The following is a 72,089-nucleotide window of genomic DNA, read 5'->3' on the forward strand; positions in this document are numbered from 1 at the left end:
GTTTTTCCGCTGCCGAATGTGTTTACTGGAATTGCCCTAGGAGTGATGATAGCCATCATGAGCTCATTATCTTGATTCAGAGTGTCATCGGCAAAGTTGAAAAGAAGGGGGAATCTGTTTTCTTCGTCGATATAAGGCACCCAGGCCCTATGATCACGAGAAAGACCATTGTAGAAGCTTTGAAAGAATCTGCCGATTTGGTCTTCGTTGGCTTCTGTTCCAGGAAGGACAATTATGGCTTCACCAAAATTGAGGGGTGAGCGTGTTGCGATTCATCATCCCCGAGCGCATAATCTTCAGCAATTTCTCGTGGGAATTGTTGAGCAAAAAAAGTCCCATTGCAAACGTTTGTGCATATGGGCATTCAGCCACATGTTGATAAACCACCACGGGCCTCCCAGGTTGCCGATGGTTCGCCAAGCAAAAGTTTCTGAGACACTTGGTGAAGAAGATGAATAAGTGGAGCTCAGAAGGTATCGGCCAAGGAGGAAACCTTACGCCATTAGCCAAAAGTTCAGCTGCAGGGAGGAAGGCGTTGGTTGGTCCTACTGATCCGACCACAGAAGATAATTTTTCTAACCACATATTCAGGAATGTGGCATGTGTTCCTTCTGGCTAAGTGTCCCAGTTTTCTGGTATTCTTGAATATATCCTGTCCAAACCGCCGATGTTACGGGTATTCACTCTATATTCAGGCTTTTCTACTACATAGATGGAGCCTTCATCGGCAGTTGAGAATGTCCAGGCCAGTAAGCATGTGGACATCGGCAAGGGTAGGAGTAGCTGGGCCAGGTCCAAACATAAAAGTATTGGTCGTGTCTGACCAGAAATAAGCAGCTGCAATTATCATTGATTCATTTTTCTGCATATCGGCAATAGAGAGCCTGATACATTGGTCTAACCTTCGTTCTGCCCAGTATACTTGCATCGATCTATTAACCCTCAAATACCAATCTTTCCACCCTTTGGTGGTTTTGGGGCCAAGATCGGAATGTGTCTTTCCACAAATTCAGAGAGAAATTTTGGGGCTCTAAAGGGGATTCTGTTAACCTCTGCGTTGATCAGATCGGTTGGATCTGGGTTGCCCATTGGTCCAAGGCATTGGACGTTGCGGCTGATCGGTTGGGATAATTAATTTGTTGCGCAGTTCCTAAGGTTATGGAATCCAGAAGACAGAAGAAAGGAAAAATCACCAACTGAATGAATTTGCAAAAAGATCAAAGTAAAAGGTAATGGAAGTGGAGCGAACCGCGGGGACGTCGAAATTGATGGCCATTGTCTTGAGGAAGGTGGAGGTACGAGCCGGAAACTTGAAGTTAGTGCCGGAGAAGGGTTCTTGTTGGTTGAGGTCACGCGGTTGTTCGTCGGAGTCGCCGCCGGAGAGAGAGAATGCCAAGGATTGGAGGCTGAAGATAGAAAATGAGGGTTCCGGAGAAATCTATTTATAAGCCGCCCAGAATAAGGGTATTTTGGACTTATCTCTATGTCGCGCGCATATAGGTCAAGGCGGTTCAGAGGGATATGGTAACTGTTCGCGCGATAATCAGGGGATTGTACAGATGAGTTGATAACAAGTAATCATGACTTGGAAGGGATATCGATACATGATATTTTAATTCTGAAAATGGCAGCATTATCATGTTAAGATCTTGCCGATGGGTTATTGTTTTTGGTATCTCAACCATAATCAAGGCAAGAGTGGTTGGCGATTGTGCGATATTTACTGAAGTGCGTGAATCAAGATGAGATTTGATTGGATTTGATAGCAAATCAAGTTTTGGCTTGGAGAATGAGTTACGGTAATCGGGCAAAGGCAAGCGTTATCTGGAGTAAATTTCGGAGCATTAATGGTTTTATACTCCGAAATTGGGGGGCATGTGTTGACAACCGTTTTTTGCACGTGTCAAAATAATCGGAGTGGACTAATCGGCAAGGGGAGAGTTATTGAATACTTTGATAGCCAATGAAAGCCAGTTTGTAAAGATGGTTGCCGATAGCTGGTGATGGTCGATGTAAAGGTTGATTTGGACTCGGGCGTTGCCGATGAGGTTGGAGGTGTTATTGTCGATGCCGATGAAGGAAGACTTGAAGACTACTGCCGATGAAACAGGGAGTATGCCGATGAAGGAAGACTTGAAGACTACTGCCGATGAAACAAGGAGTATGCCGATGAAGGAAGACTTGAAGACTACTGTCGATGAAATAGGGAGTATGCCAATGGGAAGGAGGACAGTGAGATTTCCATCGTAATTGAGGCGGACAGGGAAATAGATAGGAGTTGATTTCCTTTTCTGTATTTGTTAGGTTATGATTCATGTAAGAGTCACGTGTTTCCTTAGATATGGGATTGGTGTCCTAGTTGTGTTTGGTTGTGTCTCTTTAGATCAGGGTATAAATATGGAGTAAGGGGCAATGTAATAGAGATATATCAATCAATATCATAACCAACTTTTACTCCTATTTGCATCTACTTACTTTTCGGCGACTTCGTCAATTTGCATATTTTTTCCTTTTTACGAGTTCTCATTGATTCGGCGAGCTGCATCGCTTCAGTGCGACCTTCGGCGATTCTCGAGTTCCGTGTGAGCACCTCTTGGCCGTGACTTCCGGGCGTATCGCTGTTGTTAGGACCAAAGTGTTCGTATCTTCATCCTTGTCGATTAGCAGGTCAAATCGACTGGCACGCTTTGGATATCGATTCGGGTATTAGCCCTTTGTATTTGCAGATCACTTTTGCATCAACACTGTGCCTCTAGCTCCTCCTCCTCTGTGGCGGCAATCCCTCTAATAATCTCATCCTGCTGAGCTGCAGACTCTGGCATGTCGGGGCGACGGCTAGGCTGACTGGGTGCCTGAGGAGTGGTGTGTCTGATCCTTTGTGATAGGTTGTAAGCTAGGAACTCTATGGTAGCACCTGTATACTCATCCATCATGCCAAGGGGCTTATTAAGCACTACTCTGCAGATGAGGAACGTGATCCAGTGAGCATAGGGAAGCTGCCTGCGACCCTTGAATCCCTCAGCAATAGTATCCTCCATCTCTGAAAGAAGGAGGTCCCAGATGTCAAATACTGTCCTCTGCATGATGGCATTGAGAAGCCAGGGCTATAAGCGAGTCAGGCCCTCCCTGTATCCCATCCTGGGAAGCAGTGTCCTTCTGATGATAGCCTCTAGTACCCTCGCTGTAGGAGTCAAGTCACTGGGGTTCCTGCTCGACCCCTCACCAAAAGGCTCCTTGAAGCAATGCCGCACTAAATCTGTAGGGGGCACCTGCCCTCCATGAGGACGCCTGGGAGGCTCCTGCTGTCCATAGCAAACCTCATGCATCTTAACAGGCTGCTCCTGTAGACTCAGTATCTCTCTAGCTCTACCACTCGTCACTCAAAAGTCTTTGCCTTTGAAGGCAAAGTGAATGAATCTGTGATGTGGATCGATGTAGAGTGAAGCATAAAACTGACGGACCCAAGATGGTACATATATGCCCGTCCGTCCAATCAAATCTGTCAGTCCTGGCAAATATGATAAGTATGGCCAAATGCTCTCTCCGGCTGCTGCCATAATAGACTCTATCTGACAGACTCTCTGAGATCTGAACACTGCCCCACTGTTGAGATAGGCATTGTAGAAATCCTCCTACAGTGGCGTGTAGAACCCCTCAGCTGCTCTCTCATCCCTCTTCGGAGGAAACCAAACCTCAAACTCAACAAACCACAGCTGCTGAACCTGCCTGGCTGTAGCGGCCCTCAAGTCGAGGTGTACCACTGGAGGCGGACCCTGTGGTCTAGGCGGAGGGCGTGAACCCCTATGCTATGTAACTGGCCTCGGTGGAACTACAGCACTGGTATGACTCGAGCGGCGTAGCTGAGGTGCCGGCTCGGTCTCCTAACCCTCCTGAGTCTCTTGGGCTGGCTGAGGCTCTGCTGGTGGGGGCTGCTGCTATGCTAATGGACCCTCCTCAATGGCAACCCGTTGTCCTGCAAACGTGGTAGTCCCAGCTGGACTACCGTGACGACGCTCAACATCCTCAATCGCAGCTCTGACTGTGGGTGAAACTGGCTGATCTGCAATGACAACTCCGCTGCGGGTACCACCTCTCTCAGCACGCTCTGTGGCCTCTGCAACAGCTGCTGCTCTCGCTGTCTCTGCATCAGGGTACTTCTGCTTCTTGGATGTTACCTGCTTGGTTGACTTGCCCTTAGATCCGACTAGCTGGCGAGGCGGGGGCCTCCGATCATCATCACCTGGGCCACCACCAACGTTCTTGGTGCGAGCCATCTGAACTGACAAGATGGTGAACTACCACTGATGAAGATCAACTATCAAACTGCCACTTTCGAGGCTTGGCCTCGATCCTTACTCATGAGCTTGGCTCCGAGTTGGCTGCCAACTGCCACCAGAACCACAGCGGAACCGACTCGCTGCACGATAGAATAGATAGATATACAAATAAATACCATATTGCTAATAGATGCGAAACCCTAGCAAAGAAAGCAATGTAGATGCAAAATTGAATCGAATGGGTTTCTACCTGACGATCAGCGATCCGAGAAAAGATGAGATGTCACGCGGGGGGAACCTCAGAACCGGCTAGGGTTACACGGAGCAAAGATGAACTTTGACCCTAGTATTTGTGAAATCAGTGCATTGTATTGCAAATTGATTTACGCAATTTGAAATTGAAACAAGAGGTTAGCCTTACTGAGAGGAGATGAGGCTAGGGCACACGGCAAGAGGCAGAGCAGAGGCATGGACAGAGCGACTCCGGCGAGCTGTGGCGGCGTTGGCGTGGTGGCGCACGGGCTGCGGTGGCGCGTGCTGTGCTGGCGCGTGGGAAGCAGGAGCACTACGGCGTGGGCGCGAGGTGGCCGGCGTAGGGTCGCGGTGGCGCTGGCTAGGGTAAAACCAGCGTGACTTGGCGGCGACTCGGCGAGGCTGTGGCAGCGCGGCTTGGTGGCTGCTCGGGCTAGGGCACGGCGGGATGAGGGCGAACAAAGGTACGTCTTGTGGTTAAATAGTTCCCCACATGCGACAGAAAAGGAATCGGAGAAAGGAGTCCTGAAACCGCGCGAGATCCACTGACCGGACGCTCTGGTGGTAGCGACCAGACGCTACCACCCAGCGTCCGGTTGATTCCAAAGAGGTCCAAATCCTCTGGAATCGGGACCGGACGCGTCCGGTGGTCCATGACCGGACGTAGGCAAGGTCCGGTCAGTACAACTTGGTCTTCCTTCGATCGACCAGATGCTGAACCCTTCCTGATCGGACGCACAGACGCAGCGTCCGGTCACTCCTTCATCAGCAGTTCACCTCCTGTGAACTGACCAGACGCTGGACAGCAGCGTCCGGTGCAGCGTCCGGTGCACCTTTGCCAGCAAACCTTCAACCTTCCTTCGCGCTGCCTATTCCCATTCAAATCCCAACTTGAATAAGATCCAAATAAACACCAATTGGGACTGATGTGAGTGACCTCTCTCAAACCCTCATATTTTTCAAAATATTTTGCCTTAGGCTATAATTCTTTTTAAGAAACTAGGCTACAAGAGGGCAAATGGAACAAAACAACATTCATGCATATACAATACTTGTAAGTAAATCTAGTTGCTTGTCAAGTTTGATCCAAGGTTAAGCTTCTTCACACGCTTTTCGGTGGTTATCTTAACCATGTTAGACAAGTCCTATGTGCATTGCCACAAATTAAACATGTTGTATATTACAATGAATGCAAGGGACAACACAATCTCAATTTTTAGTGAAGTTACTAAAATCAAGTACATTGAGCTCATTCCGCAATCTACAAAATGTAGCCTCATCTAGCGGTTTAGTGAAGATATCCACTAATTGATCTTCGGATCTTACACCTTCTAGTGATATATCATTTTAGCTATATGATCTCTTAGAAAGTGATGGCGGATATCTATATGCTTGGTGCGAGAGTGTTGAACCAGATTATTTGCAAGTTTTACCGCACTTTCATTGTCACACAAAAGAGGTACTTTCTCTAGAACTACTCCATAGTCTAGTAAAGTTTGTTTCATGTATAATATTTGTGCACAACAAGCACCCGCGGCAATGTATTCCGCTTCGGTGGTGGACAAAGCCACACTATTTTGTTTCTTGGAGGACCAAGACACAAGTGATCTACCAAGCAAATGGCACCCTCCGGATGTGCTCTTTCTATCAACTTTGCATCCGGCGTAGTCCGAATCGGAATAGCCAATTAATTCAAATAAAGCTCCTTTGGGATACCAAAGGCCAATGCTTGGTGTGTGCTTAAGATACCTAAGGATTCTTTTTACGGCAATTAAATGTGTTTCCTTAGGACTAGCTTGAAATCTAGCACACATACACACACTAAACATGATGTCGGGCCTAGATGCGGTTAAATATAACAAGCTACCAATCATAGAACGGTAGAGAGTTTGATCAACCGAGTTACCTCCCTCATCTAGGTCAAGATGTCCATTGGTAGGCATTGGGGTCTTGATTGGCTTATATTCATCCATCTTGAATCTCTTGAGAAGATCTTTTGTGTATTTCTCTTGAGAGATGAAGATGCCTTCTTTCATTTGCTTGACTTGAAAACCAAGAAAGAATGTAAGCTCACCAATCATTGACGTCTCGAACTCCTTAGACATCAATTCACCAAATTCTTTGCATGAGTCTTCATTTGATGATCCAAAGATGATATCATCAACATATACTTGACAAATGAAGATATGCCCATCAAGTTTCTTGGTGAATAGTGTGGTGTCGACCTTCCCAATGGTGAAGCCCTTCTCAATAAGGAAATCCCGAAGGCGCTCATACCAAGCTCTTGGGGCTTGCTTAAGCCCATATAGTGCCTTGGACAACCTATAAACATGATTAGGATATCTAGGGTCTTCAAACCCGGGAGGTTGATCAACATAGACTAGTTCATTAATAAAGCCATTTAAGAATGCACTTTTCACATCCATTTGATATAGTTTCATTTCATGATGTGATGCATATGCAAGAATGATACGGATGGCTTTGAATCTTGCAACCGGTGCAAAGGTTTCTCCAAAATCCAAACCTTCAACTTGAGAGAACCCCTTTGCAACTAGTCTTGCCTTGTTCCTCACACCAACACCTTGATCATCTTGCTTGTTGTGGAACACCCACTTTGTTCCAATGACTCTTGCACCTTTTGGTCGCTCTTCAAGATTCCAAACTTCATTGTGAGTGAAGTTGTTCAACTCTTCATGCATGGCATTGATCCAATCCAGATCTTTAAGAGCTTCTTCTACCTTGGTAGGCTCATAGCAAGAGACAAAAGAGTGATGAGCAATAAATGAAGTAAGTTTTTGAGATTGAGTCATCACCCCCTTTGTTGGACTCCCTATGATGAGATCTTGTGGATGATCTTGTAGGAGAGATGTATTTCTTCTATTGACCACTTGAGGAGGAGGTTGTGGAGCATCAACATCTTGTGCTTGTATCACCATTTGCTCATGGGAGATATGAGTATCTTCATTTTCTACTCTCCCATCTTTTTCACCGTCTTGTAGTACATTTGATGAAGAAGGTTGGTTAATGACTTGTACATCATCTTCATCATCTTTTGGCTTGATGTCTCCCACTGGAATATTCTTCATAGCCTCCCTCAATGGTTCATCACCTACATCATCAAGATTCTCATGTGCTCCTTGGGAGCCGTTAGATTCATCAAATTCTACATCATATGTTTCTTCAACCAAGCCGGTGGCATGATTAAATACTCTATATGCTTTGGACTTCAATGAGTAACCAACAAGAAAACCTATATCACAATGCCTTTGAAACTTCCCTAGGTGTTGCTGCTTCTTGTAGATGTAGCACTTGCAACCAAACACCCTAAAAAAGGAGACGCCTGGCTTCTTCCCATTGAGCAACTCATACGGTGTCTTGACAAGGAACTTTTGAAGAAATAGGCGGTTGGATGCATAACATGCGGTGTTGATTGCTTCCGCCCATAGAGCTTCGGGGGTGTTGTACTCATCTAGCATTGTCCTTGCAAGAGTGATCAAAGTCCGGTTCTTCCTCTCAACTACACCATTTTGTTGAGGAGTATAGGTTGCGGAGACTTCATGTTTGATTCCAACTTCATCACAATATGATTCAATGTTTGTGTTGTCAAACTCTTTGCCATTGTCACTTCTTATCTTTTTGAGCTTTACTTCAAATTCATTTTGAGCTCTCTTGGCAAACTTCTTGAAACAAGATGCAACTTCGGATTTGTCATGAAGGAAGAACACCCATGTATACCTTGAATAGTCATCCACAATCACAAGACAATAGAGATTTCCTCCCAAACTCTTATATGTTGTTGGTCCAAATAAATCCATGTGTAGGAGTTCTAGCACTCTTGTGGTTGACATAAAAGCTTTAGTTGGATGAGTGTTTGCAACTTGCTTGCCGGCTTGACATGCACTACAAAGCTTGTCCTTCTCAAACTTCACATCCTTCAACCCTCTCACCAAATCATTCTTCATAAGCTTCTTGAGTGAGCTCATCCCAATATGAGCAAGTCTTCTATGCCATAGCCACCCAAGTGTTGTTTTGGTGAATAGGCAAGTCTTCAAGTTTGCATCTTCGAAGGTGAAGTCAACTAGATATAAGTTGTTATATCTAAATCCATTGAATATCACTTGATTGTCATCTACCATAGTTACAACCACCTCCTTCTCGGTGAACAAGCATTGGAAGCCAAGATCACACAATTGTCCAATGGATAGCAAGTTGAAACTCAATGAAGCAACATAGAGCACATTAGAGATGGAATGATCATTTGATATTGCCACTTTGCCCAATCCTTTGACCTTGCCCTTTGAATTATCTCCAAATGTTATTTTCTTTTGTCCATCTACCTCTTCATCTAGTGAGGTGAACATACGAGGATCACCGGTCATATGTTGAGTGCAACCACTATCAATAACCTAATGACTTCCACCGATCTTGTAGTTCACCTACACACAAGAGATTCAAGCTTTAGGGATCCAAACTTGTTGAGGGCCCTTCACCTTCTCAACAAGTGACTTAGCCACCCAAATCTTCTTAGGCCTACTCTTGTTAGGGGCTCCTAAGAACATGACTTTCATCTTTCCACTAGAATCTTTTCTAAGCATGTAGTGAGCATTGAAAGCAAAGGGTCTAGCATGCTTGGGCAAGGGTTGTGGTGGTGGAGTTTGACACTCATGAGCAAAGTGGCCTTCTTGTCCACACTCAAAACATCTCTTTGGCTTTGGCTTTGGCTTTGATTGTTGGTGTTGAGCTTGAGCCTTCTTCTTCTCTACACTTGCCATATATCCAATGCCACTTCTATCCATCTTCATGACGGTATTCATGAGTAGCTCACTTTGGAGATGCTTGCCCCTAGCAAACTTGCTCAATCCCACCTTGAGATGCTCTTTCTCCATTTTGAGCTTCTTGTTCTCTTCCTTGAGAATATCATTGTTCTTCTCTTCCTTGAGTTTCTTGTTTTCTTCTTTGAGCTTCTCATTCTCAAGGATCAACTCTTTGTCATGATCAAGAGTTTCTAGCACAATGGTGTTGTGACTTTTCATCTCTTCAAGATCTTTCATGAGCTTCTCATTGTCACTCTTGAGCTTGACATACTCATCATAGTCATTGCACTCAACCACTTGCTTGCCTTTGCTACTAGATCCATGCTCAATGCTTTCATCAATTAAATCATCACATGAGGTAGCTATATCAATCTTAACAACATGGTTAGTAGCATCATGTGGCTCATTTGGTAAGAATTCTTGTGCAATAATAAGGGTATCATAATTGATCTTTAGAGTTGTATATTCATCTTTTAGCTTGTTGTGACTAGTGATAAGCTCATTGTGCACCCACTCAAGTTTATCATTTTTATCTTTAAGCTCTTTCTTAGAAGATTTGAGCTCCTTGAGTTTGGATGATATAGAATCATTTGTTTCTTTGAGCTCATCATTAGCCTTTTCTAATGTATCACACTTGGCTAAGAGTGAATCATTTTTAGCATCAAGTTTTTCATTTGTAGCTCTACTCTTTCTAATGATCTTAGTATATTTTCTTAGTATTTTGACAAGATCATCATATGTAGGTGAGTCATCATCATCGCTATCGCTATCATCATCACTAGCATGTTCATCATCACTACTATCATCACTCTTAGTTACCTTGCGTTCACCTTTGGCCATAAGGCATAGGTGTGTAGAGGATGATGGCGATGATGGCAGTGAAGATGCAAGATCAATAGCAATGGCGACCACCTTTTCATCGCCACTATCATCATCGGATGATCCACTTGATGAATCAATGTCTATGAGCCAATCACCTACAATATAGGCCTTGCCACTCTTCTTCTTCTTGTAGAAGTCTCTCTTTTTGCCATCTCTCTTCTTGTATGGCTTGTTCTTTTTCTTTTCATCTTCATCACTTGAATCATTTTCTTGCCCTTGTTCTTGAACTTGTCTTTCTTGGGCTTTGTGCATTGATGAGCTAGGTGGCCAAGTTCGCCACAATTGTAGCAATTCATCTCGAAGATTGGCTTTCTTCTTGAGCTTGTGAAGAACTTCTTCTTCTTGCCGTCAAACTTGATGCCACTCTTGTTTAGCCTTTTTAGCATCTTGGTGGTCTTCTTCACCATGAGAGCAAGGCTTTCTTCATCATCTTCATCACTTGAGCTCTCATACTCAAGTCTTGCTTTGCCCTTATCTTGGCTAGCTTTGAATGCTAAGTCCTTCTCTTTCTTCTTTGTAGAGGATGAGCCATCTTGTGGTGTGATGTGCATGTACATCTCATGAGCATTGATCTTTCCTAAGATTTGTGTCGGTGTAGCGGCGGAAAGATCACCTTGATGTAGCACGGTCACAATGTGCCCATATTTGTCAATGGGGAGGACACTTAAGATTTTTCTCACAACGTCGGATGTTGATATTTGAGTAAGTCCAAGCCCATTGACTTCCTCTACAAGAACATTTAAACGAGAATACATCTCATTAGCACTTTCTTTGGAAAACATCTCAAAAGAGTTTAGTTTCTTAATTACAAGATGATAGCGTTCCTCACGCTCACTCTTGGTTCCCTCATGGAGCGCACAAACGTCCGACCATAGTGCATGGGCGTCTTTGTGGTTCCTTACACGATTGAACACATCTTTGCAAAGGCCTCTAAAGATTGTGTTGCGAGCCTTTGCATTCCATTTTTCATAGTTCACTTCATCGCCTTGAAGTTGTGCGGCATTCTTAGGTGTTGGGAACCCTTGAGAGGCGGCTCTAAGTATTCCAACGTCTAGAGCTTCTGAGTACGCTTCCATGCAGATTTTCCAATATGGAAAATCATCTCCCTCAAAGATAGGAGGAGGTCCATCCCCGTGAGACATCTTTGCTCTAAGCGATTAAGCTTAAAAACGTGAGCACGAGGCTCTGATACTAATTGAAAGGATCAAGATGCCCAAGAGGGGGGGGGGGTGAATTGGGCTAATTCGAAATTCTCTTGCAATAAACAAATCCTACGGATAGCCCAATTAACCCCTTGTGCCTAGAAAAGTGTTTCTATTAAACTAATGCACAATGAACTCGCAACCTATGTTCCAAACTTACTCTAGCAAGCAATTCTATGGATGTAAAACAAGTATTGAATTGCTCAAAGTAAATACTCAAGGTAAGTGCTCAAAGTAAATAGAGAGAGAAAGGAACGCGGCGATGTTTTGCTGAGGTATCAGAGAGTCACCACTCCCCACTAGTCCTTGTTGGAGCACCCGCACAAGGGTGTAGCTCCCCCTTGATCTGCGCAAGGATCAAGTGCTCTCTACGGGTTGATTCTTCGACACTCCGTCGTGGTGAATCACCCAAAGCCGCTCACAACTTGAGTTGGGTCACCCACAAGCTCCGCCGGGTGAACACCAAACTCCCAATCACCACCAAGCCGTCTAGGTGATGGCGATCACCAAGAGTAACAAGCACAAACTCTCACTTGACCACGCGAAGCCTAATGAGAAGATGGATGCACACTTTGCTACTCTTGATTTGCTAGTGAGGCTACTCTCTTGGATTCTCAAATCACAAACACCTCACTAGGACCTTGCTCTTCTTAGCACTCACAAACGTGTTTCTCAGCTGATGGAATGAGCAAAAGTTCCTCCACTCACGAGTGGAGCTTCTATTTATAAGGAAGCCTAAAAAACGAACCGTTATGAGCTTCTGCGGGATGACCGGATGCTCCGATTGTTTTGACCGGACGCTCCGGTCAGTTCAACCCGCGAATAGTTTTCAAGTGATGACCGGACGCTATCAGGGTCCGGTCAGTACCGACCGGACGCGTCTAGTCGCTCTTGGATGCTTACTGTAAATGACCGGACACTGGATACTCAGGGTCTAGTCACCACTGACCGAACGCGTCCGGTCGCTCTTTCCCAAGTCTGGACCCTTACTGGAGTCGACCGGACGCTAGCCCTTAGCGTCCAGTCACATGACCTTCCAACGTCCGGTCACACCAGACTTGTTCTTCACGGTCAAATGAACTGACCGAACCCTGCGGCCAGCGTCCGGTCGCACCGAAGCCAGTGTCCGGTCAGTGTTTGACCCTCCATTCACTTCCAACTTTCGAACATATGTGAATGAAGTTTGCTCCAAAGGATCTTAGGCATTCATAGGAGCTACCTAGAGCTAGTTTTAACAAGTGTGCACCACACCTAACTCACTAGACTCAACTAGGTCAAGCTACCCATTCATACCCCCCTTAATAGTACGGCCAAAGGAAAAACAAAGTCCTAAACTACTCTAAGTGTCGCTCCAACTCCAATCGACACTTTGAACTAGTTATCCTTAACCTTGTCGTCCATCCTTTAAAAACTGAAACGATTTCCATCGTAGGGGCATGACAACCTCGATTGCCCAATCGATCTCCATTACCATGACCTAACTTAATTGCCTCTGCAAAACACATGTTAGTCATAGTAATCTTGTATTGACATTAATCACCGAAATCCAACTAGGGGCCTAGATGCTTTCAGTTTGAAACAACTAGTTTGTAAACCATGTTATCGTAAGACTTCCGCTAATTTACTCTGATGTATATATTTGAATAAATGTTGTATTACTGCAATGACTTTGTAATGTGATCCTGCTCGGAAATCATAGATGATTCAGGGTTCCCCGAGGACACCCGATAGACTTTTTAAGTTACCAGGAACATATGCATAGTTGTTAATGGTCGTTGGACAATGACAGGTGTATGTGGGTCCTATAACTTAGGAGGTTCTACCACATATGCAAACTCCCGTCGATGACTCTGGTATTTTTATCGATGTATCAAGAAGCACGCAAGCTTCGCCCTAGTCCTCGTTGGAGCCCCTCGCAAGGAATCTCTCTCAAGGGCTAAGCTCCCGGTCGGGTAACTCTGTGGATAGCCTCAGCCTTCCCCACGGACAGGTGGGTCTCTGACGTGCCTTTCGGTATGCCTCTCCCGGATGCTCCCCGCCATCTTCACTATCAAGCTTCTGGCCGATACGCCGCGGGCCTTGTTCCCTCTGGTACATGGTGGCGGCCACACCACAAATGCGGTTGGTGTGATTTCACAAGACTACAAGCCCCTCCGATGTACAACAATGATGCTCGCAAGCATCGAGTGGTAAGAGGTATGCAAACCTCACAAAACACTAGGCCTAAACCTAGAGCAAGCGCATAAGTGGTGGTCTAATCAACCTAAGCACTTCGCAAAGCACCTACACTAATCACCTAATAAAACACTAAGCACTATGCATGTGAAGATTAGTAAAATGGTGTATCAACACCCTTGGTATGTTTCCTCAGCTCCACACACCTCATTTGGCCGGTTGGAGGTTGTATTTATAAGCCCCACTGAGAAAGTAGCCGTTGGGGACGAAGTCTCGCTTTTCTGCTACTAACCAGATGCTGGAATCATCCTGATCAGACATGTCCAGCCCGACCATTAGAGCCATGAACAACTGATCGAACGCTGCCAACGTCCGGTCACATGCCACCAGACGCGTCCGGTCAAAAATTCACCACTCTGGAACCTCTCTGTACTCGATCGGACGCTACTGTCCTACGTCTAGTCAGTTTGCTACCAGCGTCCGATCTAGTGTCTAGTCACTGCTGCTGTTGCTGAGCCTCCTGATCGAAGCATCCGGTCGCTTTCCTCTAGCGTCCGGGGCAGCATCCGGTCACCTTTTGAGCTCGTTTCTTCATGATCTTGCGTGTGGCTTGGTTCCTATCTTCATGCTTGGACTTTGCTTGATATCTTGGGTCTTCTCTTGTGCTCCTAAGGTCTTGCTTAAGGTGTTGATCATTAGATCATCATGTCGCCTTTGTCCAAGTCACGTCTTGCATCCTATTGAACTACAAAACAATCACTTGCAAGTTCATTAGGCCAATTTGGTTGTGTTGTCATCAAACACCAAAATCCAAAGTAAATGGACCTAGGGTCCATTTTCCTTACAAACGCGAAATGCCAATGTCAATGACGATGAATTCCAGACTTAGAATTATTTAGAGCCCAGAAACACCAACTGATTCAAACTTGAGGCCATTGTTTGAGCCAGTTAGGAGTTGAAATAATTCTTGGTCCAAAAATAAAGTTTGTTGTACTCCACTCAATCTTCAACTTTTATTAAAGATCAAACTTCATATCTAGTACATAAACCAGTTCTTCATCTTGGTCAATGTAGTATCTCGTTAAACCCTAGAATTAGGGTTTTCGACCATTTGAGACCTTTTCTTGACATTTGCTCAACACGAACCCTTCATGACTTTTGTTGTAGAGTTCAATTAGAGTCAATTGGGAAAGGTAGCAAGGTTTGGTTGATGACCTATAATTCCATTCACTTAATAGTGCAATTCAAGCAAGAATGGAACTCATCATTTCATGTGACTTTTTAGCTCCAAACTTCCTAAAACTTTTCCACTAGTCAAGATGGATGTGTGTTGATGTAATGTACATGAAATAAGCATGTTTAACATTACTCTTGCATAATCTTAACAAGGGTCCACATGTAAGTAAGGGTGTGTTGTCCAAGTTTAAGTTGGAGCTCACTCTTGTAGATTTGATCTTGACACCTTCATCATCACTTAACATGTAATGTTTGAGCTCAAACCCATTGCTTAATTAGTGATAAACACCTTGGGTGTTACAATTTTCCATACTTTTGGGTGGAATGTTGATGGTCAAAATAGGTGTTAGTGACCGTCAACAAGCTCCCCCAAGCTACCCCTTTGCTGTCCTCAGCAAAGATGCGTATTTAGCATGGAATAAGTTGTTGGATCAGGAGTTGTGTATAATGCAACGCCCTACAAAAACTCATATACAAACAGATACTATATCTTGAATTGAACATGTTAGCACTTAGAAATTTTGCCATCAGTCTTAGCAATGTGGGGCTTATAGCTTTCACCTTGATACAAGCAGGTGCAAGAGAGTGTAGCTAGATAGATACTTTTTGCCTACTTTGGTTTAGCTCAAACTTCCGGGAGGTTTTCAAATGATTTTAAAAGAAAACTTGCCTAAGTTCCTCATATGGTACACTCAAGTCACTCAATGGTGTTTGAAATCCTCACCAAGGCCATGAATGTTAGCCTTAATTTCTATCCTAAAGCTTATGTGGAGCTCAAGGTAGGGGTAAAAGCATAGCTTTCTTGAATTGAATATATTGCTAAGTCAAACACTTGGATCACAAGGAGCAACAAATCATACAAACTGATCAAGAGGTGCATGTGTGTGGTATATTTGGTGGAATGGTACTCCTTTGAGAAGTTTCCCTTCTCTAGCTTCTTTTGAGAGGGCACGACTACTTTCTTTTTTCTCACTCTCTTTCTCTCTTCTTTCTTTTTTGAATACTAGAGCTTTTTGCTCTTTTATTCTCTCTCATTTTTTTCTTTTTTCTGCAGCCCGTGCCTATCTTTTGGTGTAAGATAGCTAGAGAGGTAACTTTGATTCTCATAGAGCAATAATAAATGGAATGCATATGTGGATGCGTATCCCTAGTGTAGGAATAGCATAAATTTGTGGATGTACGTGATCTTGTTCAAAAAGCATGAAAAGTTTCTCTACTCAGATCAACAAGGCTTGAAAAAGCTCAAAACAAACAAGCAACTTTTATGGTGGCTTTATCATGTATGAATGTGTAAGTATTTGGCTCTGGTAGGAATTTATCACCATTGAGGAACTTCTAGCAAGAGAGTTTTAGCATTTTGCAAAATAGATCTTCAGGTTGTCTTTACTATTCCTTAGATAGGTTTAAAGATTTACTCTAATCATGACTACAACACATCTCACAAAAGCCTATTCTTGGTTCTAGCATTTGCAACCCACAAAAGTATTCAACTTAAGATGAACTCTAAGTTTATCATGCTCAAAACTTAAAAAGTATAAGGTTGTATGACAAGCTTTTGCAAAGTATCATAGAGCAACTATTCATCATCTCCAATTAATTTTATCATCATTTTATTAGAGCAGAGTTTTTCTTGGAACAAATTTAAAGGCACTCCTCTTTTACATTCTATGATCATAAATATTGAAACATAAAGCAAACATGTATGTAAAGAGAGGGTTTAAGATTTTTGTACCTGAGTGGGGAGAGATATCTCCCTCAAGCTTGCCTTTTGCATAGGTTGGAATGTCTTCTGGTGGCACTTTTGATTCTTTCCTTTATTGACTAACTAATATTACTAGAATGCACAAATGACTAGCTAAACCTATAACTACTACAAACTTATTCAGCAGGGATGCTACTAAATTTTATTCATTAATATTAAATATTTATTTTTTTATATGTGTTTTTTTAATGCATATCTATCCTATCAAGCATTAGCTACTACAAACTTTATTTATTAACATAGAGTAGCTAAATGCATCTATCCTATCAAGCAATGTAAAGCAACTTTATTGAAAATGATATGCAACTAACGAAATGCGGTAAATAAATGCAAGGAATAGAAAACTTACCCTTTTGTTGGGCTCAAGGACATTCATCCTTGGGCAGAGGTGTTTCCTATTGTTCCACCTTGGAGGCCTTGTCAGGATTAGGATTAGGGGATGACGAGTTTGAGGATGGATCTTTCTTTTTACACCATTTCTTTCTATTCTTCTTCTTCTTGATAGGATTCTCCAGTTCTTCAATCGGCTTTGGTTTCTTCATCTTGATTCTCTTCGGATGCTTCTTCTTTACCTGTTTCTCATCAAAGAGGGGTTGTCCAAAGGCAAAAGCAAATATTTATTTTCATCCAGCAAAGTGGAATTGGATTTTCCTAGAAGCCACATATATGCAAGCATTTGTAGTATTAAGGAAAGGACAACCAAGGATTAAAGGTGTATCCTCGGCGTTACCCATGTCTAAGATCATAAAATCTATAGGAACATAAGCACTCCTAACTTTAACTAATAAATCAGTGGCTATCCCTCAAGATAACAGATAGATTGATCAGCTAATTGCAAGTAAACTGAGGTTGAAGCTAGGGGAGTATAAAACAATCTATCATAAGTTTCCTTAGACATGATGTTAATACTAGACCCTAGATCACAAATGGCATTATGAAAAGTGTGGGGTCCTATGGAGCAAGTAATGATTCAGTTTCTAGGATCACCTTTCTTAATAGGAAATCCCCAACCATTCTTAGAGAAGTCATACCTTGCAGTGACAAGGTTGGCTATCTCCATGGTTCCCTCAGTTTTGCTAGGAATTCTATCTATTTCATAGGATGGGATAACAACAACAATTTGAGCTAATTGGGTTTCTATCATCTTATTAAAGCTAAGTTGATTCTTTAAGACAAAAGAAAATTCATCCAATTTAACATTTATGTTTTCCAACATCTTGTCATGAGCATGTAGTTTCTTATTAATACTATCAGTCATTCTACCATTGCTATAAACAAGATCTTTCAAGAAAGCATAACTATTATTACTTTGATTGTTCAAACGAGAAGAGTAATAATTGTTACCTCCTTGGTTGTTGGAGCGCTGATTCTAGCCTTGATGTTGTGGACGGAACCCATTGTCGGTGTTAACGAAGTTGAGGTCCTCTTGGGTTTTGAGGCAAGAATTGCGTGAATGCCCAACATCTCCACAGACTTCGCAAGTCATGTGGGAATCCATGGCTTTGAGTGTCTCTTGGGCACTCACCTTCTCATAATGTTCCACTCGCTTCACGAGTAGATCCATCTTAGCTGCAAGCATGTCAATTTCTTTAATTGAATGCTTACCTCATTTACGGGGTTAGAGTCAATCGTCGCTCCATCCTTGATTGGAGACCATCTTCTAGATTAGTGTCTTTGCATCTACAATTCTTAGTGAAAAGAATGCACTACCGGTAGCAGCATCTAAATGGATCCTATCTAATGGCACTAATCCATGGTACAAGTTCTAGATCTGAAAGAATCTAGGCCCCTAGTTGGGTTTCGGTGATTAATGACAATATGAGATTACTATGACTAACGTGTGTTTTACAGAGGCAATTTAAATTAGGTCATGGTAATGGCAATTGATTGGGCAATCATGGTTGTCATGCCCCTATGATGGAAATCATTTTGGTTTTCAAAGGATGGACGACAAGGTTAAGGATGGACTAGTTCTAAGTGTCATATGGTGTTGAAGAGACACTTAGAGTAGTTTAGGACTTTGTTTTTCCTTTGGCCATACTATTAAGGGGGTATGCACTAGTAGCTTGACCTAGGTGAGTCTAGTGGGTTAGGTGTGGTGCACACTTATCAAATCTAGCACTAGGTAGCTCAGGAGTAGCCCTAAGATCAATTGGAGCAAACTTCATTCATATATGATTTTGAGTTGGAAGTGAATGGAGGGTCAAATGTCTGACCGGATGCTGGTCTAGTTGTGACTGGACGCTGAAGGGTGAGTCCAGTCAGTTCATTTAACCAACAAGAGCCATCGGGTTGCGACCGGACGCTGAGTGAAAAGTGACTGGACACTGGGTGTCTGAGTCTGGTCAACTCCAGAGAGGTTCTAGAGAGGGAGTTTCCTGATCAAACGCGTCCAGTCAGTGCTGATCGGACGCTCGTCAGGATCGGGTAACTGATCGGGCACTTGTCACACCCCAATTTAAGAACAAAAGAGGATGTATAAAAGTCTTATGTGCACCCCAGGAACGGTCGCACACATAAGTGGACAAATTGTGAATTGTACCAACATAATGTTTATTACATAGCGAATAAATATTCAACACATAGTCTCAAACATAAATATAATAACTACTAAGATAACTCTCTTGCAGAAGCTCCAGCAGGGACGTCAACTAGTGAACACCAAGCCTAATACTCATCACGATAATCTTCAATCCAATCTTGATCTGTTACCCATCCGGGATTTTTCCAATATAAAAGATAAAGCAAGGCATAAGTACATGTCGTACTTAACAAGATAACTAAGGGTTCATGAGGCTCAAATAGCTGACACTGGTTGAACTGCAAGTAGCTTTTATGTGTATGATCAAGTTTAGCATTTATTAGCAACAAGGTAGTACCATAATTCCCATAACACATGATCATTATACTGAGACAACAATTAGCTTAAAGAAGACTTAGTAAAGCACAATTAAACAAGAGCTCATTTATGGTGTAAGAATCCCTTGGCCGCTCATGACCGTGAGCACGGCTAGTATACCAGTTTATTAACTCTACGCAGAGGTGTACACTTTCACTGTGAGTCATGGTTTTACAAGTGCATTGGTTAATTACACCTAGACACTGAAAACCACATAAAGCTACTCAGAAGTTCGTCTAACCGGGAAGGGCCATAGGGTCATCAGATATAGGAACCCCCCTTCCAAAGAAAATAAAAGGCCGCTTCCATAGCAAGGCACAACAGGACAGAGGTTGTCCTATACCCGACTCGTAGTATCCTCTAAGCCAGCTAGAAGAGGTCTCCCAAGCAACTAAAGCCAGAGCCATGTAGCCCTCATAGCTGTACTATAAGTCCTGGATGATCACTTACAAACAAGTCCTTGAGGAGAGGGAATTAAACCCTCCTGTCATTGCTAACAAGTCATCTTAAATTGTTTAAAGCTCAATTATCAGTCAAGTATCAAGATCATGGTTATTGTTTAGCGCTAGCATACACTACCCAAATGCATAAATCCAGGTTTCAAGGTATTCAAGATCAAATTCTAGGATATCTACATAGGATAACAAAGTGGACACATGCAAATGAATTTTAGTGCATCTCATGAATAGGACAACAAGGAAGGTCCTTAGCTATACTTGCCTTGATCAGAATTCTCCTGAAAGTCTTGCTGGTCTTGCTGGTCATAGAAGTTCTCTTGATTGCCAACGTAAACCTCACCATCTGAACTCGATCAACAACACCAAGCAGCAACATACAATCATCCGAGCAATCATACACGAGGCAAACAAATAAATTTAATTAGAATAGTACACCAATAGAGACAAACAGTTTTGAAAAGTTCATAAAACTATTCTACACGTTGCTACGATCACACAGACGCGAAGATCACGAAAAACGGAGTTACAACGAGAAAGTTAGGATTAAAACAAGTTTTCCTATTAAAGAAATAGATTAAATCTAAACTCGAAATTTAAAGTTCAAAAACATGGTGATAAATTATATGAACAGATAGATCTCGAAAAGATGAATCTAACGCAAGTTGAACGGTTCAATTTGGAGTTAAAACGAATAAGTTATGAGCAATTAAAGGTAGTGGCAAAACTGTAATTAAATGGAACTTGATTTTGAATCTGTTAAATGAGAAATACGCTTTCCAGAAGAGAAAACATAAAAATCTGAAAGCGTAAAGGACGGTGGGTTCCATTATAGAGTCCACCAGGGGTTCTTTAGCCAAATGAGCACCCAAAGGGGTACCAGCTGTCTGCGGCCACTAGATCCAATCTGGGTGGTCCAGATTAGACCGGGAGGGTGCGGGCGGCGCTACCGACTGGAGAAAAAGGGGGAGGTGGCGGCCGACATGAACGGCGACGACCGAGCTCGCCAGAGCTCGTGGTTTGGGTGAACGAGTGCACAAAAACACATGGGACTGGTACCATTCGACAGAGGAGGGCAAGGCGAGCTCACCCAGTTAGAAGATGGAGACGGAGGTGGCGCGAGGTCAGAAGGTGGCTCGCGACGGCAGAAGACGGCAATGGCGGCTAGGGTAGTGGCTTGCTGCGATCTTGTACGCGTGAGCAAAGGCGGCGGTTACGCTTAGGGTTGCAAGGGCATTACGGACGTGGCCTTAGGCATTTATAGGGGCAGGGCGTGGCGCGAACGCCCAGGCACGGATTGGCGCACGGTCGGTGTCCGAGTCGGGGTCGAGTCCGGCTCAGCGCTGAGTCAGAGGAGGAAGAAGGGTGTGGGCCCCAACTGTCGGTGGCACAAGGAGGCGGGTTGGCTTCGCGCTGCCGTGGGCTGCAGTGAGCTAGGCTGGCCGTCTCGGCCAACGAAGGAGGAAGGAGCCGGATGGGCCTGCTGGCGCGCTGGGCCAGAAGCAAGGCAGTGTGAGGGTTTCCCTTTTTCTTTTTATTTTTCAAACTTTTGAATCTATTTTCAAATAGATTTGAATTCCTTTTGAATTTTTGGTTAAAAGCCAATCATGACAATAAAAAGTATGCACCAGCATGAATGCTCAAGCATGTATCTAACTTTGAGATTGATTTTATTTTTATAAATTTATTATTTGGCCTAGGTTAAATGCTCACATAAATAAAAATAAACCAATTTAGCCAATTTAAATTTATTCAAATTTTAGGGTGTTACAATTCTACCCCCCTTAAGAGAATCTCGTCCTCGAGATCAAGCTGTGCTTACTCAAACAACTGCGGGTACGTCTTCCTCAACTCATCTTCTCTTTCCCATGTTGCCTCTGCTTCCGAATACCGATTCCACTGAACCTTGCACATCTTAATAATTCTGCTCCTTGTAACCCTTTCTGCTGTCTCTAAAATCTTTACCGGAAACTCTTCATAAGTAAGATCATCTTTCATAGTGAGTTCCTCTAGTGGTATTTGTTCTTTTGGTACACGCAAACACTTCTTAAGCTGAGACACATGGAACACATCATGCACTCCTGATAAACTATCAGGCAACTCCAACTGATACGCCACTTCTCCACGTCTCTTTAGAATTTTGAAAGGACCAACATACCTTGGTGCTAACTTTCCTTTCAGGTTAAACCTTTTTACACTCCTCACTGGTGACACCTTCAAGTACACATAATCTCCTTCTTCAAAAACTAATTCTCTCCTTCGATTATCTGCATAACTCTTCTGACGAGTTTGTGCCACTCTAAGGTTCTCTCTAATCATTCTGACTTGGTCTTCAGCGTTTCTAAGCACATCTGGTCCAAAGACTTGACTTTCCCCCATTTGATTCCAAAACAATGGTGTTCTACACTTACGACCATACAAAGCTTCAAACGGTGCCATCTTCAGACTATTCTGGTAGCTATTATTGTAGGAGAATTCTGCATATGGTAAACTTTTATCCCAACTAGTACCATACTGCAAAGCACAAGCTCTCAATATGTCTTCTAGTATCTGATTAAGTCTTTCTATTTGCCCATCTATCTGAGGATGATAAGCAGTACTGAAGTTCAACGCTGTACCCAAGGAACTATGGATTTGTTTCCAAAAGTGAGAGGTAAACTATGATCCTCTATCAGACACAATTTTCTTTGGAACCCCATGTAGACACACTATTCTTTCCATGTATAGCTCTGCTAATTTTGGCCCATTATAAGTAGTCTTAACAGGTAAGAAATGAGCAACTTTAGTCAACCGATCCACAATTACCCATATCGAATCATAACCTTTCTGGGTACGGGGTAATCCTACTATGAAGTCCATACCAACTTCTTCCCACTTCCACTCTGGGATCTTCATTGGTTGCAACAATCCTGTAGGTCTCTGGTGCTCAGCTTTCACTCTCTGATAAGTGTCACACAAAGCTACGTACTCAGCCACATCTCTCTTTAATCCATACCACTAGTACTTTTCTTTAAGATCTAGATACATCTTAGTACTTCTAGGATGAATAGAGTAAGCTGACTCATATGCCTCCCGCAGAATTGCATCACGAATAGATTTCACTTCAGGCACACAGATCCTTTTCCCAAACCACAACGTTCTATTCTCATCTATAGTGAATCTGGGTGCTTTCCCAATCACTACATTCTCTGCGATCTCTTTTAACTTCTCATCCTCTAACTAACCTCTACGTATCTCTTGCTCTAACGTAGGAGTCACTTCTACCTCCATAATATTTGCAACTATACCAAGATTCAAGTGTTTCAACTCTTCACATAACTTCTCTGACTCAGGTCCCTTTTTAAAATTAGCGTCATATCTCTTTCTGCTAAGAGCATCGGCCATAACATTTGCCTTACCAGGATGATAGTGCACTTCTAGATCATAATCCTTGATTAACTCCAACCAACGATGTTGTCTCAAATTTAGATCCGTCTGAGTGAATATGTACTTCAAACTCTTATGATCGGTAAAGATATCACTCTTATGCCCAATCAAATAATGTCTCTAGATCTTTAATGCATGAACCACAGCTGCTAACTCCAAATCATGAGTAGAGGCAATTGATCCATACATTACCACTCAAGTGAATGGCATCCATACAATAGCACGCCGTATAGACGACGAAGTAAAAACCCCCATGTTAGTACTTAAATAGCCACCTAATAGTCCTTAATTTGTGCATAAGGAAAGTGATCATTGGCACACTTTAGATTTCAAATACCTATTATATAACTATTAGTTGCTAGAGAAGGGTGTTTGTAAAACAAAAACTTTTGTTTTAAATACACATGTGACAATTAACGTTGAATCTTGCTCTGATACCAGCTGTTGCAGAACCGACCAATTTATAAGAGTACAAGTACAATGGCAGCCCGCAAGCGGTCGCACTGCCATACTTGAACCCATATAAACCCGGTAGTCCATTGAGTACCACGATGGGTCTCGATAAATGATTTACAACAACCAAGATCACACATGATTCAACATACATGCCACATATTACATAAGTTCACAGATACATTTCATCATCAGAGTACGAATAAAAGTTATTACAAACTGAGTTTGATAGAATAAAGTGGAAGCAATTAAGTTCGAAAATAAAGTTTCCAACGTAGTTGGATACAGTGCCAAGTAGGATCACAGTCCACAAAAGCAAAGATAGGGATTAATAAAGAAGCCTGCCCAAGGCTTACTCCTCATCCACGGCGGGATAGAAGCAACTCTTGCAATAACCATGATACACAGTGCCATCTGCAACAATGGGAAATAAAACCCTGAGTATGAGAAGGTACTCAGCTAGACTTACCCGTCATGAACCAGAAATAAAATGACTCCAAGGATTATGCAAGGCTGTATAAGTGGATGTAACTTGACAACATTTTGCGAAAAAGGCAATTGACTCATTGTACAATTATGATTCCTTTATCAAGTCAATTATAACTATCCATTTATAGATTAGCAACTATCCTGTGCCAAACATATGGTATATCAATTTAAAAGCATACAATAGTAACCATAGCAGGTATTGTAATTCCATATTCATCCGAACCATCATGTTTCATAACACAGTTACTACGATGTTGGGACTAGCCAAGTTTCTCACTATCCAGGAGAGACGGCGATTTGAATCGATTTCAACCAGCTGGGAATTTATTCCTAACACAAACCTAGGTCTACCAGCCATGATAGCCTTAGGTCACCTTTGGTACAACTCAGGTACACATTTCGTGGGTCCATACCATGCCGCACAATCTGGAACACCAGATGCCAGGACGTTCAGGCCTAGCCTGCCCTTGGGCTCAGTCTGATCGTTCCCCGGAAGGAACGCACAACAGAACGGGTCTTGGCCTAAGTTGAATTACTCGGCTTCACGGTCAGAATGAGTTATTCGGCCAGCTAAGTGAGAGGCATGCGTTCAATCTTGTCAGAAGCGCCAACAACGGTACGGTCCTTAATCGACACAGACGGAGATAGATCCACACCCAAGACCTCCATGTCTTGTTGCTTCTCTATCGACCTCCTGCCTGGTCTCGATTTTCTTTTACCCCATGTGATGAGGACATCACCATGCTGGACACACCGACACCATGGTCTTCCCCAAGTTCCAATTCGTTCCTAACTCAGCTGCCACGTCGCCCTCAGATTCAGCAGACACATCATCACTATTTCGGTCATAACTTCCTCATACGACATAAAAATGGGCCGTTCTTGGATGTGTTGGAAAGGGGACGACGGCGCCGTCGTTTTGGATCTGGTCCCAGCTCCAGAAGGTCCGTGGATCATTCTATGTGACCACGGCAAGGTGCTGCGTCACCTATTTGGGCCAACTTGGCCATGTATCGTGTCGGGCCTTAAGCCCAAGTTGTGGGCGCCCAACCCCTGGCCGTCCCCAACCCTAGGTCGAGTCTTAGACTATAAACACAGCTGCCGCCGCTGCTACACAATTGGGTTTTGTTTAGAGTTTAGTTTTCCATCGAGGAACTGAATCGTTCATTGTAACTGTGGTGACAAATCCTTTTATAGTGATCTAGGGCCCCCGTTCTTGATCTCCTCCACTGTGTCGATTAGTCCTTTGGAACCGAGTTCTTGAATCCTTTATTGATATTCGTGTCATTCATATTTGCAATTTCAGATTGTGTGTTTTACCTTCTTGCTTGTGCTCTTCGATTCGCTTGCAGGAAAAGCCTTCTTGGCGAGGTCAATCAAGTTGTGCTTGGTTGATAACCAATGGAGCAGTGGTGTAATGGTTGCAGGGTTCGAATCGTGTCTGATTTGAAGCTGGATCACCAACGTCGAGATCTCCACAAATCAAACTTATCGGCTACCTCTCAGAAGATCAGGCCTGTACTCATCACCATGGTTCTGTTCCACGATAGCAAATATAGCCAACCGTGCTCCGATATCCACCTATATCTCGCAGGTGACAGGACATCACCCGACTTCTACCGGTCTAAGCATGGCTAAGCATATATTCGGTCCTGGACCTATACCGGTTAAAGGTGCAATATCTGGACAAGGAATTTATATGCATCAAGTGGTTCCATTCAATTCTTATAACCAAATGCATCAATCATAAGTACTTAAGTAAACATTTGTAAAATACTGGAAGACTTAGAATGCTCCGGGGATTGCCTCATAGAAAGGAAGTAGGGCGGTGGTCAGGGCACTCCAGAAGCTCTTCAGGATTCTGCTCCGCGCCTTTGGGAGCTGCGGCTTGCGGATTCTCCTACGGGTCCCCTTCCTCTGCTTCTTCAAAGTCCAGCAACGTTATTTCTTCCTCCGATCCTAGATGCATGAATATGGCATAAGTATTATGAATGCATATATGCTAACAAGTGCATCATGTTTATTGAGTAGGTGCATATCTCCTCTCGATTATTTAATTAACTACTTCCACAATGCATCAACTATATCACAAAACAGCAGCTACTTGTTTCACTCATAACTGGAGTTCTACTAATCCAAATGCAGTGATCCTAGACTTTCTGGAAAGCTTATCAAATTATCTACAACTTTGTTATTAACCATTTTTACAGAAAACATCATCCCTATCATGCAACTTATCAAACTACAGAATCTGTCAGGAAACTAATCTAATTCACATTACAATGTAACAATATTTCTACTTCATGTAATCATTCAAAGTTTAACAACACGAAGTCTACCAACAGTTTAAGCATACCAAATACATCCAAGAAAATATAATGGTGAAGCCTAAACTATTTCTTTATATGCCTTTATTATTTTATTTGGATACATAGGTTAAATAATAAATATATATCAAATGTGCATAAAAAATTCTTAAAAATTTACAGTGCTTTACTAATGCTATCAAAGGACTACTGTAAAAGTTTCATGACATTTTATTCAATAAAACACTCTATATAAAAATGACAAGACAGAAAGGCTTAAAGTAGCATAAATAGAAAATCCTAGTGAAAAGTGTCAAGAAATATATTTCCTATTTTTCTTAGCATCCTTATGGTACTAGGATTACTTTCAACAAATTTCATGAATTTTGGATTCATAATTAATTTATAAAAATTCATACAAGGATTAACTATTTATAAAAGAAAAATCTATAACTATAAATCTCCACATGCACTGATCTCCAAATTTTTACCAGAGTTCATACATGACAAGTATAGCTTACCACAAAAATTTCATAATTTTTTGAGCACAGGAACTCTAGATATAAAATAAACAAATTTGCATGCATTCAAAAATACATTTCAAATCTCTATTTAAATCTCCAAAAATTTCTACTATAAGTGTCAAGAATATATTTTTCCTAAATACTAACCTTCCTAAGGATCATAACCAAATTTATTTCCCAATTTTTGAAGCTACCAAACTAAAGATATAAAAATCACAAAAGAATTCAAAAACTAGAATCAAATGAGCTATCCCACACTCTAACAGTCGCTGACCGGTGGGACCCGCTGGTCAGGGGACCCCACATGTCATTGAGATGAAAACAGAGCCGGCGGCGCTACTCTACTGGCGTGGCCAGAACTCAACGGCGATGAGTTCGCCGACGGTGACGTCTTCACCAGATGTTCTACTCGACTTTGTGCACACAACCATCTACTTGGTGGGATTGCTTGTCGGTGCTAGCAACAGCGGCGGCGCTCATGGCGGAGCAGTGGTGCTGGACGACGGCGAGGCACCGGTGGAGGCTACGGCAACTCGATCGAATGCTACGCCGAGCATCACTGAGCTACGGCGGACCTAGCTAGTGCCCTATCGTGGCTTAGGGTGGTCAGTGGCGATGTGGCCACGGTGACAGGGTTGGCGGCGGAGCTCTGGCGAGGTCGTGCGCGTTGCTGTGGCTTACCAAGTGTGGTCAGCGAGCGCAGGTGGAGGCAGTGAGTCACAAGGGCACTGGTGGAGGCATTGCAGTGGTGGAGAAGTGACAAGGGCGAGCTGGCGTTGGCTATGGCGACGGCGGAGGCTCTCGATGCTGCGGGAGCTCAGCGGCTGCGCACAAGGACAAAGGAGGAGCCGAGGAATGAAAAATGTAGCGTGGGAGGGGTCGGGCGGGCGCTGGCAGTGTTAAAGCCGTGCTCTGGCTCGTCACTGCCACACTGGGCAGAACGCCAGCGACGCGCGGCTAGTTCCCGTGCCACACGGCGGCTCAGCTCTGAGCCGGTCGGCCACTGAATGCATCGATTCAGTTCATTCAGTTAACGCAATGCCGAGCCTGACGACGAGTTTTGTCGTCCATTTAACTGCTAATCCGTGGCTCTAAAGTATAAATAGTCTGAATAGGATTTGTAGAACCATGTACCAGCTACCACTCTTGTCAAGGAACCATGTTCTAATTCGCAACCAAATTCAAGTTAGATCACCCCCAAGGTCGGCTGTCAGCACGGTTAGGGTACAAGACTTAGAAAAAATTTCTTAAGTGTTGAAATCTTGATTTTGCTGATTTTTGTGGGACCAATTCAAGCATGTTAGAAGCTAAATCAGTCAATGACCCAAAAATAAAAGTTGTTTCTTATGTCAAATACTACAACTTTGCTTTAGTGAGCTCCTCCATGTAAGGTCTCTAAGACCTAGTTCAAACTTGGTCAAACATATCACATTTAAATGATGATACACATCAAAGCATGGCTTAATGACCTTTTTACCCCTAACCATGAATATCAAAGTTGTTCATAATGATACTCTAAACATGTTTAAGCAATTTGCAAGGTCATTTAATCATTTCATGTAGTAGTCACTCATAGAGCTAGTTAGTGTAATCACATGAAAGCTTAAGTGTTGGTTCATGAAAGGTGACCATGAACAAAGTCCTATTTGCTAACCTAGGTGTTGCTATATATTTTTGTGACTCACATCCACCAAGTACATGTGTCCACTCATGATAATATGCATAGACACATGGAGACATGAAATAACGAGAAAAGTTACATATGTTTAAGAAACATGCGATAACAAGCAAACGTTGCAGATGTTTCAATCCAATGTTTCAATTGTAAATGCTTGTTTATGAATGCTTAATGATCATGCTCATGTTATGCAAGTCAAGTTATGCAAGGCTAACACCCGAGGTGTTACAATGACTCAGCCTCCAAACATTATGTTTTGAATGAGGGGGTATAAATACTTACTCCACTCATCCAATGGAGGTCTCTTGCCCATTTGTTAAGCTCAAAAACACCCTTGCGAGTGCAAAGGAGAGCAAGAGCCTAGTGAGGTGATTGAGATTTGAGAATCCAAGATTAAGGCCTCATTAGTGTAAGGAGAGTAGCAAGTGTGCATCCACCCCTTCTCATTAGGCTTGTCGTGGTCAAGTGAGAGTTTGTGCTTGTTACTCTTGGTGATCGCCATCACCTAGATGGCTCGGTGGTGATTGGAAGTTTGGTGATCAACCGACGGAGCTTGTGGATGACCCAACTCAAGCTATGGGCAGTTGTTGGCGATTCATCGTGATGGAGTGTCGAAGAATCAGCCCATAGAGAGCACTTGATCCTTGTGCGGATCAAGGGGGAGCTACACCCTTGTGCGGGTGCTCCAACGAGGACTGATGGGGAGTGGTGACTCTCTGATACCTCAGCAAAACATCACCATGTTCCTTTCTCTCTCTTTACTTTAAGCATTTACATTTGAGCAATTCATTTCTTGTCTTTACATTCTTAGAATTGCCATGCTAGAGTAGGATTGGAACTTAAGTTGCAAAACTTTTGTGCGGTAAAACAATAGAGACACATTCTAGGCACAAGGGGTGAAGTGGGTTAAGTGTATGGCTTAATTATTGTAGAGAATTTTGGAATTAGCCCAATTCACCCCTCCTCTTGGGCATCTTGATCCTTTCAGGATAAAAAGCCAATCTTCCATGCCATGGTGTGGGCATACAGAGACATACTCCTGCATTCATTCCCAAGCCTCGAGAATCAACTCATCTGCTAGTTGTTGAAAACTAGAGATTTTATTACGCAGAGCATTAGTCTTCCCCATAGGAAAAACTTAACTATGAAAGCATTGGAACACTTGTCCCATGGATCTACAACATTGCGGTTAGAGTAAAATCATTGCTTAGCCTTTCCTAACAAAGAGAAGGGGAAAAGGAGAAGACGTATAGCCTCTTGACTCACTCCCTTAATGGTGAATGTGCCACAAATCTCCAAGAAATGTTAGAGGTGGGCATTTGCATCCTCGTGGGCTTTCCCACATAATAGACTAGTTTGAACCATCATAATTAATGCTGGCTTAAGCTCAAAGTTAATGTCCCCATTGATAACATTGGGTCCAGTGGCTACATTAGCAGCAGAGGGTGTAGAAAAATCATGAATGGACTTATCGCCCATGATCGTGTAGGGTAGTGATAGGATATAAGGAAAAAGGATAAACTACTTAGGATAACTAAAAACAACCTAGCTAACAAATTCAGCCTTATAAATTTGATGCCAGTTGCCTTCCCTGACAACAGCACCAGAAATGCATGTTGATATTTCTTAACGACGGTTAAAGGATTCCGCAAGTGCACAGAACTATCGCGTAGCACTTCGCTCGGTGAGTACCGAGTGTCAAATTTATAATTTATCCCATAGGAAGGTGAAAGGCTAGAATCTATACAGGACTAGGATTTGCTAAAGGTAGGTTCTATGTTCATCCTAGGTAGGTAGACGATAGTGAAGGATGAGGATAAATTACCTAAACTAACTACTATTAACAAGCTAACCAGAGATAGCTAGGTGGGAGAGCGAGTGATTTATCTTTCTAGTAACTAAGGGAATATAAATAACTAGGACAAATGCGATAGTACTTTAGGGCACAACCCACCTACCAACTAGGAGAGTTAGATAGACAAGGTCTGCCATGAGCCCTACGATTTAATAACTAGACCCAATATTGGGGAATATAGAGGACGAACAAGGCTGTCACCACTTGCCACCTACCCCAATCTATCCGAAGGCCTAGCCATATCCATAGATAATCTATAGCCTAAGCACAACACCTAATCTATAAACTTACTACTTTGATCTGAGCTCTGATGAAATGAGATCAAAGCACCATAACTAGATAGTGGAACCGGTACTAACAAAAGACTACTAATAATAAGATAACCTATGCTACTAATGCCAAACAATAAGCACCTAAGCTCACTAATGATGAACACTAATGACTAAGTACTTAAGTAAGGCAAGCAATACTAGAATAAAGTACTAAATAATGTAGCATCCGATTTTAAGAACAAAACCAGATATGCACCATATGTGAGCCCAAGAAGTCAAATCTCACATATAGCTATAAATAAGGATAATATCAAAAGACAATGCTCAATATATAACATACTTAGTATAAAGGTTATAACCTTAGACAACAAATAGCGGATAGATAACTCCAATCTTTGAGTGAAGACTCCAATTCCATAGGGACAACTGACTGGTTGATCAAAAGCCTAATTCCTCCAAACTCTAGCAATCTAGTACCCATCCAGGATTTTCATCCAAATATTTGAAAAGTAAAGCAAGTGTAAGTACATGTCGTACTCAACAAATATAACATGGGTTCATGAGGCTCAAAAGGTTGACACTGGTTTAACTGCGATTAGCTTTTAATGAGTCATCTTTTAGCAATTGGGTGCAACAAAGTTATCATAAGCCCACAAACACATGATTAGGTAAACATGAATAATGAATAGCATAAATAGTTAACCATTAGTGATCATCTATCCCATAAGGGTTTCAAGGCCGCTCGTGACCGTGAGCACGGCTGATATACTAGTTTTACACTCTACAGAGGTTGTAGACTTTCACTATGAGTCATGATTTACCTTTTCGCCTGAGGTAACTAATCTCTTGACCCACTTCCAAGGAAGGTCGATAGGGTTCACTATGAAGCCTTTCAAAGGTTCGTCTAACAATTTAGGGCCATTAGATTCACTCGGCAAATAGATGTAGGAATCCCCTTCTCGATGGCACAATGACACGTAGCCTATACACAAGGGGATAGATGTTGTTCTATACCTGATTCATCAAGCCATTCTTACGCCAATAAAGGTAACCTATAACGATCTAGAAAACGTCCTCATACTGAGCTAAAGCTAGAGCCATATAGCCCTCATAGTTGTACTATAAGTCCTGAATGATCACTTACAGATAAGTCCTTAGGGAGAGGAATCCAGAGCACCATAAAATAGCCCAATGCTCTAGCCCCCTTGTTCCATGTTGCTAAAAAACATCTTTTAATGTTTATTGCATATTACATTAGTCAAGTTACAAGATTATAGTTGTAGTTGAGCACTAGCATCATACTACCGAATGCAATAACCCAAAAGTATCAAGGTACAAGGTAACAAAGTACTAGGAGATCTCTAGTGGCAGTCAAGCTAGACACATGCAGTATGAATTAAATGATTAAAGGTGTATAGGACAACAAAGAAGATACCATGATATACTTACCCTAAACTTAGATCCTTCTTCAAGTCCAAAACTTCAAAGATCTGCTTCTTAATTCACCACGTATATCTTACTGGCTGGACATAATCATAAAGCACCACACAAGCATCCATACAATCATACATGAAGCAAACAATAGATCTAAATTAGAATAGGACACCAATCATAAAATCAAGATGAGAAGTTTGTAAGACGAATCTATGTCTCGCTATGAACACACAGATGCACTAATTGGAGCTACGGTTGAAAAGAAACGGCTACTGAAAGATTTCCTTTAAAAAGAAAACTATAGGCTTCATTTGTTTTAATAATTATATAAAACATGTATAAGATATTTCAAAGAAAGATCTAAATCGAATTGCGTTAAATTTATATTTGAACTAGAAAACTAAAGTAAAATTAATCATATTTTATTTATAACTAGATGCATAATCATTGTTTAAGTTAGAATTTAAACCATAAAAATTCTAGAGCTAGAGACATGGTAAACATTGTTACTAACGTGTAGATTATGTCGTAATGAATCTATTGCAACTTGAATGGGTCAAAACGGGGCTAAAACATAGAAGATATGGTCTAAACAAGATAGTGGCAGTTTTGTAAACACCTAGAATTTTATTTTCAGAATAAATCAAAATCTGATTTTAATCTTAGTCTGGACGGCTAGTGGAATATGCTGGAAGTTGAGGGCCTCTTTAGCAAAAAGGCCAGCGAAGGGTACCTTCTAATCTAAAGCGTTGATCTAAAAATGGAAGGCTCAGGATGATTGGATGTATATGTGTATTTCCATTGTATTTCTGAATTTATTTTTTAAAGAAAAATAGCCACAAAACATATACGTGATGTCATCAAGCTAATCTGAACAACTAACTAGAGCAGGGCACGAAGCACACACGGTGCACGGCTTTAAGAGCTTAACCAAAATATAAAGGATATACATGCTTATATGGCGACCGACACGTAACTTGCAACAGGTAAGATTGTGGTGAGCTTGCTTGTGTATGCGGTATAGAACATGGTTGGCATGTACTGATGTATAGGGCCATGCAAATATGTAGCATAACTTTGGCAGTTGGATATAAAGAAATGGTGGCCAGGGAGGCTTGCCGGAGAAACATAGAAGATAGATGGAACAAGAGTGTTGCGTGGGGCACTTACCGATGGCCGAGAAGCAGTGAGGATGACCGTGCTGGCAGCGTGGCGGCGACGACGAGAGGAGGAGAAAAATCTAATTTACTACATGAGGGATTTCCCAAACTAGGGCCTCCCTTTATCGTAGTTTTGGTGTGCTTTACCTAAGGGGTTGGTACATATTTATTGGGAGAAAAACTCCCCACATCAACATCAACTAGCAATATGGTACTAATTGGTATTGCACCCTCCACATTTACTAATGGGCCTAAATAATCATTAAAGCTCATTAGCAAATAAATGCATGGGCCTTTAGGATTTATTAGGATTATTGCACATGAGTTTTGAGTGTTGAAAAAAATGAGAGATTTATTATTTTTGGAATTAATTAATTTCATGAATAAAATAATTCTAAAAAAGTCCACAATTGACATTTAAGCAACAAAAATACTCTGAAAACTCCAAAAATTCGAGGAAAATTCCCAAAGACACTTTGAAACATGATGAATCCAAATAAAGTATTTGGAGCTCATAAAAATATTGTTGAAACCTTGGAACATAAAGATTAAGGTGAAGGAGGTAGGAATTAAATTCTAGAAAGAAGCTAGAAAATTCCTAGAGATAGATATTCCGTCTCCTAAACGTGTAAAAAACACATTTTGCACATAGAAACACGAGGTGCGACCGGCATGAATGCAACAAACATGTTTCTACCTTATGATAAATTTTAAATTAATGAAAATTTTTATTTTCCTATGTTTTGATGTGCACAAAAATTCACAAATAAATCATTTTAACTCTATTTTCAAAAGTGGCAAATTTTGGGGTGTTACAATTCTACCCCCTTTAAGATGAATCTCACCCCCAAGATTCGAACGATGTCGACTAGGAGATAGGAATACTCTGGCTTTGAATTCTTCTTTACTTCCTCGTGCAGTTTCATTGTCTTGATAGGGATCCCACTTTACCTTGCATACCTATAAATCTTACTCCAAGTAACTTGTCAAACTAACTCCAAATTTATGATAGGTACCTTGAGAAATTCCCTAGGTAACTCTAATTACTAGGCCACCTTTCATTTAGTACCAATTCTCTTCCTTAAAATATCTACCTTCCAATGAAGCCTAACGAATCTCTTGGTCAGAAGGAAATTCTACTACCAATCTTCAAAACATTAGTGATTTCGGTTAAGTTGCTCAAACTTAGAATGCAATTCTTAGTCATTGGTGTCACTCGAACCTTAGCACAATTCTCCATTGCTAAGGGCATCGGCCATGACTTTGCTTATCCAAGTGATAGCACTTTTCCATGTCATAATCAATTTCATTCCAATGAGGATATCATAAGCTCAATACCAACTTAGTGAAGATGTCCTGTAGATTCTTGTGATCCACCGAGATGTCACTTTTACTTCCAAGAAGATATTACTTCCATGCTTCACAATGGATAACTTCAGATAACATGTTAAGTAGTTCAACTCACACTTTCTTAGTTCAACTCACGCATTCTTGTAATCCACCGTGAGTTAATCTTGGCCCTTGATCAAAAAGATTTGAATGGAGGCTTCCCATTGGCTTAGGAGTGGCTTCCACTGAATCACTAATGTGGCATGGCCACAAGTGGGGCTGGGTGGCGCCCTTGTGGGGCCGGGTGGCACCAGACTGTGTGCCCAGGTGGCCCTACCATGTCCACTTGCTCCTATGGTCAATGTTTGTTACCATTTTGGTCAAAATTTACCATATTTCCTGCATACAAATAATTCTCCAAGTACAAGTGGAACTAGGTGAAATTTAAACATAATTCTTCACATGTGATGATGATTTTCCATACTTTTGGGTGGAATGTTGATGGTCAAAATGGATGTTAGTGATCTTCAACAGCGAACTTGGTAATTTTTTCACTGCCACATGACCGGTCTCCTTGTCAATCTGGCCATCCACTTCTTCATGACCGTCGGTGACGATGTCTCACCGATGGGTGTAACCATTTTTGGCATAGACTTAGGGTTTCCTTTAGCTACATGGACTTTAGGTTCTGACGAGGCATCCTTCTTGCTCGGGGATGATGGTAGATTCAAGGTTGTCGATGGTGGTAGGGTTAGGTAGAGGCTCTAAGATGGTGTGGAGGCTAAATGCTGATGGTTGGTTAGGTTCTGGTGATGGTGGTGCATTATCAGATGGTGGGTTTGGAGATGTTGGGTTAGGTTCAAGCTCTAAATGGGTATGAGATGGTGGTGAGGCTACATGTGAGAACCCTCCTTCATCGTCCACTCCAAAAAATGGCATCAATGGAATAGGATCATTCAACCTAATGTCCCATTGATGCCATAAGATGAACTCGTTGATAGCTTGACCGAGTTTCTCGACACCATCAGGAGTGGGGATGTCTAGGAAGTCATCCCTATGTCCTTCCATGGCTGTCAACACTTCTACCCTATAGTACTCTAGCATTTTCTTGTTGTGATAGTCATGGCCTGGGATCACCATACTGGTGGCAACTTCTATCATACTGGATATTGGTGATACCATATGATATAACTAGGGAGAAAGCTGTTGGTGCAAAAATGTCATCAACTACATAGTGCTCCCTATTTGTCATAGATCCGATACTGCTTGGAACTATTAGAGAATCCAAGGGTTGCGTGATGACCATCTGCATCTATGGCGTTTGTGTGATCATCTGTGGTCGCTGCATTGACAACATTTGTTGACTTGACATTACACTAGCCAATTGTTGCCTTATCTTAGAATCAGGATTGGCCATGATTTTAACCAACATCTATTTCATTTCTTGCTTAGCCTCCTCCTTAAAATAATCTCTCACAGCTTCCTTGTAGAGGTCGTGTTTTCTATACATCTCGGCATGCTCAGGAAATCCTTCCTTCCAGCCCAACCAGGATGAGACACCTTGCACACAACTAGGGTGCTTTGGGTTCCCCAAACAAACACTAAGGGTGTCCCTCTCTCTTGATGGCTTGAATGATCCTTCCTTCTGCTTAACTACCATGGCCAAAATGTTCTTGGCTGCTTCATTGATCATTGGTTCTAGCCATGACAAACCTAGCCTCACTTTCTTGTGTTTTCCGCACATGAAGCCCGCCTCCTGCCCTTTTGGGTACATCCTCCAACAACACCGATAACCCTGCTGCCTTCCTTGTAGCTTCTTCTGCCCTCCATTTGGGAATTGCATGCTGGTAACCACTAGTTCCAAGGTAGTGGTGGTATATGTTCTTCTTTACAAGTTCACTATTGGCTTGACTCTTAGATAAGAACTCTTTTGATGTCTTCTGCTCAACAACGGTCTTCCACTTAGCTGCTGTAATTTTTAGGTACTTGTTCATTGCGTCCAACCCTTTCTTCATGAACTTGGTATTCAATTCAGACCTCTAGTTATGAAAGCTGATTGCACACTGCCTCATTGTGTACTCCTTCATGATAGCTCATGACTTGGTTGCGAAAATAAACCTTGTTCTCAACTTTTTCCATAAGTCCTTTTTGGTTTTCTTTGGCACTAGTTTCCAATTAGAGATTGTGATGTCAAGATTGTCCCTAACAAAGAAACCGATGGTGTTTTGATACTTCACTGCCACCTCTATAGGTTGTATGGGCTCTCCTTTTGGGCTTACTTCTATAACAAAATATGTACAATCTAGGCCACTTATTTATGCCCAGTTCTGCATGTTTTTGCTTCCTATCTTTGGCGGTGGTCTCAGTTGCCTCTGGTGTAGAATACAATGCATCTTCCTCCGTTTGGTTCCACAATTGAGAAGTTATCTACAAAGAACAACCAGTCATATATATATATATTCGGTATGTAGGTGTAGATATGAATAACAACCCCTCATAGCCCTTCATTGAAATTAATAAATTGTACCTCCTCATCTATTGGATTGTAAGTAGGGTCTTGGGTTTTGGCACGATGAGCCACCCTATCTATGCTAGGGCACGAATCGGACCGCGAACTCCTAGGATCCACTAGTGGTGTTATGCTATGAGTCTGATCCTTGGGCACTTGCCTCATCACCATTGTTTGGTTGGGCACCCGCCTCATCACAATTGTTTGAGAACTCATCAAGCTAATTCTGATTTAGTGAATATTTGTTTTTATGTAAGCATCGTTTAACATAGCACGTACAATAAATACATAGCATGAAAATATATGTGCATCTAGCATCGAATGGACATGAAATTTTCATACATAGCATGAATAAGCTACCACAAATATTCCACACCAATCGGATAACAAAAACTATTGCTATAGATTAAGCAATATAAAATATGCTACCCTAGAATTAATTTATTTTTATGTCCAACAATGTACAAATAATAACCTAGCATAATATAAAATTAATATTTGACTGTAGAACTAATTTATTTTTATAGCAAAAAATACCCTACAATTAATTTTATGATTATAACACGTAATATAGAAGTAAAAATGATGAAACAAACCCTTAATGGCTAGTTAGGGTTTCAGCCTAGGGAAATGTGCTAGATGGGCCTGGCCCACCTAGGTGAGCGGCATGCCCAGTGGTGCTCTAGGGCAAGCAACGTGCGGTAGCGGCATGGGGGCTAGCGAAACATAGCAGGAGCATAGAGGTGAGATGTAGACCTGGACGACGCTCCGAGGGGCATGGTGAGACGGTGGGGCTTCAAGGCGATGGGTCTTCAGCATGGCTCCAAGGTGGGTACGGCTCCATCATAGTGAGACTGTGGAGCTCTGAGATGGTGGGTCTCTAGTATAGCAAGACGGTGGGGTGCTGAGGTGGCTGCAAGGTGTCTAGGGCTCCATCATGGTGAGACTGCGAAGCTCTGAGACTATGGGGCTCTGGCACGGTGAGATGGCAGGGTTCCGAGGTGGCAGGGCTCTGGTGTGGCTCCGAGGTGGGTGGGGCTCCGTTGTGGAGAGACTGTGGAACTCCGAGATGGTGGGGTTCTAAGGTGGCTCCAAGGCGGGCTAGACTCTAGGCAAGATGGTGTGTTTTTGAGGTGGGCTCTAGCGAGAGTGCAGATCTCTAAGACAGTAGGGCTCCTGCATGGCTCCAAGTCAGGCGGGACTCCAGCACGGCTCTAAGGTGGGCAGGGCTCCGACGGCATAGGTGGGGATGACGAGGTGTGGGTGTCGACATAGAATTTTTGCCTCCGTGTCGAGGACACATGCAGCAAGCCGGAAGGGTCCACTCGATGGAGCAGATCTACCTGGCTTCAGTGCAAGGGTGGTCGATCCTGCGCAATCCTCCCAAGACGTGCCAGTCAATTTGACCCTGCAATTGACAAGGAGAGAAAGCTTATCAGTAGTTAAGGGCGGAACATGCTGGTTTTGCTAGACCGTCCCAAATGTGTGGCTCTTAGAGCTGATATGAGAGGAAATCGACTAAATAGCCGATTCTAGCATATTCACAAGAATGAATTGATTAAAGCTCATGGGGTTGTATAAGAAGGATCAATTATCATTCTGGATTAATGTTATTTAAGCAAATATTAATCAATGGCAATAAGATATTAATGATGATTGGTTTATACTGAGCCAATGATTATAAGTAACCGAACTCCTTTTATTTAAAGAAACAACTCAACACCTCTTAACCATTTAATAAAGGTAAATCTAATGAACATGTTAGATCTCATCTATCGCCATGACTAGTGGGGCATGAGGCAGAATCATGTAGGCCTGTAGAAACAACAATAGACTCGACGACCCTAACTCATTACTAATATAAGTGGGGCATGAGGTAGAATCATGCAGGCCGTAATACCATAACAAGATCATGGGGCTAACACATCTTTCAACTTATCTCTACTTCAATGATCTCGTAATGTGAACTGTTCGCAAAAGCATTCAATATCAGCTAAACAACCGATTCAGGCATAGCGCATAGTTAAGGTCATGCCTTCTCAGGAATGGGTCTACTAACTAACGATCCCCACTCCACTGTGTCAATAGGCCATGATGACGGGCAGAATCCCACAGGCCATGATGACGAGCCATGGAACAGTTTCCATTAACTAATAGATCTACTCAAAATCGGACATGCCTTAACCACATGCTATGCATGATTAAGATTGACTGCAAAACAGTCGATGAAAAACATAACTCGTCGCTTAAGATGTAGATTAGATTAGTTTTAGATTAGCAAACGATGAGTTAAACAATATATAAGGCCAATCCAAATCAATCTCAATCAGGCAAAGTGATATTGCTATAATTAGATAAACAATGAAAACAAGAAGCAATATCGGTAACTTAATTAATCTACCAAAGACTGTCATACTAAGGTAGAGCCAATAACTTGACCTTGATCTAATTCAAGTAGTGGGGTGTGAGGCAGAATCACACAGGCCATACTTGAATTAGACAAGAATCGATAACTAGCCTATACCACAGTCGCAGTGGGGGTTGACCGGATCGATACAGCCATGCGAACAGAGGTATAAACCATGACGTACATATAGACAAGTAGTGGAGGTCGACCGGATCGATGCAGCCATACTTGCTAAAGAACTCACCGAGATCTACTCTACTCCTACTCCTAAGGGGTGGCCGGAGCCAAAAAAAAGTAATTGACTTTGTATTTGATTGATTGATGTTTTTACAATAGTCAGGGTTTGGTATTTATACCCAGAGTCTAAACATGAACCTTATTCGAGTATGACTCAATACAATCTTTGGTATAATGAAAATATTCCTAATTTAAGATAACTTGGACTCTAATCTTTCCCCTTTTGTAGAGTCCGATATGTATCTTCTTGGCGCCAATCATATCCTGTTATCGTTATCTGCTGATATCATCCTAAAGAGAATGGATCCAGTGTTGCATTCGATCTAGCAGATATCAATCTTTACTCTATCGACTCCTTGATTAGCATAATTCTAGAAGCCTACGAGTTCCTTGCGCTCTTCTCCCAAATTTTGGTGTAAACACATGCCCCCCAATTTTGGGATAAAATGATTTTATCCTAAATTCCGGTTCACTGGTTTCCCACGCTGCAACTGCACCATCCAAAATATATGTGCGACTCCTGACTCCCTGGCCCTGAGTTCTATATAACATCCCAAGTAGCATATTTTGTAACTTACTCGGCCTGTTCGCCTTCTCCCTTCCTCTTAAGCCAACTTCAACAGCCGACGCCGTCATCGCCGAGGCCTCAAACCCTAGGAGATCATCTATTCCAACGAGCCGCCGTCCAAGCGATCTTTGCCTAGATCTAAACCAGTTTTTGACTATGATGGCTGACCATCGACCATGTCCCCGAGGTATGTCCCCTAGTTCTCCATTTTCTGAGTATCGGCCGCCACCCCATATCTTCTTTCTTCTTGAATTTATTTTATCCAATTTCTAGGAAATGAGGAATGAGATCTTGATTCCATCAGCTGCCATTCCTAATGCTTTCTTTCTTAGGCCTATGGGCGATCCTGATCCATCCGATTTTATTCGCCAAGAGACCAACCTAGATCCCTTTTAAATAGTCTATAGTGGATTCATCTTCCTAGAACAAAACTTCCTTTAGAAACTAGCCTAATGCACCTAAGAGATGGAGAGATTGGTTCTGTAGGGTATCTACAAAAAAAGACAGAGACTAGGAGCTTTATGATCTGAATCAATTCTTAACACTTTTATTGTCCAAAATGGAGAGGAACGATTCACTTTTGATCTCTGCTTCTTATTTCTGGTCTAATGCTCTAAATGCTTTCATTTTTTGTCATGGCCCAATGACCTATCACTCTAGCCGATGTATACATGCTGACCAGCCTTAGGATTACTAGATCGTTACAACCTTATGAGTATTTGAGTGCTGATCCCAAGAGATTGGCCAAAATTGTAGACTATACCGGATGGGCAAGTTACATTCTGAATCATATTGAAGATGGACCAACCATCAGTGAAAGGGAATCCGTGGCCTTTTTGAACATGTGGTTGGAAAGATTCATTTTCTACGGGTCATCTTGTGGTCCAACCTATAATCACAAACTCATGGCAAAGCACCTAGCATTAGGAAAGAATATCCCTCTCAGAAAATATCTGCTAGGAGCTGCTTATCATCTGATGTACCAGGTGACTGCCTAATTAGTAAAGAAAGAGCCAATGCAGACTATTAGCGGTCCTTGGTGGCTGATACAATTGTGGCTCAACTTGTACATGCACAAGATTGTAAAGCCTGACCTTAGAGACTTGAGCTTTCCCTCCTCTAATTTTGGTGAGGAATATAGAGGCAAAGAAGGAAGAACTCGATGGTGTACAAACTATGGCGAGGCTGTATCAGCTATAATAATCAACTCCGATGCTGGCCACCTCTTCAAAAAATGTTACAGAGGGTTTGATGCGGCCATCCTCACCTGGCTACCTTATAATGAGGAGGATGAACTGAATTTTTGCTTTTAGATTTCGATTTGAATCCGGCTGTTCGGACGAAATAGTGGATGCAATCTTCAATTCTTTTATTAAGCCCTGTGTCCTTCCTAGCCAAATTTTGTCACTGATCATGGTAAAATGATTAAAGGCTCCTGTGCCTTAGGCAATCATCCAACCTTTGAGTTTTACAATCCTTCATTTATGGCCCATCAGTTCGGCTTTGGTCCACTGCCCCCTTATCTGTTCTTCAAGAACACCCTAAAGCTGAGGGAAGATATCAGTGACGTGCTAGAAACTTCCACAGTCTTCCAATTGGGATCACACCTTCCTTCTTTTTCCTTGCATGACCGGGTCAGGGCCAGCTTTTCTTCCAATCTCTTTGACTCTTGGTGGCAAGAATGGCATTCCCATCTCTTCTATGGGCCGGTCTATCCTCTATGCATAGCTCTAGACAGGGAATTTACTTCTGATAGTGAGGTAATCCCTTCATTCTCTTTTCGAAGAAATTACCTAGCGAATCTTCTTGCCAACTGTCCTAACCAATCCTTTCAGGATATTGAATTTGATCCTCCAAGCCAGGATAGGAGAGGGCATCCGATAGATTACCAGCCGTCATGCCCAGTTTCAAGGATGGGATCAACCGCACCTTCTTTGAAGAAGTTGATGAGAACCCATGCTGCTCCCATGATCATGACATGTCCATCTCCTAAGCGCAAAGTGGTTCTAGGGGCAACTCAAAAAGCCACTAACTAGAAAAAGACTTCAGTAGGACAAGACCATCAGCTGCTCAGGTGAACGATTCACACTTTCTTCAAACTGACGTTCAATTTTTTATCCCATTTTTCCTCACAGTTATCGAGCATCGCGTCTTAGTCTACTTTGGGTGCAGGACAACTATCTCAGGCAGTTTATCCATCACCAACCGAACCTTCGTCTCAGGAGAAGCCGATTTTAGTAGAGGCAACCAATGCTTTCACAATGGTAGAAAATGTGAGTTTTATCTTTGATATTAGTTGGAGTACTTTCCTTTTTAATTTCTTGATTTGTCCAGCTTTCCAACCTTTATTTAATCATTTGTCACACTAGGCATCTTCTGAGGAAACACCTGTGCAAGAGCAGGGGCCTAGTAGTTCACCTATTGACAACGATCCCATTGACACTGGGAACAGTCCCATTGTTGATACTCATACTGCCAATTCCCCAACTCGGCACACATCTGACAGTAAGGAAATCGTATGCTTAGCCTATTCCTCTGCAATAAACATGAATAAAAATCTCCTCTTGCCATTGTAGATATCAACGCCGGGAATCTAGAGCCGATCCAACTAGATGCTATTGGTGCATTACCAATTGTTCCCCCTCTTTTGATAGAGGCTACTACAGAGAAGGTACTGTATCTTTTCACCATCCATTTTTTGTGACAAACTGATTCAAACCTCTTAATCAAGATTTCCCCTATATACATGCACTCGATCCTCCAGCACAGAGTTGTTCCTTTAATCTTGAGGAGTATTTTGATGAAGATGAAACCAGATTGTCAGCCGCCTCTTCTACTGAATCCTTGCTAGAGGAGACCAGAAATCAGCTAAAAGATATACTGCCTGTATTTGAGAAGAACATAGTCAATTTGGTCCAGGATACTGAATCAATGCAGTGAGTCTTCTTGGCTATTCAGGGTGATCCATCCCCAGCTCTTTCCAAGGTCCTATCATATTTGCCTATTTTTGAAGATCAGGCCTTGAAGGTGAAAACAATCCAGAGGAACTTGTCCAACCGTGAAGCCTTGCTGGCCAAAAGGGATTCCAATAGGCAAGAGGTCAAAGAACTAACACAGTCGATTGATGCTCTAAAGAATTCTTCCCTCGGGACTGATACGGAGTTGTCTTCAATTGGAAGCCAAATGTGCAGAGCTTGAGAGGGAGCTGGAAAACGTGAAGGCCGCCATTAATCATCGCAAGTCTACTCTGGCTCAAATACCTGATGCCATCAAACAGAAAAAATAGGAACTATTGGCTAAAGTGAAAGAAAGTAGAACTATCCAGTAGCAGCCTTGAGAATGCACCCCTGGAACAGCTAAAGAACTGTGAGCACAAGATCACATAGGCTAATACTGCCTGGATTGCAATACTGAAAATCATTCAGGATGTTCTGAACGTGTAATCTGTAGGTCGACACATATATCTTGTGTATGATAACTATATCTGTCTTGTTGTATTTCTTTCTTTGGCCAAGGAGCCAAATTGAAAACAGTCGATCCTAGATTTATGATCTTGATCTTAATTGAATCTAAAAACATAGGCTTTTATTGAGAGAACCTCTTGACTTTCTAGTCTTCAGTCGCCTGACGCCGCATTTTTCTTAGTATTTAGTGAAGCGGCGCTTCGCTTTCTATTAATTGTGGTTGCCTTTTGTACTTCCTCGAGGCGTTCATCTCTTCGCTCCACAGCTTTCAAATACCAGCCTGAGGGCTCTGGCCTCGAACACATGTATACTTGCAACCGCTCATGTTCCTTTGCACTTCTCTGCCTTCGAATCCCTGTAGCATTTTTCTCCCTTTCCAATAGATCCAAGCAACTTCATGGCTAGTGAGGACAACCAGTGGTAAGTGCGCGGTAGAGACTCTGGAGGAGAACATGCCGGTGAGCTAGCGCCTTCCGACGCATGAGCTAAGATTGGGGCCTTGTGCTTATGGCGACGATTTGCAACTTTCTATTCATAGGGGTGAACTCTTGTTCCTAGGTTTGTCATGAATGATAGGCTTCGTCCTCTTCCTAGGGCTGGTGAACCATTCCGATGCCATGTCCTCCGCACCATCCTCATCGTCAGATTCCTCCAATTCATACAATGGTGACGATGCTTGGTGTTTCCTCCGGGAGTGGAGGGCAGCTTAGAACCGCTACTCTGAGGCGACTCGAGAAAATGGCCAACTCGAGATCCATCTCGGCGCTTCTCAGGCCTCTCTTCATGCGGCTAAGGAGGAGGCCAGCATCGTCCAAGCGCAGCTGGCCGAGTCTGAAGCTATGGTAACTGGCAAGATGATCTTCAAGAATGTTTCCATTCTGAATTTCTTACTGCCTTCATCTTGATAGTTTCCTCCTTTTCTGTGATCATTAGCCCTGACGATGCAGTTGGAATCTCTCCAACTGGCAGTGAACATAGCTAGTTGATGCCAGTCAATGCACGTGGCTCCCTTATCAATGCTCTTCTCCACTGATGTTTCAGGCCCTGTGTTCGGGAGATCACCCTCCATGGTGTTCGTCATGGTGCGGTGGTGGCGTAGACCAGTGGCACAAGTTTAGACTGGGTATGAACTCCATGCCATGGAGGCTTGGTTTCCCATCGAGCAATAGCACTGAAGAACATGAGCACCTGCTAGAAGAGTTTGTCATGGTAGTGGAGGCCATAGTGGACATCACATCCGCTCTAGATGTAGTGAACAAGGTCTTCGATTAGTTTGTACTTAGGGTAACCTAATGAACAAAGACTCTAGTTCTTCCATGAATGTATCTATCGAGGACCTAACACCAGGATACCCCAGGAGGTGGAACCAATAACCATCGAACATTAAAAACTCCTAGACAGGACAAGGATGCCACTACTTTCCTTGCCCGAATAATGGGAGTTTGGTTCCACCTCGCCCGACGCCCTTGGGCTAGCTCCACCTCAGCCCGAGGACTAAAGGCTAGACTCTGCCTCACCCAACCCCCAAGGGCTAGGCTTAGTCTCGCTCGAGGGATAAGGGCCTAGCTTTTCCTCGCCCAAGGGCTTAGGGATAGACTCTGCCTCACCCGAGCCCCGAGGGTTGGGTTTGGTCTCACCCGAGGGATAAGGGCCAGCTCCACCTCGCTCGAGGGCTCAGGGATAGACTTCACCTCGCCCAACCCCCAAGGGCAGACTTAGCCTCACTCGATGTCCAAAGACTGGTTTCATCTCACTTGTCAACCTCTCCCCTCCCCCTCATGATGATAGGTACCGAGTAGGACAAGACGTTTGGGTCAACCACGGCTTCGAGGACCATACCCTATGCCCCAACAGGAAAAGTACTGCCAGGGAACGATGGGACAGGTGCTTTAGACCTGCCCAAGCATAATAGAGCCTGAAAAGTGTTGCGGTGCGTACTCTTTGCCCTATAGAGTTGTAGGCGCCGCCTTCAGCTCTCAGGACACGGAATCCGACGATGACATACGACAACCACTACGGTCGAGGAAAAGACTCACGTCCCCACAAATGATGGACGTGCTGTCACCATGTTATGGTCCCAAGGGAGCAGTGCCCGCTTCATGGCCCCTCATGTCCACCAAATCAGAGCACTTGCTTTAGCTTTCGGACTGCCCTCTCTGATCGGAAGGCCTTGCCCACAACACTACTTCAGACCCTAACCCCACGTCCCTCCTGACTAGGACTCATAGGAACCAAAAGGCATGCAGAGCAAGGCTAGGCAAGGCTCATAAGTCAAAACTACTATACCAGAGTTCATACCCTACATGGAGCAGTACTCTATAGCCATCCTAACATTCTACAGTGGCATCGATAGTATTGTAGGCGCTTACCATCCTCTTGTACCCACTAGAATGGACTACAAGGCTTCATAGATGTGAACAACAAGGTTGGGTAGCATACGCACCCTTGGCCCTCTCACTTGTAAAGTCATCCCCTTCATCTATAAAAGGGGTTGTGCTTCCTCTAATAAAGGGACGGACTTTGAACAACACGAAACACATCACACACAGTCAAGCTGCTACCAAGCTCTTGGCATCCTTTCGACCCTTCCATCAGAGACTTGGGACTAGTCCCTCTCTCGACCAGTTTGTACCCTCTACTATGAACCATTTTCGATGCTAATAACACGAGCATCAACTAGATTAGATGTAGGGACATTTAGCCCTGAACTAGTATAAATCTTGTAGTCCTTTAGCGCACCATCTGGGCCTAACATGCATCACTATAAATTTACTTGTCGGTGCTTGTACGAAACACCGACAGTTGGCACGCCAGGTAGGGGACTTTACGCATTCCAAATTGGGCCTTGGATGGCCAACCATGCAATCAGCTGGGTCCCGAGTGCGCACGTGCATTTTGGTGAACTAGATTTCATTGTCACACTAGGGAGGAGAGCTGGTGCTGGCCCACATGGCCGTCCAGTCTCTCCCTTCCATTAGCTTCCACCACCAGAGGCTTGAGGGATAGCCCTGGTGACTCCCTTGGACCCTAGTCATCTAGGGAGGCCCCACACTACATCACCCTCTCTCTAGAACACCACATGCGGAGGCACCCCGATAGCATTTCCATTCGGTCTCCGCAACGCCGCAGCGACCGCTGGCCATCTTCTGGCACTACGCATGATTCAGCCACCCATGGACAGCGAGTTCATGGGGACAATTGAACATGATACGGAGACTCTCCATAGGCTCCTCACGAAGGGGCCAGGATCATCCTCTAGCTCTGACTCTAGCACAGGGAGCCATCACCCTTCTTGGGAATGCTTCATGGCACAAACCCCTGAGGGGCACGTCGAAAGCGTCTCTAGGGAAGAGGCTACCCCAACAAGCAACCCTGATGGCAGGTCTGGGGGGGAGGCAATGGCCCCATCATGCTTGAGGATGGAATAGCTAAGAGCCTGCAAGCTAGAGATCGATGAGGCCGGACAAGGTCTCGTTCGGGAATACACGGACATCAATCACGAGATCGCACACTATGAAGACGATGGGTGCACGCGTGCCACGGCCCGCACGGTACACCAGAGGATCCTCACTAATGATGGAACCCTCCCTCACTTCGCTTAGGTAAGCCAAAACATCACCGCTATGATGGCCTTGCTGCATGGCCTTTCAGAGGCTGCGACGTCTGAGGATCGCCGGGCCCATCGAGAAATTCACACGTTGCTCGAGCGTGCGGCGGCGCAGTAGGCAGAAAGCTCGTTGTCTTGACAACGCAAGCCCAAAGCTAGCTAGTGCATGCCTTGAGTGCACCCCACCAAGGATGCGTCCATTCACTAGACACCACCAGGCGGCAGGCAGCACACCACCATCCTAGTACATCAACGTCTTGGCCACGACCGCGATGTGCACAGCACCATCGACGTCCGTAGGTGTACCGATGGCAACGCAGGGGAGGGAGCCCACCATGGCTACCATCCTCGATGTGGCGGATGCTACGACAGTGGCGTGGACTGAAGCCTGAGCCCTGGCCTGCCAGGCCCTCAGGCCTTCGGTCGACACATCCTCAATGCTGCTTTTCCACTAAGGTACCGACCGCCAACCAACATCCCTAAATATTCTAGGGAAACAAACCCTAGGCTTTGTCTTGAAGACTATCGGCTTGCATGTCAAGCCGGTGGTGCGAGTGATGATGATTTCATTATTCACAATCTCCCACTATTCTTGGCTGATTCGGCATGAGCGTGGTTGGAGCACCTACCATCCAACGCCATTCAAAGTTGGGTGGATCTGACGGAGATCTTTGTGGGCAACTTCTAGGGCACGTACAAACGCCCTGAAAACCCATGGGACCTCAAGAACTACCGCCAGAAGGCCAATGAAACCCTCTATGGGTACATCTGACTGCTTCACCCGGCAGTGCAACGAGCTCCCTAACATCACTGATGCCGACGTGACAGGAGCCTTCCTATCTGGGACAACCTATGAGTCTTTGGTTCACGAGCTAGGGTGAAGGGGCCCATGGACCACCAAGGAGCTCCTGGACATCGCCACCAGCCACGGCTCAGGAGAGGAGGTGGTCGGAGCCATCTTCGACTGCTACAACGCAAGGCGAGGCAGGACAAGGATGTCGGTGAAGGCACCTTCAACCGTCCCGCCAAAAGAAAAAACAAGAAGCAATGGCATGACAGCTCGCTTGTGGTCGCTGCTGACTACAAGGGTGGCCGAAAGCCCACGGAGGGCGCTCTGAACCACTTTGAGAAAATGCTTGAGGGGCCATGCCCAAACCATGCTTTCTCGGCCAAGCATCTATACAAGGATTGCGGCCTCATGCGCAAATACTTGTCCGGGGGCCTCAACAAAGGGGAGCAGGGGAAGGAACTTGCCCCCACCATAGACAACATAGAGGAGAAGGACGATGCCTTCCCAATGTCGAATGGTGCCCTCATGATCTTTAGAGGATCAATGACCTATGACTCCAAGCACCGCCAGAAGGTCGCACGCCGTGAGGTCTATACGGCCGGACCGATCATGCCTGCCTTCCTCCGATGGTCAGAATCTGCCATAACCTTTGACCAAACCAACCATCCAGATGCCATCCCACACTCGGGAAGGTACCCGCTTGTTGTTGATCCAAAAGTTGGCCCAAAGCGACTCACGAAAGTACCGATGGATGGAGGCAGCGGCCTCAACATCATGTATGCTAAGATGCTCGATGAGATGGGCGTCGACTGAATGAACCTCCACCCCATTCGAGCACCTTTCCATGGTGTCGTACCTAGCAAACAGGCTGTACTGCTAGGGCAAATCGATCTGCCCATCACTTTTGGGGATTAGTCCAATTACAGGACTGAGACCCTCACCTTCGACGTGGTAGGGTTCCCCAGAACTTTCCATGCCATCCTCGGACGTCCATGCTACGTGAAGTTCGTGGCTGTCCCCAACTATACATACCTCAAGCTGAAGATGCTGGGCCCCTATGGGGTCATCACCATCAGCACCTCCTTCCATCGCGCTTATGAGTGTGAAGTCAAATGCTGTGGCCACACCACAGCAGTTGTCGCCTTCGAAGAGCTCGTCACCCTTAGGGAGGAGGTCATTGAAGAAGCACCCGATGCAAAGAGATCGTTCAAATCAGTGGAAGGGTCCAAGGAGGTCCTCATGGACCCCAGTAGCTCCAAGGGCAAAAATGTCCACATCAGAACCATGCTCTCCTATGAATAGGAAAGCATGCTCGTCGACTTCCTCTACGATAACAAAGACATCTTTGCGTGGAAACCATCGGATATGCCAGGCATCCCGAGGGAGGTCGCCGAGCATACCTTGAAAATCTTCCTAGGCTCCAAGCCGGTGAAGCAACGCCTGCACCGCTTCGATGAGGAAAAATGCAGGGCCATCGGCGAAGAGATAGCAAAACTATTGGCTACTAGGTTCATCAGGGAAGTACACCACCTAGAGTGGTTAGCAAATCCTGTTCTTGTGTGAAAGAAGAGCGGGAAATGGAGGATGTGTGTTGACTACATGGGCCTCAACAAGGCGTGCCCAAAGGACCCATTTCCTTTGCCACGCATAGACCAAATAGTCAATTCCACCTCAGGGTGCGAAACCCTCAACTTCCTTGATGCATAATCCGGCTACCACTAGATTGCGATGAAAGAGTCCGACCAGCTCACGACGTCTTTTATCACCCCCTTCGGATCGTTCTGCTACATTTCCATGCTATTCGGTCTGAAGAATGCAGGGGCAACATACCAGCGCTGTATGCTCAACTGCTTCGGGGACCTCATTGGGTGGACTGTTGAGGCCTACGTCGACGACATCGTAGTTAAGTCCAAATGGGCTGACCATCTTCTCGCTGACCTCGAACGAACCTTTGTGAAACTCCAGGCAAATAGCATCAAACTCAATCCCAAAAAATGTGTTTTCAGGGTCCCAAGGGGCATGCTGCTTGGCTTCATTGTCTCCGAGCACGGCATCGAAGCCAACCCGGAGAAAATCTCGGCCATCACAAGGATGGGCCTAATCTAGAACATAAAGGGGGTTCAGCGGATCATGGGGTGCCTTGCCGCCCTCAGCCGATTCATTTCACACCTTGGCGAATGAGGGCTCCCCCTTTATTGACTCCTGAGGAAGTCCAACCACTTCGAGTGGACAGCCGAGGCCCAGGAGGCGCTTGACATGGTCAAGCAATTTCTACCAAAACCCCCAGTCTTGGTTCCTCCAAGCAATGGAGAATCCCTCCTCCTGTACATAGCGGCCACCACGCAAGTGGTTAGCGCCACCTTAGTAGTAGAGCAGGAAGAAGAGGGGCATGCCCTAATGGTCTAGTGCCCTATATATTTCATCAGCGAGGTATTATCCGAGTCCAAAACCCGCTACTCCCAAATCTAGAAACTCCTCTACACCATCCTCATCACCAAAAGGAAGCTACACCACTACTTTGAGTCACACCCTGTGATAGTTGTGACGTCATTCCCCCTCGGTGAGGTTGTCCATAGCCAGGATGCCATAGGAGGAACCATGAAGTGGGCGCTTGAGCTGATGGATCAGGGCATTACTTACGCCTCTCGAACGGTGATCAAATCCTAGGTGTTGGCTGACTTCATCGCAGAGTGGACCGAAGTCCAGATGCCACCAGTAGTCATCGATCAAGAGTACTGGATGATGTACTTCGATGGATCACTAATGAAAAAGGGCACCAGCGTGGGACTAGTCTTCGTATCACCCCTTGGGGTCCACATGAGGTACATGGTTCAGCTCCATTTCCCCTCATCAAACAATATAGCAGAATACGAAGCGCTCATCAATGGCCTCTGAATCGCCATCGAGCTAGGCATCCGATGCCTCGACGTCAGGGGCGACTCCCAGCTAGTTGTCGACCAGGTTATGAAGGAGTCAAGCTGCCACGACACCAAGATGGCGGCATATTGCCAAGAAGTCTGATGACTGGAGGATAGATTCGATGGCCTCGAGCTCAATCACATCCTAAGGCGCCTTAATGAAGCAACCGACACACTCATGAAAGCAGTGTCTGGCCGAGAACCAGTTCTGGTGGGTGTCTTCGCTAGTGATCAACACAAGCCCTTGGTGCGCTATGTGGGGTCGAAATAGGCCAATGATGGCCCATCTAATCTGGCCCTAGGGGTTGACCCGCCGACTGCTCCGCCTGACCCTGAGGTCATGGAGCTTGAAGAGGGTCCAGCAGCAGGGCCTGACCCTCTCGACAACTAGAGAACACTTTACCTCGACTACCTCCTCCGCGACACACTACCGACAGACAAGACGGAAGCCCGATGGCTCGCACGCCGTGCCAAGTCCTTTGTTCTTGTAGAAGGCGAACTTTACAAATGGAGCCACATCAGGATCCTACAGCTTTGCATCCCTAGCGAATAGGGAAGACTTCTGCTAAGCGACATCCATGGTGGGGTCTGTGGTCACCATGCCATGCCAAGGACCTTGGTTTGGAACGCGTTCTGATAGGGCTTCTACTAGCCCACCATAGTAGCCGACGCCGAGCAAATTGTACGCACCTACGAAGGGTGTCAGTACTACGCTTGGTAGATTCATCTTTCGGCCCAGACACTCCAGATGATCCCCATCACATGGCCCTTCATGGTCTAGGGGCTTGACCTAGTTGGGCCACTCAAAAAGGCACCCAGGGCTTCACCCATCTACTTGTCACCATAGACAAATTTACAAAATGGATTGAAGCCCGACCGATCTCCACGATCAAATCTGAGCAAGCTGTGCTATTCTTCCTCGACATCATCCATCGCTTTGGAGTACCAAACTCCATCATCATAGACAATGACATGCAGTTCACTGGTAGGAAATTCATTCGATTCTATGATGAACAACACATCTAGATCAATTGGGCAGCCATCGCGCACCCTTGGATGAACGGGCAGGTCGAGCGTGCAAACGGCATGCTCCTACAAGGCCTTAAGCCTAGGATCTTCAATCGGTTGAACAAGTTCGGCGCGCGCTGGCTCGCTGAGCTCTCGGCGGTGCTCTAGAGCCTAAGGACAACTCCTAGCCGGGACACCAGCTACACACCCTTCTTCATGGTCTATGGTGCTGAGGCCGTTCTCCCAACGGACCTTGACTATGGAGCACCAGGAATCAGAGCATACGACAAACAGGGGGGCAAGGCATCCCACCAAGACGCCATGGACCAGCTAGATGAAGCCCGCGACATCGCCCTCCTCCATTTAGCTAAGTACCAGCAGGCGTTGTGACAGTACCATAGCCGACTGGTGTGGGACCGGGCCTTCAACGTTGGGGACCTCGTCCTCCGCCTCGTGCAGAGCAATAAGGACCACCACAAGCTCTCCCCGCCCTAGGAGGGGCCGTACATCATCGTAGAAGTACTCCGTCTAGGCACCTACAAGTTGAAAACCATCAATGGTGAGGTCTTCACCAATGCCTAGAACATTGAGCAGCTACATCGGTTTTACCCTTAATAAATGCATGTTCCTTCTTATCAGTTTTTGTCTTTATAAATCCCTGATCTTTAGTGGCATCCGACCCCTACAAATCGCAAGGGGCCAGACCTCACTCGGGGGCTGATACAAATAATACAAGTACATTGTGCCAACACTTCCTGTGGTTATCTTTGCAAACTTTATCTAAAGTTTTTTGGTTCTCCTCAAGTCCTAAAAAACTAAGATTTTGGGAACAAATTCTGAGTACAACTGGTAGGACTACGGGAGACCCATGCCCTAGTGGCTACAACCTCTTTGCTCACTAGCATAATCAGAACTAATTCACCCACCATCCTAGTTTTTTGCAACTTGGGCCATAGGAGGGCATCGAAACCTCTTCACAAAAAGAGGGAACTGAAAAACTGTTACTGTTTTTGTAACAAAACATGAAAACTTGTTCATTTTTGCACAAATTCACCACTTACAAAGTGATATCATCACACAAAGGACTAGTGTACTCCTAAAATTCAAAGGACTATTCACTCAGGGGCTCCCCCAAACTTATTCAATTACAGTCTCTGCTTAGCTTTACTACGAGTACTACTGCGGTCACTGCGTCAAGCTCTCCATCGGCAACGTCCAGGCATGTACACGGACTAGTTCATCTACCGCGGCCGCCGCGCCATGCTCTCCATCAATGACATCCCACTGCTTTGCCGGATCTTCAAAAGCGCCATCATCTGCAATAATGAGCACCACACGCGGCGACTGTGGTGCCCCGACGCTAGGGCGCCTAGGGACTATGCCATCGTCATCAGCCGCAACCCCAACAACGGTGCCTCCGCTAGGGACGCACGGGGACTACGACATCATCATTGCCCGCAACCCCGACAGTGGCACCTCCACCAGGATGCCCGGGGACTATGCCATCGTCATCAGCCACAACCCTGACAATGGCATCGGGGCCGAAAGCGCCTCCCGCTAAAGGAAGGCCGCAACCAACGATGGTAAAATCGACAACGCTTAGGACCCTCTGGCGCCTTTTCTCCTTTGGTAGTAGCAACCGCTCCTCAGCACCGGCAAACCGCACCATCTCATCTACATTGGATGACCTCCAGCTTGACATCATGCTCTAGATTCATAAGCAGATATGTGAGTTCTTCTCTCCTTGGCATTACCCTCTCTTACTTAGGAGTCGATGCATTTGGAGAAAAGGAAGGAGAAGAGTGGCGGCTTAGAAGCTAGCGGGGAGGTGGGGCAAGAACTCCTTCCCCCCCCTATTTAAAGAGGGGCTGAGCAGCTAAGGAAAGACAAAAGGTTCAAACGAAAAACTCTCTGCCTTCCCCTATTCAATGCAATGCGAAATCAATGCTGATAGAAATCTAAGGGGACGCACCGGAAACAACAGGACATTGCCTGGTAAGCGAGAACATCACCCGGGCATGGCCTACCACTAACGTGCCTCAGACACGAGAACCGGGGCATGCTCACCTATAGGCCACTTTCCGCTTCCCCAGGCAAGACCATGGAATGTCCCGATGATGGAACCTCCCTCCAGGGGGAGCCTAGGGGACCTCCTAGGTCCATCGGGCGGCCCAAGCAAAACAACAAATGAACGACCAATTGAAAGATAAGCACCCCTGCTTACTTACTATGAGTGTTGAATTCTTTATCGAGCCCCTGTCCCCAGCAACGACAGGGGCACGGATATCACTTGGGGGCTGCCAAGGGTGCCTGTTTGTTTAAACACCTTCTTAGCCCAACCCTCCTTATGTTTGGGAGACCAAAAGCACGGCATGTGGGAATAAAATGATGAGTACAACTGGACGAACCACCAGACCCTATGCCCCGATGGCTACGGTATTTTTTGGTTCACCAGCATAATCGCGTTCACAGTTCCTCACACTACTAGCCTTAGCTCCCGCCTTCCCATAAGGAGTTTGGAGGGGTCCACCTATAGAACTTATGCAGGTTACGCTGGCCTCGTCACAAATATTGGATCCGAACCTAGCACGGACATGTTTGGTAGGAGCTTCCCACGGCTCATACCACCAAGGTAATGTTACCGACCCCCGCTTTTGTTTTGATCAAACTATACACTAAATCCATATATCCAAACGTCACATATGCAAATCCTTGCATCTCAATGCTTCGTGTTGCGTCATGAAGCGGCAGCTGCCTCAGTCAATATGAGCGACGCCTGACCATGGTTCGATGGCCGACCCATGAAGGGCTCGAGGTCACCTCGTGTCAAACAGAGCCAGGGGAGAAAAACTGAAATGAGCCCCAGTGGCCCCACCCAACCCCATTTAGAAGCAGACAGGGACATCTCGACCTTTCTCAGTTCGATTCTAACCTCAAGCCAGACCCATAGAATCTCCGACAAGGAGAGGCCAATGGGCCACTTGAGCCTAGCAAACGGCTCAGGGCATCTGCTAGGAGGTGGGTTAAGAAGTAGTGGAATGCCACATGAGGACTCTGTCGACCCTATCAGTGAATGATGGATCTAGATTCCACACTGAACATACCCGTTAGCGAGCTCATTGAGCACTAGCACTCGAGCCGTCGAGGCAAGTGTCGTCAACTCAGCCCCTCCTGACCGCAAAAACCGATGACAGGGTAGCACATGAAAACATGGCCGACCCCTAGCAGACCCTAAAGGGCCCGGGGGCTCGAGCTACTCGATCCAAGATCGAGAGACCAAGGTTCGAAGGCTGAACCAGCGATGGGTCTGGGGCCGCCTCACTATCAAACAAGAGCCAGGGGAGAAAACACGGATGAGCCTCAACGGCCTTTGCCTAACAAGATCGGATTCTGTTCGAACATCCCCTCCCTTGCTCCGGTCTCTAGTAACATCCGACCCCAGCAACCGCAAGGGGTCAGATCTCACTCGAGGGCTGATAAAGGTATGGGAACCTCCTTTCTTTTCCTTTCGAGAAAACATTACATTAGACTTCCTCTTTGCATCAAGACTAGTGGCAAGGTTTGGCGGAACAGACTGGTAAGACCGCAAAAGGCCCACGCCTAGACAACTACATAAATTTTGCTAACCAACACAATCAAGTTTCCCCTAAAAAACCTTAGGCCCTATGGTCTTAACAAACAGAAGGGTCGATTAGTCTAAATCTTTTTCATCGCAAAAAAAAGAGAAGGTAAGATCAAACAAACGAAATAAAAAATTTTGAAACCATTTCTAGGACACAAAAGTACTGACACTTGTTCACATATTACAAATAAGTGTTTATCAAGCTAACTACTTCCACGAAGGAAGGACCTCTTCTTTCAACCTGTTCGCCAAGTTCCGTGTGAGGGGAGCCACTGCCTTTTCCATCTTGTCTAGCTCATCGTCATCATAGACAGGCGCGAAGCCATGGCTCATTACCTCTTAGTCCGAAGGATCTCTCGCACTTCGGTAAGCTCCTTCTTTAGCCTAGCAGCAGCGCTCTCAACATCCAACCTTCGGTTCACCACTGATGCCAAGATCAGCCTAGAGGAAGTCGGCCACCCCACACGGCCTCGTCACTGCTCCCGGATGGCCCAATCACAATCCTCACGACAGCACGTTGTGCTCTGAGCGAAGTCTTTCCTTGGTCCAGCGTAGCTCGTCCCGCTCCTCGCACAACCAAGGTGATCAACGTGGCGTCCCTAGTCCACCCTCTGCTGCAACGCCATGAACCTCTCCTCAGCCTTTAGCTTGAGGTCTCACTCCATCTCTAGCTCCACTAGGAGTTCGCCGGCCCGCTCACTGGCTACGGTGTCCTTCTGTAGTAGCTCGTCTCAGCTCCTTTCGAAGCCTGGCGGCATCCTCCTTGTCCTAGCTTCACCCTCGCTGATAGATCCTTAAACATTCCATGAGCCTCCTTCGCATCTTGACGTGCCTTGGCCTCCCGCTGCTGTGCAGCAGGCAAGTTGCACGCCTACATCTCCTCACAGCCTAGCCTCCTCGGTAAGGCGATCCCATTCCACCTTTTGCTCACAAAGGAACCAGGACTTGTCTCAGCTACAAGCAAAAATGTTTTGAAAAAAGGACCGGAATCAAAAGACATGAAAAAATATGTGAAGAAAGAAGAAAACAAGTGAGAAGATCAAGCGAATACCTGGCTAGAAGGAGCAAGGATTTCGCACAAGGCACTAGTGGCCTCATTCAAGGCATTCAACGCCACCGAAAATGTGATGTCTAGATTCTCCTGCTCTAGGCTCTTAGCAGCATGTTGAGCGAGAATAGAGCTGATGATGGGTCCTCAGTGGCCATCCACTGAAGCGATGGCTATCCCCTCATGGGAGAGCGGCCGCCTCCCGACAACAGGGCCAAAGGTGGCTCCCTTCGGGTCCTCCCCACCACCATCAAGATGACCGAAGACCCTCCGGCCATGTCCTCCTCCATCTGGCCTGCCCTAGGTGCCATGGCCTAGACCACCAGGTGGCGTGGTTTGTGCCACCCCCTCAGGACGCCACCATGGTAGTACCCGACCCCACCAGGCTTATTGTGGTCGCGGCCACCTCCGGCGGGGCCCCCGGCAGGCGCAAACTGTGCTGTTCCATCGAACGCCATCGCGGCAGCATCCAACTCCTGCCCGGCCCAGTGTCTGGCGCCGTCACTTGGGTCACCAGGGGGCACAGAATGCGCTACCCCCTTAGACGCCACCATAGCCGCATCTAGTTGCCCCCGGCTTATCATGGTCATGGCCGCCTGCTCGACAACCACCAAGGCCACGGGCACCACCGTGGACGCTGCCGGACCTAGCCAACTGAGGCCACAACGATAGCATCACTCCTACCTAAAACAGGGGTGACACCGGGCAGCATGATCCATCCCTCCTAAAGGGCAAGGCTCTTCCTAGGCGCTGGCCCCAAAGGGTGGCCCCATTGCAAGAATCTACAAAACAGAAAAAGGGCAAAAGGTTAGAACAGAAAAATAAAGGAAGAGAACGAGGGGAATCGGCGGCGTACTCCGTTGCTTTCAGTCGATGGGTATGCTTTGGGGATGAAACCCCAGACCCCTACTCCAACTCATGTGGGTGGGACCATTTCAAGCCTACCCCCTACTCCGACATAGGGGGGCTCATCTCTCTTGCCTCCGGGGGCACGGCGCCAGAGCTGCTCCCTTCCATCGGCTCATGGGGCGCAGTGCCAGAGCCATCCCCCTCCATCAGCTCATGGGCCATGACATTGGAGCCACCCCCATCCGCTAGTACCTTGGGGATAGCCTTGGATCCATCCCCTCCCATCCACCTATCTGTCACCAGCACCTCGTGGGTGACGGCAGATCCTCTGGCTCCCACCGGTCCCAAAGGCAGGCCTAGCTCCACTGTCCCCGTGGACTCGCTTCCCTCCGCATGGAATGGAAGGGGTCCATGTAGGGACAGTGGGTCCTCATTCACCAGGTCACCACAATCCACATCGGCTTCTGTCTCATCATCGTCGTCATCATCACTACTAGTCTCCTCTCCTCGATCGCGAGCTTGCTGTTTCCATAACTGCCTTCTTCTTTGCAAGCTCCCTCGTCTTCTTGTCCCAACCTGACCAGGGCACTGATTTGCTACTGCCCTGCTGGGTCCTTTGGCAGTAGAACCGGGCTATTCTTGAAGAACAGTCCCCTGGCTGATCCTACTATCCCATGGTTAGCATCAGAGGACCGAAAATTTCAAGCGAAAGAAGGAGCAAGGGAAAAAACTTACAAAGTCAACAAACCCTGGCTCTGGCCACATTAGGGGATGTCCTAGCACTAGGTACACAAAGTCAAGGGACGGTGCCAATGGAGTCCTTCATGGGCTCCATCACCTCCTTAATACGCTGTGCCACTTCGGAAGGAGGGAGCGTGTCGTTGGAAAGTGTCAGTCCCTTCGAACGATGCTTCAAGGCACTATCTGATATAGGGGAAGCGCATGTGCCATCAGCGGCGCAACCCTCCTCACATGGTAGGCACCAATAATCCTTGACCCCTTCACACCCCTCTCCTTCAGGGTTCGGAGGGCAGCAAGAAGGCCGTTGAGATGCTTCTTTTCCTTGACATGAATGCCCCATCCCCACGACTCCAGGGCCTCCAAGATGTAGCGCCTAGTGAGGGCTGGCAAGGGAGCGGTGGTGTCATTCTTGATGTAGAACCATTGCGAATGCCACCCCTTGTTAGAGGTGGTCAGATGCATCAATGGATATGCCCCCACCCAGGGTGCTAGCGGAGGTGGATGCTAGCGCACCCCACTGGTGCATGAAGATCCTGCTTCCTAACCCGCCTCTTCATGAGATTAACAGGCAAAGAGGTACCACCACAGGTGAAAGTGGGGATCGATCCCCAAGAACCCCTCGCACAGGGCGACGAATGCCGCAATGTGCTGAATTCTATTGGGGGTAAGGTGTTGAAGCTCCACCTGGTAGTAGTCCATCAGTCCCCGAAGGAATCAATGGGCGGGCATGGGGAATCCTCACTTGTGGAAGTGGGTGAAAGAAACAACGTACCCTTTGGGTAGCTCCGATTCCCCCTCTTCACTGGGCAGTCGCCACTCCATGGCGGTGGTCAATGGGCGAAGGAGGCCTCGGTGGACGAGGCCCTCTAAGCGCTGATGAGAGATGTTGGATTTGTATCCCAAGTCCATTACAATGGTAGGAGCAGCATGGGGAACAAGGCAACAGTGAGTTTGACAGCGAAGGCAGTACGGGCGCGAGAGACGTAGGCGATTGATGGTGGAGGCTAAGGACGCAAAGGCGAGGAGGCAAAATGCGGAACCCTAGGGGCGAACCCCATGGTTTTATAGGGGCAACAGATGCAGGAAGGGCAACCATCCGCATCGATCTTCAAGCCTGCCACGTGCACCACCGCTTCACCTTGTGGGATATGCGCACACGATCCCTATCCCTTCCTGAAAAATCATGCCGGGCGGTTCACCTTCCCTCGGTGGATCGGGACTCTCTCTCCATCGAGGGGACACGGGTCACACAGCTTTTCCCTCTGACCCACCTAGGGTCCCAAATCCAAAGGCCCATCCCCACAAGGGATAGGCCCACAAACTACCGAGACTCAAGGGTGCAAGCGTCACCAGGGCCTTGATCCGCAATTAGGTTCCAGCCAGGCCGACACTGACTAAAATATCCCGTCGATGAAAAACCAAGTCTTTCAACCTTACCCACGAAGGGTCCGATACTACCCCCCAGGCGATTCTACTCAAATCATCCTAGGGGCTCGGGGCTACACCCATCAGGTGCACTCGTGTGCACCTTCTAGGCGAATTAGCTTCGATGAAATCAACAACTCCCCCTGTGCAATTCTATCCGAATCACCCAGGGGCTTGGGGGCTACTATTGGGGACCTAACACCGGGGTACCCCAAGAGGTGGAACTAATAACCATCGAACATTAAAAACTACTAGATAGACAAGGACGCCGCTGCTTTCCTTGCCCGAATAATGGGAGTTTGGTTACACCTCACCCGACGCCCTTGGGCCAGCTCCGCCTCGCCCGAGGGCTAAAGGCTAGACTCTGCCTCGCCCTGACCCCCGAGGGCTAGGGCTTGGTCTCGCCCAAGGGATAAGGGCCAGCTCTGCCTCACCCGAGGGCTTAGGGATAGACTTTGCCTCGCTCCAACCCCCGAGGGCTGGGCTCGGTCTCACCCGAGGGATAAGGGCCAGCTCCGCCTCGCCCAAGGGCTCAGGGATAGACTCTGCCTCGCTCGACCCCTGAGGGCAGACTTCACCTCGCCCGATGTCCAAAGACTAGTTTTGTCTCACCTATCAACCTCTCCCCGCCCCCTCATGATGATAGTTACCGAGTACTGACAAGACGTTTAGGTCAACCATAGCTTCGAGGACCATACCCTGTGCCTCGATAGGAAAAGTACTACCAAGGAATGACATGATAGGTGCTTTAGACTCTCCCAGGTGTAGCAGAGCCTGAAAAGTATTGCGAGTGCGTACTCTTCACCCTATAGAGTTGTAGGCGCCGCGTTAAGCTCTCAGACATGGAACCCGATGAAGACATATGACAACCACTATGGTCTAGGAAAAGACTCGTGTCCCCCACAAATGACGGATGTGTTGTCACCATGTTATGGTCCCAAGGGAGCGGTGCCCGCTTCACGGCCCCTCGGGTCCACCAGATCAGAGCACTCGCTTTAGCTTCCGGATGCCCTCTCTGATCGGAAGGCCTTGCCCACAGCTCTACTCCAGGACCCTGACCCCATGTCCCTCCGATGGGGACTCATAGGAACCAGAAGGCATGCGGAGCTAGGTCGAGCAAGGCTCATATGTCAAAACTACTATACCAGAGTCCATATCCTATGTGGGGCAGTACTCTATAGCCATCCTGACATTCTACAATGGCATCAACAGTATTGTAGGCACTTACCATCCTCTCGCACCCACCGGAATGGACTACAAGGCTTGGTAGACGTGAACAACAAGGCTGGGTAGCATACGCACCGTTGCCCTCTCACTTGTAAAGCCGTCCTCTTCATCTATAAAAGGGGATGTGCTTCCTCCAACAAAGGGACTAGACTTTGAACAACATGAAACACATCACACATAGTCAAGCTTCTACCTAGCTCTTGGCATCCTTTTGACCCTTCTATTAGATACTTGGGACTAGTCCCTCTCTCGACCGTTTGTACCCCCTACTATGAACTATTTTTGGTGCTAATAACATGAGCAACAACAGACTGGACGTAGGGACATTCAGCCCAAACCAGTATAAATCTTGTGTCCTTTAGCACACCATCCGGGCCTAACGCGCATCACTATAAATTTGCTTGCCGGTGCTTGTATGAAACACCTGACAGTATCTTAGACAACGCTCCTATGTACAACTATTCTTATCTTTTTGTTTTTGCCCTATAGGTGATACATATCGTATTGGCTTTTACTATCTTCAAAGATCTTTCATTTTTAACTAGAGGTGATACCTTCCTAGTACCTGCTATTGGAGCCGAGAACAAATTGGCTATCAAATTCAGATGTCAGAATAACATCTCTTCATGCATTTTTCATTCCAAAGATCAAACGATCGATCAATCTGAGTCAAGCATTCGATTAAGCAAAACAGAACTTCTCTTAAGAAATCCATTAACTCTGAATCGCACTTACACTTTAATTCATCATTCACATGCGTCGGCCTAAACCCATTTCCAAGACTCAATGTTTATTTTCCCTTAACTCAATGGCCGACGCGACACCATGATTACTGATTAAAACAAACTTTTAGAGCCAATTTCTTGAACCGGCTGTTGGCCTTCATTATTAATCCTGATGAAGCCTCCTTCTCATGTTTTGCTAGAAAGTCATTTGAAGTCTCCTAATTCCCAAAACACTAGATCGCCTGTTGCGATGCTCACAGACTCTTCTTCTAGTTGACGCTAGTATTCTTGATCCTCTAACCATTGCTGATGATCTTTTTCCTTCTACCACCACCACTTATTCGACAGGATCTAAGATGTGACTCGTAGCCTCGTCGCTCCATCCTTTGACGTTGCCCCCTACTCGTATCGGCTCTTCTACTGATCACAACGTTTTTTAACCTCTCTGTATTCATCAGCCGATATTTGTATCTTGGGATCGACTATTTCATCTTTTCTTGATTTGGTCGATGTTAGGACTTTAGTTTTTCCTTTGAATATCCCAACATCAACCATATTTTGATCTCCTGGGAAAGGATTATCATCAACTTTTATCTTCCGAGGCGTGTCGAACTTGAGCCTCCCTTTTTGAATAGCCCTCTATATATGCTGCCGAAAAATTCTGCACTCATTAGTGGAATGAGAAGTAGCATTATGGAACTTGTAGAACTTCTTATTCTTTAACTGTTCAGGGGGCAACATAACATGATTGTCCAGCAATTTGATATGACCCTTCTCAAGTAAAAAGTCAAAGAGCTTGTCCGATTTCGTGACATCAAAGTCATAGCTCTCCTTGACTCCTCTTCCCCAAGGATTTGGCACCATTACTATCTTCTTGCTCCAATTCCATTCAGTTGTAGCAACCTCCTCTTCTTCATCTTCATAGCCGTCATCTGCTGAGTATGGATCATAAGCTTCGGCTGTGGTGGTATTCTTCTAGAATCGAGTGTCTCTGCACATACTCTGGAATTGGCTGTTGAGCGCTGCTACTCATTGAGCCAATTGACCCAAGTTGTCAAATTCTTGTCCTAGCAGCTTTTCCTTCCACATTGGTAGTATTCCTTGGATAGCTAAAGCAACTAGCTGATCATTGGCCAAACTCAATGTGAAGCACAAATTCCTAGTCTCTCAGAATCTTTGAAGAAACTCAGTGCTCGATTCATTAGTCCTCTGTCTCATGGTCATCAGATCGGTGATCTTCTTTTCTCCAGTCCCAGTGTAAAAATATGTATGAAACTTTTTTTGTAGGTCAGCCCAATTGGCAATGGAGTTGAGTGGTAGTGATGAGAACCAAGTGAAGGCTAGCCCTGATAGGCATAAGGAGAAAAACCAAACTTGATGGGCATCCTCAACTGATGCTTCACCTAATTGTGTAAGATACCGACTGACGTGTTCTATTGTGCTTGTACTGTCTTGACCAGTGAACTTGGTGAACTTTGGGAGCCTATAATTTGTAGGAAGAGTGACCAAATCATACCATTCTAGATATGGATATTTGTATGAAAAGGTTAGCCCCTTCGGCATTAAACCAAACTGATTCTTCATCATCTCAGCCACCTTTAGCAGCAACTCATCAGCTTATGGATTTGGATTTCTCGATACTTGCTGACCCATCTATGGATTGAAATCTAGCATGCCTTGATATCCTAGATTTGGCATCATGTGGAGGGTGTTATAATCCATGCCATAGTGATAGCCTTGTGGAAGCTCAATCTATTGGGTGCTTTGCTGGCTTGCTACTTGAAGTCTCTGATTATAGACATAAGGATCTATATCTCTATGGATCTTTTGAATTGATTGTGTTATTTTTTGAGTCGATGATGGTATGTGGCCTGATGTACCAAAATTGATCATCTAGTTTTGACTTTGCCCCATTGGTTGTTGTACATGCTGTATTGATGGTCTAGTATTATACTATACCTGATTCATAGCAGTGCCTATAGTTTGTTCAGATGAACCTTGAAGTGTCTAGACATCACCATTACCAGCTGGTACTGCTTCTTGATGGCTAGTACTGACTTGATTAGTCCCTTGAGTCAATGGATCTAGAATGTTGTAACAAGTTGATCCAACCTGACCAACTAGAATCCCATGAATCGCCTCTTTCATGGCGTTGTGAAATACGTCAACGAAAGCTTCATTGCAGCTTGATATGGCATCACGAACAGATTTGTCTATGGCTTCTATAAAGAAATGCCTATCTTTAGCTTCAACTATATCTGTCTGCCCGTGTAGTAGAACTCTTGGTAATTGAAATTTTTGAATAATTATGCTATCATGTGTTTTGGTATACGACAACAAATACTTCTTCTAAAATTCTTCTGTATCCTTGCCATTGGTATCCTTATCCTCATCAGGTAGGTCTTCATAGTATACCATAAGGATGTTGTCGTTATTGTGAGCCACCATGATGATTGTGGTGTCCCACCGAGCGTGCTAGAAACATGTGTCAACACAGAATTTTTGCCTCCGTGCCGAGGACACACGCAGCAAGCCAGAAGGGTCTGCTCGATGGAGCAAATCTACCTAGCTTCAGCGCAAGGGTGGTCGATCCTACGCAATCCTCTTGAGATATGCCAGTCAATTTTACCCTGCAATTGACAAGGAGAGAAAGCTCATCAGTAATTAAGGGAAGAACATGCTGGTTGTAACACCCCTGGTGTTTAGCTTCCACATTTGCACTACATTTCATGAAAATGAGCATCATGCATCCATTCATGAACTTATATCACATGAAACATGATTTCGAAACATTGCAACATGTTGTATATTTCATGTGTGTTGTTCTTTTATGAAATGTAAAGTGTGCAACACTTAAGTGCAACATGTGACACTCACTTAGTGAAACAAGATTAGTTAATACTATGCAACAAGATCATGAAACATGTGAAACATGACTATGAAACATTTGCAACATTTCTTGTGTTTTTCATTGTTTCAGTACATACCTTGATTGATTCTTGTGTGACCAATGTGTGGTATGGCTAGAAATGCTTGTAAGTCACTTAGTTACACATAGAATGTCTTTTGGAACATTGTTCATGTTGGTCACTTTGACTAATTAGTTTTCCAAGGCATGGTTTGACCAAATTTGACCCCTGAACCTTTTTGTTTGACTGTTCCAAAAGTGTGGCTTAGGATATTTGCATGTCTGAGCAACCTAAAGCAAAGATGTAGAGAATTATGTAAGGAACAAAAGTTATTTTATGGCCATCTCATGAAAATGTGCAAAACATGCTCAAAAACGGCCCACAAGTCAGTTTTGAGATCTAATTTGAAACTCTGAAATTTTTCTAAGTATGAAAACTGAGTTTCAGTTTCATGTACCCTAGTTGAGAGCTCTGTAGTCTGCAAACCAAGCCGAACCAGCTCGAGCTCCAATTGTGAAAATTGTAGACCACATGTAGATCTCCATCTTTGTTAACTAAGACATGAGCTAGATCAAGACGGATTAGAAGTTAATCACCACCAAATATCGCCTGTCAGTCGGCTTCATCAGGCCTGATGGCCGTTCTGACCGACCGGTCATGGCCGACCAGCGACAGAGGATGGTCGCCGCGTGGCCGCCACACGCTCGAATTGGCCTGACCGCACCGTGTGCTGGCCGGATTGAAATGGACGACGCCACCAGCTCACTCCACTTCCATTTCCTCTTCTTCACCGTGCAAGCCGAGGCGGACTGAGGGCGACGCCATCGCCACCGCGGCCACGCCGAGCTCGCGTCTCGTCGTCGTCGCATCTCTGCTCGATTCGAACCACCCAAAGCTCCACCATAGCCTATGTTTGCTCGTCCACCTCGCCGTTGTGTCAGTGAGTCAAGGGTGAGGCTACATTTCTCCTTCCCCGCATCGGAGCTCCATTGCCGCCGTTGGTTCCGATGAGCTCTCACGCGCTCACCGTCGTGTCTCACCTCGCTCTATCTCGCTCATAGCTTGGCCTTGAGCTCCTCTACCTCGTCGTCATCTCCGCGCAGCCGCTCGACATTTGGTATGGCCGCTTGGTCGTTCTGCCGCCATCCGAGGCTCGCCGGAGTTGGACCTCGCCGTGGTCATGCTAGCTAGGGTTCTTCTCACCCTCTGTTTCCTACCTCGCTAGCTCCGTAGAGACACCGTGAAGCTCGTACCAAGCTTGGGTGGGGCAATGGGGGCTCGCCGTCGCCGGGGTGCCGCAGCGACCTTGCCGTCGTCCGCCATTGTCGACGTCGTCATAGCTAGAGCATGGTAGCGGTTGGGGAAAAGGTATAGGTAGGTGCGTATCATCTCTAGGAGCACGCCAGTGTCGTTGGCCTCGCCGGAGTTCACGCCGCCGGCGAGCTAGCGCCGCTTCCGCACCGTCCCGCGTCGTCCGCTGCTTTCGGTTTCGCTGACAGACGGGGTCCCCTGACTAGTGGGTCCCGGTTGCAAGTGAGTCAGACCCTGGAAGCTAGCTCAAAAATACAGTTTTGAATGCCGATTTGTGATTTTTGTAACTCCCAATTGGTAGATCCAAATTGAGTACTTCCAATTTTGTTAGACTCTCTGTGAGGTCTAGTATTTAAGAAAAATATGTCTTGAGCACTTTATGTAGAAATTTTGGATGAATTAAATAGGAACTTGAAATGTGTTTTTGAATGCATGCAAACTTGTTTAAATCATATCTTGAGTTTCTGTGATCCAAAAATTATGAAATTTTGTGGGTAAGCTAGTCTTGTATAGTAGAAGCTCTGGTTAAAATTTGAGAGTCATTGCATGTGTAGTTTTTGAGTTATAGATTTTCCTTTTATCATTGGTAGATACTTGGGTGAATTTTAGTAAATTAATTATGAATCCTATGGCCATGAAACTTGGTAGGTAGTATCTTGGTACCTTAAAGATGCTAGGAAAAATATGAAATCTGTTGCTTGACACTTTTCACTAAGGTTTCCTAATTATGCCATTTTAAGCCATTCTGTCTTACCATTTTTGTGTAGGCTGTTGTACTTACTAAAATGGTGTGAAATTTTTATGGTAGTCTACTTGGACCATGTAGGGTCTACTGTAATTTTTGTAGATTTAATGGTGTAGCTTTCATATATGTTTACTATTTCCCCTAATTAATTAAATAAATTAAGAAATGCATTGAAAGAAATGTTTTGGTGATGGACACCCTACTTTCTGGTGTTCTTGTGATATATCAGTAAAGTTAGTTTTGTTCAATTAAGTGTTTATATCATAAGTTAATAATTAATTGTTTGCATCATGTCCCTCTGGACAGATCTGGGGACTTTAGAAAGCTCCCCATGATAATTTGGTTTTCTGTGAATGAGTTGAATACAAGAGTTGTAGATAAATTAGGTAGCTAGTTCCTGTCAAAATTTGAGGGCATTTGGCCTAGTAGTTTAGAAACTACAGCTGTTTAAAGTTAGGTTGCAGTTTTTGCTGATTCTCTGCCTTGTGAGGATAGACTTCTGTTGATTGATGAATTCGACCTGGTAAAGGTTTGAATCATGCTTTGAGGTCTGAAAATGTTTTGTAGACAATTTTATAAGCTTTCCAGATTGTCTTGTTGCATATCAATTGGATTTATAAATCTCCAGTTATAACTAGTTTACTGTACCGCTACATAGTATTCATTTTGCTGAAATACAATTGCTTGAGTGTATGTGGTTGCAATGTTCTCGTTGATTGTTTAGGGGTTAGCCTAACTTGAGAATATGCTTAGGTGCAGGTGCTAGGTCGTTAACTGAAGATGAGCAATTATACATTAGGTTGTATAAACTTGGTAAGTAAAGTGATTTGAATAGGGCTTAAGTTGGAATATGCAAACTACAGCGAACATGTGCATTCCCCGAGCATCCCCGACATTCATACATGTGCATCCATGATATTTATCTTGCGCATTCATGCAATAGGTGTGCCGGAGGGAGTGACGTTGCTGGAGTTCGAGGGAGTCAACCAGGAGGAGGAACCCAAAGTGCAGGAAGCCGACAAAGCAGTCGCCGCGGAGGAATTGCCCGAGTGCCCTGACCACCAGCCTTCCTCGTTCCTGAAAGGCAAGCCCCAGAGCATATTAAGCCCCCTATGTTTTCACAAATACATTGAGTATCTTTTATTGTTGATGATGCATTAAGTATAGGAATTGGTTGGAACCAATTACTGCATTATATATCCTTCCTTGTCCAGATATCGCACTGAAATCCCAATTAAGTCCAGGACGGGTTAAATGCTTAGTCATGCTTAGTGCGGTAGAAGTCAGGTGATTTCTTGTCACTTGCGAGCTTTAGGATGAGGTGGATCACGGTTGGCTATATTTGCTATCGTGGAAAAGAACCATGTAAATAATGAATTAAGACCGGGCGGGGTCTTGTGTAGGTTTGAACATAGTGACTCCGTCTGAGTCGTTTAAGGACCGATACGCTGTACGTCCTCATGTCATGTTGAACGCAGCCTAACACTTAGCTGGCCGGATAAGTTGTTCCGACCGCGAAGCCTAGTAGCTCGATTCAGGCCGGGAACGCGAGCAGTGGCGGCACTCTGGAGGTAGTAAGGATGTGCGGAGAGCCATTGGCATAAGTCCAAGGCGGGTTAGAGTCCCGAACAACCTTGGCAGAGTGGTTCTCTGAGAATGCCGATCTGTTCGGACCCGCGACTCCTGAATTGTACCAAAGGTGGCTTGTTGCGACCCTGACGGGGGAAGCAGGGTTTGTGTTTAGGAATACCCCTCTAGCTGGATAGGAATCGATTCGAATTGCCGTCTCTCCCGGATAGTGAGAACTTGACTGAGCAGCGGCAACGTAGATTCAATTAATTTAACGATATGGTTAAATGGATGATGATAATGTTGCCACAATGAATACCTGATATGGTTATTAATGTTTGCACCCTAATAAAATGATTGCTTAGTACAGGTGCTAATATAGATGACAGGTTAATGGCTAAAAAGTTACTGCTAGTTCAGGTTAAGAGTTGATCAATATTACTTATGCTTTTCTGCAAAAAGAAAATGTCAGCCAGCTCCACTACATTAAGCTATGCATAATCCTTGGTGTCATTTGTTTGGTTTTCGACGGGTAAGTCTAGCTGAGTACATTCCCGTACTCAGGGTTTATTCCCTCTTGTTGCAGATGACCTTCTATATCAGGGTTTCTGCAAGTATTGTCTCCACCCGGCGGGTGATGAGGACTAGATCATGGGCATGATCTCCTTTCTCTTATCTGAATGCTTTTGCGGTCTGTGATCAGCGAACCAGTATGTGTATTTGAACTCGGTGTGTGAGTTAAACTATTTGCTTCCGCATGTTTTATAAGACTCGTTTTGTAATAACAATGACTCTGTGATGATGTAATCTATTTGCGAACATCTGTGAAATGTTGTAACGTACGATATGTTATGTTGGATTACTGTGATCTTGGTTGTATGCAAGTTGGTTTGAAATCCTTCGAGATTTCGGTTGACTACCGGGTTTATATGGGCTCAAGTTCGAGAATTTGATCGTTCCGGCGATTGTTTTTGTACTTGTGCTCTTATAAATTGGTCGGTTCCGTGACACTGGTGTTGCCAGACTGTCCTGAATGTGAGGCTCTTAGAGCCGATATGAGATGAAATAGACTAAATAGCCGATTCTAGCATATTCACAAGAACAAATCGATTAAAGCTCATGGGGTTGTATAAGAAGGATAGGTTGTCATTCAGGATAAATGTTATTTAAGCAAATATTAATCAATGGCAATAAGATATTAATGATAATTGGTTTATACTGAGCCAATGATTATAAGTAACCGAACTCCTTTTATTTAAAGAAACAACTCAACACCTCTTAACCATTTAATAAAGGTAAATCTAATGAACATGTTAGATCTCATCTATCGCCATGACCAGTGGGGCATGAGGCAGAATCATGCAGGCCATAGAAACAACAATAGACTCGACGACCCTAACTCATTACTAATATCAGTGGGGCATGAGGCAGAATCATGCAGGCCGTAATACCATAACAAGATCATGGGGCTAACACATCTTTCAACTTATCTCTACTTCAATGATCTCGTAATGTGAACTATTCACGAAAGCATTCGATATCGGCTAAATAGCTGATTCAGGCATAGCGCATAGTTAAGGTCATGCCTTCTTAGGAACGGGTCTACTAACTAATGATCCCCACTCCACGGTGTCAACAGTGGAGTGAGAGGCAGAATCCCATAGGCCGTGATGACGGGCCATGGAACGGTTTCCATTAACTAATAGATCTACTCAAGATCGGACATGCCTTAACCGCACGCTATGCACGATTAAGATTGACGCAAAACAGCCGATGAAAAACATAACTCATCGCTTAAGATGTAGATTAGATTAGTTTTAGATTAGCAAACGATGAGTTAAACAAGATATAAGGCCAATCCAGATCAATCTCAATCGGGCAGAGTGATATTGCTGTAATTAGATAAACAATGAAAGCAATAAGCAATATCGGTAACTTAATGAATCTACCAAAGACTACCATACTAAGGTAGAGCCGATAACTTGACCTTGATCTAATTCAAGCAGTGGGGTGTGAGGCAGAATCACACAGGCCATACTTGAATTATACAAGAATTGATAACTAGCCTATACCAGAGTCATAGTGGGGGTCGACCGGATTGATGCAGCCATACAAACAGAGGTACAAACCATAACGGTACTTGCAGATAAGCAGTGGAGGTCGACCGAATCGATGCAGCCATACTCGCTGAAGAACTCACCGAGATCTACTCTACTCCTACTCCTAAGGGGTGGCCAGAGCCAAAAAAGTAGTTGACTTTGTATTTGATTGATTGATATTTTTATAATAGCCGGGGTTTGGTATTTATACCCAGAGTCTAAACATGAACCTTATTCGAGTAAGACTCAATACAATCTTTGGTATAATGAAAATATTCCTAATTTAAGAAAATTTGGACTATAATCTTTCCCCTTTTGTAGAGTCCAATATGTATCTTCTTGGTGCCAATCATATCTTGTTATCATTATCTGCTAATATCATCCGAAGAGAATGGATCCAGTGTTGCATTCGGGCCAGCAGATATAAATCTTTACTCTATCGACTCCTTGATTGGTATAATTCCGAAAGCCTGCGAGTTCCCATGCTCTTCTCCCAAATTTTGGTGTAAACAGTGGGGTAGGACGGCGTGCGGCGCAGGCGGGGATGGCACGAGGGCGATCAAAATTTTGGGTAGCCTGACAACATCTCAGGGAAGAAGAAATGCGCCACCAGACTTCAAATTTTCAAAGGCCTCGACGCGCAGACATATATACTATGCATTTGTATAGGCAGTTTGGCTTAAACACCGCCTGTACAAATGATTTTCACAGGTTGTTTATAATATCAACCGCCAGTGGAGATAGATTTCCACTAGTAGTTTGATTTAGCCACCGCTTGTAAACATATTTTTCCATTTTAATTTTTGATTATTTTTATGTATTCCATTCAAATTCAAAATGTAAAGAATATTTTTATATATTCCATATATGTATAAATATATATATAAATACAATTTGCTGATATATATATATAATTCTATATTTTCAACTTTACAAAAAATAAAAAATATATTTGAAAATTTAAAAAAATTGAATTTCAAAACTTTGAATTGAATTTTAGGACAATAGGTGATCTAAAATGAAATTATTGTCAACATAAAGGTTGTAGAACACATTAAGCTCTACAACTTTTATTTTGGTCATCTTTTCATGTCACTAAATTTGAACAATGAAAATTTTGAATTTCAATAAATGACAACTTCAAACAAAAGTTTGAGTCACCAAATGATTTGAACTCAAAAAATCATGAACATAAAAGTTGTATTAAACATCTAGATCTATAACTTTTATTTTGGATGAGTACTACAACTTTTATGTACACGATTTTTTCATCTGAAATCATTTGGTGTATCAAATTCTTGTTTGAATCTGTCATTTCTTGAAATCGAAAATTTTGAATTGTTCAAATTTGGTGACATGAAAAGATGACAAAAATAAAAGTTGTAGATCTTGATGAGTTCTACAACTTTTATTTTCATGACTTTTTTTAGT

At 44.6% G+C, this 72,089-nt stretch overlaps 1 non-coding gene and 1 pseudogene across 1 annotated transcript; one reads left to right on the top strand and one right to left on the bottom strand.

Annotated features, from left to right (window-relative positions):
- Positions 1-29,837: 29,837 nt before the first annotated feature.
- Positions 29,838-29,946, top strand: LOC136462004 (small nucleolar RNA R71). Its single transcript, XR_010760534.1, has one exon. It is a non-coding gene; the product is annotated as a small nucleolar RNA R71 (small nucleolar RNA).
- Positions 29,947-36,192: 6,246 nt separating this feature from the next.
- Positions 36,193-37,560, bottom strand: LOC136460665 (uncharacterized; annotated as a pseudogene).
- Between the last annotated feature and the right edge of the window lie 34,529 nt (positions 37,561-72,089).

This window comes from Miscanthus floridulus, chromosome 6 (assembly GCF_019320115.1).
Source record: "Miscanthus floridulus cultivar M001 chromosome 6, ASM1932011v1, whole genome shotgun sequence".
Taxonomy (NCBI): Eukaryota; Viridiplantae; Streptophyta; class Magnoliopsida; order Poales; family Poaceae; genus Miscanthus; species Miscanthus floridulus.